Source organism: Delphinus delphis, chromosome 8 (assembly GCF_949987515.2).
Source record: "Delphinus delphis chromosome 8, mDelDel1.2, whole genome shotgun sequence".
Lineage (NCBI taxonomy): Eukaryota > Metazoa > Chordata > Mammalia > Artiodactyla > Delphinidae > Delphinus > Delphinus delphis.
In genome coordinates this window covers 15,185,437-15,246,384 of record NC_082690.1, presented here as the reverse complement: position 1 = coordinate 15,246,384, position 60,948 = coordinate 15,185,437, and the positions used below count along the sequence as shown (strand labels likewise).

The following is a 60,948-nucleotide window of genomic DNA, read 5'->3' as shown; positions in this document are numbered from 1 at the left end:
AACCATCCTACCCAGCGCTAAATACCAAATGAGTCAGCTTCTGGGTAGTCACTACTGTCCTCCCCCAGATTCCCTTCTGGGGGCTGCCTCACTCTGGCAGCAACTGAGACCCAGAACCACCCTGTGATGCTGTTCTAGTCCCTTCTACCAGGGGGCGCTTTCTACTCAGTGACTTTTAGGGGAGGGAGCTGGGGACGGGCCTCAGTGTTCTCTCCCCACCCCCAGTGCTTTATGTGGCCATGTTGGAGTTAAGAAGAGACGCTTGTCCTCACACCTTGATGATGAGGGCAGCTCCCGCGTACCGCCTCGCTTCCCGAGCCGCCCCTCTGTGCCCCTCTCTATAGCAGCTGTAAGCTGACGGGGCATTTCTGAGAACATCCAGACGCCAGAAGGCAGACTCCGTGCCTTCGTGCCCGTTAGCACGTTCTGGAACCGGCGCCATGCGGCTTGGCCCACACATGGGGCAGGTGAGTCCACAGAGAGGGAACATTTGTTTATTTGGGCAAACGTGCCGTGTTAGAGTGGTTCTGAGAAGCCGGGCATGCAGTGGTCCACCCCTGGGGGGGCAGGGGGGAGGAGAAGGGCTGCAGAAAGCAGGAATGGGGGAGAGGAGGAGGTGGCGGGTCGGGCCTCAAGGCTAAGGGAGGGGGGCGGGCCTGGGGAGAGAGGAGCAAAGCAGAGACAGACAGGAGGACAGATTCCAGAGGCTTGGTTTTATTGTACAGTATTCTTTTTCCTCAGTGAGATGCCATAAGCTGGGGTGGCACTACACACGGTCACAGGACGGGGAAGAGCCGCCGGGTGCAGAGCTGGCTGCTGGGAAAAGCCACCCCTCGAGGCATGTTCACTTATGGGTATCACCCCACGGCCAGCCCTAGGCCCCCGAGAGGTCCCTGAGGAGGCAGGTCTCTGGGGCGGGGGCCTATCTGAAGGCTTGGGCGCTGCTGGGGGAAGACGGAAGAGCCTCCTGGGGAACACGTGGGCCGAACTCCGTGTGGCTCAGCCAGGGGCTCCACCTCATTCACTGCCTCCAGCTCTGAGTTCTGGAAGCTCCTAGGAGCTTGGGATAGCCTGGGAGGGGGCCTGTCCTCCTCTGCTACCTCCCAACTGCTGGCCGAGCCAGTGCGAGACGCTAGCTCCCATTTTTAGCTTCCTCACTGGGGGGAGGGATGATGGACCCTGCCTTCCACCTGCCTCACCAGCCCATCAGCGCTGCTTCCCGGGCAGAATCTGCATTGTCGCTGGACCAGACGCCGGGCCCGAGGCCCCTTGGGGACTTCTGCAGGGTAAGAAGGCGGCTTTTTTCTGTGACAGAAAGTGCTCGTGGAGACACTTGGTTCTCTCCTCACAGGATGGGCCACAAACGCTTGGCAGCGCCCTCACATCCGGGGTCTTCAGGCGCCATCCCTACTGCTGAGGGATGTGCTAGGGCCACACCCCTCCCCCTCCTCGCCCAGGTCTCTCCCAGGCCTCTAGTCCCGGTGGGCAAGGATGGCCGGCCCCAGGGACTGATACCCCTCCCATCCCCTCACTCTCCATCAGGTCCCCAGCCCTGGCTTCCCTTTTCGCGAACTGCCAAAGAAAAGGTAGGATAAGTCCTAAATCAGACAGAAGCAGCTCTGGAACTAAGGATACAAATAGGCAGTGGCGTGCGGAGAGGGTAGGGGGTGGCAGTGGGGGATGGGAGATGATGGCATGCAGCAGTGGGATTCCTTAGGGGCGGTGGGGTCCCCACTTCTCCCCAAGGTGTGTGGGAGGTTGGGGGGAGGGGGGTCAACTGACTCCGAGAAGTAGGGTCTCTGGACTGGGCCTCGTGGCTTCCTGTATTCTCCATGGGCCCAGCCAGTCACAGGGAGATGAAATCCATGGCCTGCAGGAGGGGCAGCGAGAGCAGAAGCAGGAGCAGCCACGAGGTGCTCTGGATCAGCAGGCTCGTGCCTCCGCACTTGACCAGCGTATCTGTGGACAGAGGACGGGGCAGAGAGGCAGGGCGGGAATGCAGAGCGGCCGGGACTCGGGCAGGCCCAGGCCCAGGGCAAGGCTGCTTTCCCTTGGGGAGGGTGGCGCCGTGATGTCTTGGCTGGAACCAGGGCCAACCTGGTCTGACAGAACCAGCCACCTTTCCCATTTGCAGGTTCCTGGGCCCTTGAACAAATATCGTCACGAGGAAACTGTGGGCGAGGCAGCTGTGCCATCCTGCTTTCCAGGTGGGGAGAAGGAGGTCCGGGGAGGCCGAGTGATCTGCCCGCAGTCATGGGGGAAGCGTGTGCCACACCACTCTGCCCGTCTGACCGTCCCCTTAGACCTTCCCCCATTCACGCTGAAGGTAGCGATTCCGCCGGGCACAGGCAGCAGTGGGCGGAAGGGGAGAGAAGTTATGGGACCACTCCCTATTGCGGCCCAGCCAAGGGGACTGCCAGCTGTCCCAGCCAGCCCGTTCCTCCCCAGCCTGCCTCTCCCAGCTTCCTTGGTCCTGTTGGGGGTTTGCCTCACCTCTGAGCACAGAGACGTTCCTGTTGGAGACGATGGGAGTCTGACCAGAGAGGTGGAGTGCGCACGTGTAGGTCCCCTCATCCTTGGTGGTGAAGCCCGACAGGTAGAGGACCTTGAGATTGTACTTGCTGAAGAAGTTGGTTCGGGAGCGGTATGCGTGCTCAGGGACCCCAATGGTGCCAAAGAGCACGTGCTTCTTCGTCTCACGGGTCAGGCTGAACTCGTACTGAATGGGCAGGTTGGTGGTATTCTCATGGCGGCAGTCTAGACGAAGGCTCTGGTCCACCAGGCAGGCTGTCAGGCTGGTCACCTTCTGCCCACGGGCCACCTGTAAGACTGGCACCAGCAGTGCCCCCTCCAAGTTGGTGAGGACCTGTAGAGCAGGGGGCCTCCCATCCACGTTAACAGTAGAGAAAGGCCTGGCCAGGGAAGGGCACAGGGTCTGCTCTCTGAGCACCTCTCCCCGCCCAGAGGTCCCTGAGGGCCAGTCTACCTTCCCTACCGCAGGCCCCAGCCTACCTCCCTCTACTCTAGTCGTGGGTCCCACCAGTATGTTCCAGGGGCAGGAGACCTTGGGGGAAGTTGATGCAACATCCTGGTTCACACTTGGAGATTCCAACTCAGTATGGGGCAGGCTCAGTGAATTGAGTTTCCAAAAACCATCCCAGGCAGTCAGAAGATCAACTAGGTTGCTCAGCTGACTTAGGGATAAAAGGAGCCCTCTCTCTCCTTTAGTCACCTCTACTTTCTGAGGTCATGAGGAAGAAGCTAGCTTCTCTGAAAGGAAGGCAGCCAGGGTGCTTGGAATCCCAGCCCTGCCCCTTGCCCAGTACCTGTCAGCAAGAGAGTGATGCCAATGGTAGGGTTCATGGTGCCGAGAGCTCAGTCCTGGATCTGGGGGTGCAACAGGATGGGAATCAGCCAAGAGGTGGGGCAGGTGCGCCCGCACTTACTGCCAGGGCTGGGGGCCCCTGGGAGACATGCCATAATGGCCACAGTGGGCATCCAAGCCCCTCTCTACAGCCCTCTCCCCTCCCACCTCTCAGTGAATGTGACGCTGCCACTCAGCCCTTCCCCATCTGGGAAAGCAAGGGGGTTGGAGAACACACCCTTCCGTGGTGTGTATGCGTGCTGAACCCTTACTAGCTGGGTGGCTTTGAGTAAGTGACTTTAACTTGACCGTTTCCTCTTTCAGGAAGTCAGGGACTTCCTAATTTTTTAATCGTAAAATTTGTAGAACACCCAATTTATTATCTTCACCACTTTTAAGTGTACAGTCTCCAATCTCCAGAACCCTTTTCATCTTGCAAAATCAGAACTCTCTACCCATGAAACAAAACCTCCTCATTCAGGGCCTACCTATTTCTCGTTCAGAAGAAAATCCCCAGTGCCCAGACAGTTCCTGGCATACAACAGATGCCCGAAAGGTACTGAATGAACCTGGGCTTTAGATACCCACAGGGTTGTGATGGGGATTAAGAAAAATGACAGACATCTGGCACTGCTGGAGATTAAGTGATCCACGGCCTTAGTCCCCGGCCTCTTAGATGAGCGTGGTCGGGTATGTGTGGGGCCCCAGATAGGACCGTACTTGGCACACCGCTAAGGGTGTTCCCGACTGTGTGTGGGGAAGGCGACAGTGCCATCCTATTGCATAGGTTCTCTGCATCAGAACCAAGATGTTTCCAATTGTCCAGCTCTCTGGGCAGGGTTCCTGGGCCTGCAGCTTTCCAGTCCAGATTCGGTAGCCTCCCTGCCTAGGCTCTCTGCCCTGTCTTTTTTTTTGCAGCCTAGGCTGAATCTATATCCCGGCGAGGCGACACAGAGCGGGTAGCCTAGCCCGTCTGCAGCAGTGCTCGCCAGGGAGAGGCCACAGCAGGGGCGTGTGCCTGCGAGTGCGCGGGGCCGTGCCCTGGTGCGTGCGCCCTGCTGAGCAGGGCGCGCCGCTAGCCGCGTCTAGGGTCCCAGGCGCTCAGCCCAGTGGGGGGAGGGGGAGGGAGGGGCGAGACTGGGGCTCCCGGGTGCCTGCGGCTGCAGTCGGTTCCCTCTCAGACCCCTGCCGAGAGGGACCCGGAGGTGCCGTTGGGGAAGAAAGGGGCGTCGACATCTGGTTTAGATTAGCATACGCTGAGTTACAGAGGGGGTGGCGAGCTTGGGATCTAGGAGAGGAAGCGGGGGAAGCAGCGGCTAGAACTAGAAAGGAAGAAATGGGGCTGGGACTCAAGGGGATGTAGAGCCAAAGGGAGGGGTAGACAGCTGGAGGGGAGGTGCAGTCTGCCTTTCCTCGGCCTTGCGTCCCCGCAGCTCAGAACCCGGAGAAGCTTTGCTCTCCCTCCTCTCCAGCCCGCGTTCGACTAACCCCACCCTTATTCCGTGTCCCTATTCCAATCCTCTCCTTTCCCAATTGAGGTCCTTCTTCCCCCCTCTCATCCTTTTCCAGTTCTCGCCTCCCCCGTCTGCCAGCCTTCCTCCCAGTCCCCGCCCCAGCCCCCGCCCGCGGTACTGCGGTTTCCCGTTCCTTGGATGCCCCGCACCCAGCCCGCAGCGAGGTCGCAGGGCAGAGATATCCTTTAGTTTGCGGTCCTCTGCTCCCCCAGTTTCACCGCCCCCCACCCCTGGTCCCGCCTTCGCAGGCTGGCTTTGGGGACGTCTGGCTGGAGAGCAGAACGCAAGGCTTTCCTTGGCGCCCTTCCTCCCGGTTCTCCTCCAGCACCCCAGCCCCAGGCGAACGTTCCCCAGCGGGCGAAAGTTTCGCCGCGACCCCCGGCCTGCAGCAGTTGCGTCCGGCTCCTGCCCCTGCCTGGCAAGCAGCCCCCTCCTCAAGCACTGAGCGGCTCCTTCCCAGGGCGCCCTCCGACCGTTTTCCGAAGCCTCGGATCAGAAGGGCCTGCCTGGGCGCCAGGGGGCCTATTATCCCTGCGCCCCGGGTCCCGCCCTGCCTCTGGCTCCTACCTGGGCTCCGGTTCTCGGCCGCAGCAGCCTCCTCCAGACGCGCTGCCGCCTCCAGTTGCTACACCCTGCCCGGCGCCCGCAGTTTTCACCAGGGGTGGGAGAGGAGGAGCGGGGAGGGCCCGGGGGCTCGGCCAATCAGAGGCTGAGTGGGTAGCGGAAAAAGGGTGGCAGAGGGAGGAGGAGGCGGTCCGATATTGGTGCGGGACTGTGGCCGTCCGCAGCCAAAGGGGGCCCTCACTGTGGCTGGCGGACCTGACCAGGGATGGAGGGATTCAGGACCCTGGAGATCAGGGTGGGGCCGCTAGCCGCTTCCCAGAGCCCCGCCAAGGCTTTAATCCTTTCTTCTGACCTAGGCTTCACAAGCCTGTGGGAAAACCAAGGGGTAAGGGATGAATGATGGAGGCCAGCAACTGAGCCCCCTTAGGCAGCGCCCATGCCTCCTCGTTTCCTTTTCAGCTGGAGCCCATCTCCACAGGAGCCGCCAGTGAGAGGTTTTTGGTGTTGGAGTATTCCAGGTTTTCTCCAAAGGAAGATGGTAGGGTGTTTTTCCACATTGGAGCAGCCCTTCAGAAGCAAGGCAGCACCTGGTCTTTCCTGGTCCCCAGCCCTGCTCCGCCCCCTCACCCAGCCTAGAACACCCGGCCCTTCAGCGACTTTCTGCTCTTGGGCACCGTCTCCCTCGGCTCCTGGGCTGGCGCTTCCTGGTGCAGACAGCTAGAAGGTTCTTCTCAATTTCATGTACCCCTCCTGCCCCCACTCCCACCCAAGTCCTTGAGTACTGTCTGCTTGGTCTTCAGACAAGGGAAAGGGTGCCGCCCTCTATCAAGCGTTCTGCTGGGCACATTACATCCATGGCTACAATCTGCTGGGTTCATCTCAGCCCACTCTCCATCCCACTTCATGGTTAGTAAGTGGGAGAGCTGGCCGGTTGACTTGGGGTGTGGAGCCCCAAGTCCTCAGTGCTGAGCCACTCCACGGCTGCATCCCAGACCGGCGGGAGGGGGAAATTGTGGAACTGTGGGAAAGGGGAGGAGACAGGACCAACTAGAAATGGATACCACGCTTTTAATCCCCTGGGGCACCTGTCCTTGCCCCATTTATTTGACATCATCAGAGGCCCTTGGATTTTTTTTTTTTTTTTTTTAACAGCCAGTGCTAATGACTTGTCTCTCCCAGCCACGGGTGAGGTGAAGTTTTTGAACAAAGATCTATTTGATTGAGTTGCATCCTTGTGGCCTCTTTGTGAATTCTGGTGGGGACATCCTGTGGGCTGGCCCTGCCCCCCTGCCTACCCCTTCTCCTATTCTTTCACAGACATTGGGCCTGGCTCCCTCACTGCAGTTTCCATTAGTGTGATGGCACTGTTGGAAGCCATCCCTGGGCTTGCAAATGGGAGATTCATTTCCCTCTCCCTCCCTTGGAGGTTAGGTGGCCTCCCAACGCTTACAATGATGGAATTTTCTAACGGGAACAAGCCTCGCAGATGGTCAAGTCCAGGGGCCCTTGGCTCTGCTAAAAAACAGAAGCTCCTGGGGCACTTTATGAGAAATGCAGCTGCCCCTGCCCCCCTGGGATCTCCCTAGTCTAGTAGTAGAGCTGCCTGAGTCTGCACTTTTCACAAGCTCCCAGGCCTGGGACCATCCCTCTTCAAAGATCAGGTGACCTGGCTTCTCATTGCCTGGAGGGTAACTTTTAAGGCCCTGGATGTCCTGGCCCCTGGCAGCCGACCTCTACCACCACCTCATCTTTCCCTTCCATCTTCCTGCTGCATTCAATACGTGCTAGCCTCCTCCTTGGCACGCCACGCAGTGTCTTTCCTGCTTAACAGCTTTCTGGTTCTCAGTCCAGGATCTTTCCTATCAGAGCACAGTTGCTTTAGTTGCTTTAGCTTCAGCCTAACCACCCCCACCCCGCCACCGGAACACACACACACACACACACACACATACACACACACACACACACACACAGAGGGGGCTGGAGGTGGTTACTTTTTTTGGCAAGACATGAGGATACCCAGAGGCCCCTTAACTACCGGAGATATCTGGGCTCTGTCTGGACAAGACCCTGCATGCTCTGTTTTCCACTCTATGGCCCAGTCTCTGAGTGTTGCTGGTTGGAAGGCCTAGCTGTGCTATTTTGATAAGTTTATGAGGACCTGGCCTATTTTCTGGGTCCCCAAGCACTTCACTTCAGGAAGGGGTGGGGAGTGTGGACTCTAGAGGGTGCGGCAATTGTGTGTCTGCTAAAGCAAGGTCTCCGGCTGGATGGAGTTAATGGCTCAAGTGAGACATTTAGGGCCTGGGATGGAACACAGGGTGGTGATGGGGAGGAGAGTTAAAACTCCCATTTGCTAATGGCACAGGATAGGAGTGCTGAAAGCAGGAAGGGTTTAGAGGAATCCACTCAAGGCAAGATTTACTGGCAGACTGTGGCTGCCCTGTTGGTCCCTTAGATCTTTCCTCTCCCATCATCTCCAGTTGCCTCATCTAGAGACACACGGAGTAAATACACCTCTAAAAATGCACATTCCGGGACTTACCTGGTGGCGCAGTGGTTAAGACTCTGCACTCCCAGTGCAGGGGGCCCGGGTCCGATCCCTGGTCAGGGAACTAGATCCCACATGCATGCTGCAATTAAGAGTGCACATGCCAAAACTAAGGAGCCCAGCTGCCACAACTAAGACCCGGCGCAACCAAATAAATAAATAAATATAAGAAACAACCCACAAAGTAATAAAAATGCACATTCCTTTAGGATGACCAAGGGACCACCAGCCATTCACCCTTTTTATTTCCCTATTTCATCAGATTGTCTTTTTAATCACAGAGGTGGCGGAAGCCATCTCATCATTTTATAGCTGGAAAATGAGGCCCACAAAGGATAATGATTTGTCAAAGGTCAGACAAAGATTTTGGAGCACAGGCAAGACTAGCTAGATCCCAGATCCCCTGACTCCATGTACAGTGCTCTCCACTGCTCCCAGGGTGGGTCTTCAGACTTCTGCTAGACTGGCTTCCCTGGTGCATGGTGAGATGAGAGAAACAAGGCCAATGTGGGGTGCTCTGAACATAGCTGTCAGGTTGCTGCTTTGTTCTGATCACCTCCTATTCACTCTGTTGATAAGGGAGGATTCCCAGATTCCCACCCTAGGGTTTTGGAGATAGTTGAACACATGACCCCTGACACTGGACAGATGTGATTGACAGCAGTTTATTAGTCCCCTGTACTCACAGCCCGGAGGAAGACACCACATGCCAGGCACTGCCACTCAGGAGCTGCACTCAGGAACAGTGAAAAAGCGGGAGCTGTGAGGCAGGCTTTGTCGTACCCAAAGGGTGGAATGCTCATTTCCCGCAGGAGGATATGATTGGCTTGTTTGAATAATTCTGTGGGCTGGCGGGGAACGGAAGCCTGATTCTCAGGGATAAGCAGGGATTATACCTGGTCCCTGTGAAAAGGAGGGTTAATTGACCAGAAGAACTTATCAGCAGAAACTGATAATTGGGAAGGAGAATTTGTGGTTAGGCCACTTGAGACCTTCCCAGTTGGATCACATGTTAAGACAGCTTTTGAGCCCTAATTCTGGGCTAATTGAGGCCACACACCGGCCCTTCCTTGCAATGGTCTATTTTTTCATTCTAAGGTTATACCTTTCCATTTTTTTGAACTGATGGTGGTAGGTGGTGTGTTTTTAATGTCCCTTCTAGGCACAAAAAGTTGTAACTTTCTGTTGCTCCCCAAACTTCTTTGGAAATATGAGTAGTCTATGTAATTGAAAAATCTTGGAACCACTGCTTGACCCTCTGCTGCCTCTCCTAATCTCTAGTTGAGGTCAACTCCTTGAATGAGGTCACTCCCTGAAGCAATGCATGTTTGGTTGGAGAGTATGACAAAAAAGAGAAGTTTCTCTTAGAATGCAGGGCAGAGGGCGAGAGGTCAAAGCACCAATGGAGATAACACTTTCAACATTTATTTAAGAAGGTTTATTCATGAATGTTTAACTAATCAAATAATTAAAAGACATTATTTTTTATTTTAAAACTTTATTTCTTTATTTACTTTTGGCTGCTTTGGGTCTTCGTTGCTGCGTGTGGGCTTTCTCTAGTTGTGGTGAGCGGGGGCTACTCTTCATTGCAGTGCGTGGGCTTCTCATTGCAGTGGCTTCTCTCGTTGTGGAGCACAGGCTCTAGGTGCGTGGGCTTCAGTAGTTGTGGCACGCAGGCTCAGTAGTTGTGGCACACGGGCTTGGTTGCTCCGCAGCATGTGGGATCTTCCCGGACCAGGGCTCGAACCCATGTCCCCTGCATTGGCAGGCAGATTCTTAACCACTGTGCCATCAGGGAAGTCCTGAAAGACATTATTGTTAGGCACAATGTTCTAGACACAGGACTAGACCCTGGGAATACAAAGATCAATAGAGCACAGTCTGCCTTCGAAGGCTTGTCCAGTGGGGGAGATGAAAATGGTAAACAGATAGTTAGAAAACAATAGGGTAAGTGCAGAGGTAGAGATGTGTGTAAAGTATTGTGGCAGCTCAAAGAAGGGACAACTAATGACCCAGTCTGTCAAGAGAGGCCTTGTTGGAAGAGGGGAGGCACGGACTGAGTCTAAAGAAAAATGGGAGTTACCCAGGTAACAGTAGTGTTCCAGTGCTGCCCTCCAATGAATCATGTATCCTGATATCCATGCCCTCATGTGATCTCCATCTTCATTGACTCTGGACTTGGCCATGTGCCTTGCTTTGGCCAATGGGCTGTCAGCAAATGAGATGCAAGCAGAAGCTTGATAAGTGTTTGTAGTTGGGACTTGCCTTCTTGGAATTCAGTTGCCACATGAGAAAGTTTGAGCAACCACGTAGAGAACTGAGGTGCCTCAGTTTGTATCAACCACCACTTGGGATCAGCTAGCCCCCAGTTAACCTGCCACATGATCACAAACACATGTGTAATCCTAACTGATGCCCCCAAGAACAGAAATGAACCACCCCCAATAAGCCTACTAAGGTGGTTTTAAAACCTGGATAGAAATCCTTTGATCTTCCTTTCTCAAGAAGTGAAGACTGTGTCCCACCTGAGTCTTAATGGATTTGTGACTGCTCCCACCGACAGAATATGACAGAAGTGATGCTAAAAGGCTTTTGAATTCAGGTCTTAGAAAGGCCATATAGCTTTTACTTTGTTTTCTGGGACACTTGCTCTTGGCACCGCCATATGCAATGTCTGACGACCCTAAGGCTATGCTGTTGAAGCCCCCGTCCCGTGGAGAGGCATCATGGAAACACTCTAGGCCCATGTGAACCTAGCTTTCAAAGTCATTTCAGCCCAGGCCCCAGTCATGTAGATAAAGAAGCTTCCAGACAATCCAGCCCCAAGCTGTTTGAGTTGTCCGCCTAACTGTTCGAGTTTTCAAGCTGAGGCCCCAGATATTGCGGGACAGAGACAAGTCTGAATTCCTGACCCACAGAATCCGTGAACTTAATAAAAGGGTGGTTGTTTGAAGCTGTTGTTTTAGGTGATTTGTTACGTAGCAATAGGTACCTGATACATAAATTGGTACCTAGAAGTGTGGTACCTAAACATGCTTTAAAAACCTAAACCTGGGGCAGTGGCTTTGGAACTGGGTGGTGGGCAAAGGTCTGCATGATAAGCAGCAAGGAGGCTGTAGTGCAGGCTGGAGGGGCTGTGAATGAACTGGTGGGAGAGGCTGGGAAAGCAGTAAGGAAACTGCTTGGAGGCTGGACCAAGGGTGACTCGTGTTATATACGGTGGAGAAACAATTGGCAAAAACATTGCTTTTGGTAACAGAAAACGCACCTACTGAGTGTGGATTTAGCTAAAGGGATCTAGAGACAGAATGCTGAAAGTGTCATTTGGGTGCTTCTAGCTGGCATGATAAGGTATTATAAGAGAGATGAGCCAAATGAGGATCTGTCCAGTTTGCTGAGATGGAAAAGAAAACTGGTCTCATTTCCAGTCTCTCCAGCAGGCAATAGATTCTCAAAGTGAGAACTAGCCTAAAGGTAAAGATTAAATCAAGCATATGATTGTAGAAACTTCGTTCAGACCCCAGGAAGATTTAAGATGGTGCTTAGTAGACCTTCTCGGTTAAACAAAAGGGTTTCTGAGAAAATTAAGGCTGCCGTCCCATAGCAGAAATAGAGTCTTCTTGAAACTAATTATGCATGTGACTTTTGGTGCGCAAAGTGAACCCAATAATACTCACAGAAAACCCATAAAGTTTTAAAGAGTATTGTATTGGCAAAGACTCTATCAGTTTGGACTCAAAGGGAATGACACAGTTAAAAATGAAAAGAGGCCTTGGGACCCCCAACTATCTATGGACAGTAAGCTGGCCAATATTCACACAGGCCTTTTCTTATGGAAAAGAAAATCCTCTCAGAGGGCAGAACCAAGAGCCCAGAGAATATAACTAGAAGCCAAGGGGAACTGAGCTCTATTCAAGTCACATTCCCTGCCTCTGGAGTAGGGGTCCTGATAATAGTGCCTGGTTGGATTCCAGAATGGCTTTGGATTCCATGATCGCTACGTGCCTCCTGTTTCTCCCCCTTTTAAGGGGAGCATCTGTTGAGGTTATCCTGTACGTGATTTACCGTTGTATGCTGGGCACGTGGGGAGCAGATTTCTTGTCTTGTTAGCTCACAGCCTTCTGGATCGAAAGGAGCCACACCCGAGGCGTTGTACCCCAGGAGATTCAGCCACATCCAGACCTGCTGCATGTTATGAGATCAAGGCCTTTGAGCCTGCTGTCGTGATTGGATACTACTTTGGGTGTTTTGGTAGGGGGTGTATATTTCACACGTGGGAAGGCTGTGCATCATTAGGGGTAGAGGGCAGACTGTGGTAGATTGCTACCTTCATGGCTCCCCAGGGAGTCACACCTCTTCCATATTGATTCTGGACTCGGCTCTATGACATACGTTGGCCAATGGGATTTGAGCAAATGCAATCAGGCAGAAACTTCATAAATGCTTGTGTATTAGGACTTGCTGCTTCTTGTTTTGTTTTCATTTTAACAGTTTTTAGTGAAAGTTGTATGCAAGATTACTTTATTCCTGCATCTTCTCAATTGTTTCTTTCTTACATTTGCCCTTTTCCTTTCCTACTTGGTGAGATTTGGCTTTACATGCGAGGATCTTTCTGCGGTCTTTATCCAGCTTTAGTCTGGTGATAACCACCTTGCTGGAGTGAATGCCCACATGGACAGTCGTACCATTAGCCTTCTCCCACTGCACTCGTTCATTGCAGATGACATATTTCTTCCTGTAAACCTGGACTACTTTGCCAATTTGCTGCCCTTTGTAGTGCCCTCGTACAACCTGAACTTCATCGTCCTTTCGGATGGGCATGGATCGAACATTGTACTTCTGTCTCAGCTCTTTAGAAAGAGGGGAAGACATAATCTTCCTGCGCATGTGGGAAGGTGCACTGAAATTCCTTTTCCGGTTTTCCATCAGTCAGAAGCCACGAAGGGACTGAACTTCATTTTGGCCGCCGGCACTTCAGCGATGGCTGTAAAAGGGAAGAGGGCTTGCTTCTTAGAACCCAGCTGCCATGTGAGGAAGCCCAAGCTAGCCGCGTGGAGACAGCTCAACTGAGATGCTCCAGTTAACAGCCCCACCGAATTGCCAGGTATTGAGTGAGATGTTCTAGGATCGTCCAGCCCCCAGTCCACCTGTCAACTGACCACAAATGCATGGGTGAGCCCTGTAAGTCCGTATGGAGTACAGATGAGCCGTCCCAGCTGACCCCTGACCAAACTGCTGACTCACAGAATGGTTGCTGCCTTTAGTTACTAGTCCAAGTGGTTTGTTACACAGCAGTAGATAACAAATAAACCAGGTGAAGAGAAGGAAGGGCATTTAAGGTGAAGGAGAGGGCATGAACAAAGGCATAGAGACAAAGCAAAGCAAAGCGGGTGTGGGGAAATACAGGTGGTTTGGGGTTGCCTGTGGCAATGAATGTTGAGAGGGATCGCTGGCGAAACGGGAAAGACCCAGTTGAGGAACATGGGTAATGTGAGGTCATCAGAGTTTTATCAGAAGGGTGCGGAATGGCCAGAGAGATGCCTTCTTTCAAAAGATTACTCTGGGGCGGTGTAGGGGATTAACAGAGGGCCACATGGAGCGTCTCCTGCTCAGCTGGTCCTTTCGTCTTGTAGTGGGTTCAGAGCAGAGGTAGAGAGGCAGAAGGCAGCTTCTGGGGGAACAGGGTGGTGTGATAGACACTTCCTTGAGATCAGGGTCTGTGTCTGCCTTATTTACTGTTGTATCTCTAGGGCCTCTGGGTCCTAGCACAAAGCAGATTCTTAATAAATATTTTTGAATGAACATATAAAGAAATAAGAACAATCAAGTATCATCGGTGCTGTTTGTCAGGCAAAAAAGGGAGGAAATTCCAAGGAGAGTTTGGGAGAAAGTAGTGGTTATTTTTCTGGAAAGAAGAAGAAAGGAGTTTCCAACAGAGGGAGTCTCAGAAACAAAGGCATGGAAGTGTGAACTGTGTCTGGGGAACAACACATTCTGAAGTTCTGTGTGGTTCACACATGGAGTGGGCAGGGGGAGTGGAGGGATGGTGCCTGAGATGTGGCTGGGGAGGGAGAAGAAGCCAGATCACAGAAGACTGGATTTATAAGCCTAAAGGTTTTAGACTTTATCCAGTAAGCAGTGGGGAGCCATGGCAGGCTCTGAAACAGGGAGAAGTGTGGTGAGACTTGCTTTCTGGAGAGATGAGTGGAAACTGATGCGATGGTGTGGGATTGGAAGGATGCACAGGACTGGATGCAGCACAACTGGGACCATAGGAGTTCGGTTGAAGGGGATGAGGGCCTGAAATGGGGCAGGAGCAGTGGAGATGGAAGAGGTGGGACAGATGAGAGAGACCCACATGGGAGAATTCACAGCACACAGGCACTTCATAGGTGTGTTTGGTGAGGTCTGGCAAGAATTTCCAGGTTTTTGGTGTGGTTGCTCTGAAAGAAGAGAAGAGATGAGGCAGCTTTGGGGCAAAAGATCATGAGTTCAATGTCAGCCATGTTGAGTTTGAGGTCCTGTGGGACGCGCAGTGCAGAGGTCCAGGCTGGGGCTGAGGAGCAAGGTCTGAGTGGAAGGCAAATGTCTAGTAGGTGTTGGCAAATAGGTGGTAATGAGCGCCCAGGGGGCACTGTGGTCCTAGAAGAAAACAAAACCCAGGACAGGACCTGAAGGAGCACTGGTGTTTAAGCCACAAAGGAGTGTGAGAAAGTGCCAGAGGGATAGGAGAGCCAGGAGAGAGCCACGCCCCAGGCATGGGCAAGTGGTCAGTGGTGTCAAGTAAAGACTAAAACGCATTCATTAGATTTAGCAACAAGGTGGTCACCGGGTGAGGACAGTTTCAGAAGCTGGTGGGAGCTGAGGTCTGAGGTCATTGTTTAAAAATATAGGTTTTATTATCATTTAGATATGGCCGGGCCAGCAGATGAGGAGATGACTACCACTGAAAAGGTAGTTGGTTATATTCATATATCTCAAGAGGGATGCGCGCCACTCTACGGGGGGTGGGGGGGGCTGCACTGGGAGGCACTAGTGTGGGAGGCGAAGGCAAAGGGGAAATTGTGGGCAAGAGCCATTTTTGTGGTTTCTGTGGGAAGGGACAGATGAGGCAGATTAAACAGGTTTAGGACTGGCTAGTTTGAATAATCTCAGTGGTCTCTGGGGCACAAGGGTGTCTGCAGTTGGCTGGTACCTGGCCATGGGATGATTAGGGCAGGTGGCTAGTGATCTGGAATGTGAGAGCCTGATAAAGGAGATGGTTGAGGGTGTGGGCACCCTCAAATCCGATTGGTTAATTGAATTAGATTGGTTAATTAGTTTGGTTGATTGAATTGGTTGGTTTGCATTTGAAAGGTGCACTGGTGGGTGAGTGGTTTACTACTTCCAGGAATTGGCTGCCCCTGGGAGGGGCGGTCACCCCAGATGTCAAAGCATCAGAATACAGAAAATAAACTACCTGGTTAATATAGTCATGGGTTGGGCAGTGAGTCGAAAAAGACTGAAGACGTGAACCTTGTATGTGAGGGGCTGCTGGTGGTTTCCTCTTCTCTCAAAGGTGGCTAGAGGTGGTGAGGGGGGTTGCTGGTTTCCAAAGCAAAGGACTGGAGTCTCCCATGAAGGTCAGGACCTGCCCGCTGGTGAGATCTTGCTCGTGCCCATCTCCTGGGCAGCAGCGCCTGGCAAAGATGCTCGAGAGCATGGGCTGTGGGGCTGCTGGGCTTTTTCAGGCTCAACCTCAGGGTTTTGGCTCGGCTGAGCTCGGCTCTTCTCAGTCTGCACAAAGTCAGAGGAGGGCCAGAAAGGGCTGTCTGAGAGGTGAGAATAGCCCCCCTGAGTCCTGACTCAGTCTCTCCAGTAAAGGGAAAACAGATTAGCAGTTTTTTGGCGGGTACCGCTGTGCCTAGGGATAAACAAGACTCATCCTTGTGGAATGTGAGCAGAGTTAGCATTTTTTTATTGGCTTTTGGGGAAAACAAAAAAATACGGGCAGAGGTCCCACAGCTGTCTGAAGCCACCTCCACCTTAACTTTCCAGAGCCAGGACACATCTTGGGCAAAGCTGCCTTGTAAGCAAGCTGTTACCTCCTGACTCGCAAGCTCATGATATGTTAACTCCTTCTGAAGAGGCTGACAATTACCCAACACCCCTTTCCAGCTGGCTTCAGCCAATAGAATTGCGGCATGCAAATGCAGCATCCTGCAGCTACTCTGGGTCAGAGGAATTTTCTCTAAGAGGGGAAATTCAACTCTTAGACGGGGAAAATGAAAAAATGAAAAAAAAATAGAAATCTTTTCTTTATGTTGGAGGCATTTCTGCTGCTCGTTGGCAGGAAGGAAGGGAGGAGAATGTCGATGGGTATTCTTTTTTCCGAATGCACTGAGTAGGAAAGCATGTGTTTCAGCTTCTCTGGTGAGAGCGTGAGGTACAGTCCAGGAGTCCGTGTGATGCTGTGTGGGGGGTGGGGTAGGCAGTGGTGGTGGCTGGAGCTCTCTGTTCACTTAGACACTCCCCCCAGCCCCTCTCTTCAGCTTTCCCAGGAAGATCTCTGTCCATCCAGCCTTCCAGGAGCTATTGGAGGAATGGGTAGACCTGGTGGGGGCGGGGGGGAGTGACTCCGAGTACAAAATCTTTCTTAGCCCAAACCCTGGGAGTCATCCTCTCTTGCTTTCACCCCCGTAACCAGCCTTTCCTCGGAGTTTGAATTCTACCTGTAAAATGCTTCTTGAAGCCCGCTCTTCTTTCCACCCTCATTGACACGGCCCTAGCCCTAGTCCTCATCTTCTCTCACTCGGAGTATTGCAGTAGCCTGCTAATTGGTCTCCTGATGCCGGTTTGTTGCACATTGCTCCACAGTGCTACCAGAGTGATTTTTTCCCCCGAAACCATGTTTTAAAAATTTTTTACATACTTAAAATGTTTGCAATGCATGTATGTGGTTCTAAATTCAATGATACCAAAGAACGTGGAGTAAAAAGTAAATCTTGATCAACTCCTGTCCTCTAGCCATTGCTACAGTTGTTAGCAATCGTGTATCCTTCCTGAAATAATCCATGAATATAACATTGCAAATCTGTGTTTTAGAGGAGAGGTATGGAGCACACACAGATGTAGTGTTTTATACATTTTGTTGTGCATCTTATTTTTTCACTGAACAATGTCTCTTGAGCATCATTTTCTTGATATATCAGGACATATGGATTTGACTAATTCCCTTATCAGTGGTATAATATTCCATTTTGATCATATTACAGGCTCTTTAACGAGTCCCCTATCAGTGGCTATTTAGGTGATTTACAAACTGTACTATTACAAACAATGCTTCAGTGAATGATTTATACAAATATAATTTTACATGTGTTTGATCTATCAAATTTCTTAGGATTTGAGTGCCTTTAAATATTATTACTAAATGTCCAATTCAAATTATATTACTAAATATTTTCCCTCTTGCAAAAATGAAGAACATGTTTATAACTTCAGTCCAAACTCTTCCCTGAGCTCTGGCCCATTGATCAACTATTACTTAGTAGAGCCACGTGGAGATCTGATATGTCCTAAATTGACCTCCAGTCTTTTCCACTGCATAAATGGGACCCCCGTCAGCACAGTTGCTTAAGCCAAAAACTCTGAAGTCATCTATGATTACTTCATTTCCCATGCTGCCCACTCACATCTCCCATCTACCTTCCATAAACCTTTTAACTCCACAGCCTCCTACAGCTGCAGTCTTCCACCAAAATAATTTCACCGCTACCACTCAAAGCTTACATCATCTTTCCTCTGGACTAATGCAGTCATAATAAGAGTAAATGGCTTATAAAGCACTTTCTATGTGCTGGGCACTGTCTAAGTGTATTACAAACACTAGTACTTTTTAATCTCAAAATAACCCTCAAGGTAAGTGTACCATTTTTAACCCTGTTTTACAAATGAGGAACTGAGGCACAGAGAAGTTCATCAACAGGTATGAGGCTGAGCTCTTGAATACTATTTTCAACTGTTCCTTAAATTTCCTAAATAATCCTCCTGGTGCCCCTTACAGGCCATTTTCCAAATCAATGCTCTTTTTAGACATGGAGCAGATCATGTCCTGCTCCTCCTTAAAACTCTTCAGTGGGGACTTCCCTGGTGGCGCAGTGGATAGGACTCTGTGCTCCCAGAGGGAGCAGGGGGCCTGGGTTCAACCCCTGGTCAGGGAACTAGATGCCACATGCATGCTGCAACTAAGCGTTCACATGCCACAACTAAGGAGCCCGCGTGCCAAAACTAAGGAGCTCATCTGCCGTAACTAAGACCTGGTGCAACCAAATAAATAAATAAATATTAAAGGGAAAAGATAGGGATATATATATATATGTATAGCTGATTCACTTTGTTATAAAGCAGAAACTAACACGCCATTGTAAAGCGATTGTACTCCAATAAAGATGTTTAAAAAATTAAATATTAGAAAAAAAACCACATTTGCTAAAAATAAATAAATAAATAAATAAAACTCTTCAATGACAATATTTTCTCTTTTCTTTTAGAACAAAACTCAAATTCCTATACGGGACTGCATGTGTAAGCTCTGCATTTCTCTTTGCCTTACCTAGCATCATCTTCCTGACCAACATCACGCTTGACAGTCTGTCTTTTCGTCCTTGTATATTTCAGTCCTGTCCCACCTCATCTTCCACTGTTACTAATCTTCTTCCTCTTCCTTTTATTTTTTTTGCTGTACGCGGGCTTCTCACTGTTGCGGCCCCGCCCGCTGCAGAGCACAGGCTCCGGATGCGCAGGCTCAGCGGCCATGGTTCATGGGCCCAGCCGCTCCGCGGCATGTGAGATCTTCCCGGACCGGGGCACGAACCCGTGTCCCCTGCATCGGCAGGCGGACTCTCTACCACTGCGCCACCAGGGAAGCCTTTCCTCTTCCTTTTAAAAAATACCTTAATGAGATTTTCTAGGTTTCTTTATTTGGGTCATGTATGGTCTTAAAAAAAATATATCTAGTTTTTTTTCATTACACTTTTTTACATTACACTTTTTAACCTAGTTTTACATTACACTTTTTAACCTATTCGTGTTATCATGTACATAGATACTGATGTTTCGGAAGCATATTTATTGAATTGGAAAGACCTTGCCGATCAATGTTAAGTGAATTAAATGTTTGTGAAGTGCTATACAGCTCTGTGCTGCTTAACGCAGTACAGTAACACATGTGGCTATTTCAATACATTTAAATTTAAACTATCTAAAATAAAATAAAATTAGAAATTCTGATCCTCAGTCACACTAGCTCCGTGTCAAGTGCTCAGTAGCAACTGTGGCTAGTGGCTACCGTGTTGGACGGTGCAGATATAAAACATTGCCATCATTGCAGAAATGTCTGTTGGACTACATTGTTCTAGAATGTGATCCCATTTAAAAATAAAGTATATATATCATATATATGTTCATATAGATGTAGATCTATAAGTGGTATAGGTTGTCTTTTATAATATGTATTTAAAATATATTGTTTTCTCTTTATAGAATACACCATTATTAACTAGAGAGGATATTCTAAATTGTTGAATATTTAAAGATCACCACATTTTTTTGAGAAATCTCTACTTTGCTGCATTTAAAAAATATATACTGCTTCATAGACATCTACTTAAAAAATTCCTATTTCATTCAAGGGAGAGTAACACAGTTAAACTTTTTCTTCATGATGGGAGGATCTGATTTCATAAGCAAATCCCCCAGGAGAGTAAGAAAGAGAGAGAACTGGACAAGCCAGGCCACGCCCTCCAACTCATCTCCTTAAATGCACGCTCAAGATGCCTGCACTTACTTTAGCCCACTCAGAAAACAGAAGGCAAAGCAACACTTCCAGAAATGAATGTTGCTAAGGATGAAGGGAATGGGGCATGCCCATTTATTAAGGTCCCCCTGAGGTTTCCCCAGTACAAACTCTGGCAGCTACCTTTTATCCAGCTCCTTACTGGGTAGCGTGGGGCCACACGTCCCTGCCTCCTGAGCAATGTGGCCTCACTCTGGGGGCCTGGAACCTGTGGGGGTCAGGAGGCTTGGGGGAGTGTCAGGAAGAAGGGTGGGGGTCTTGTTTGTGCCACCTGAGGCTGAGGGATGCACTTCAGGAAGCCCCTTATTCTCACAGGAAGAGGCAGAATGGGGCGAGCTCCCCCCTACTATTCAGACTGCATTTCCTTCAGTTCCCAATGGTGCTGGGTTGAAATTTAGGGAGGGGACTAGGGTGAGGTAAGACACTGTCTGGGGTGCAACATTTCAGAGGATGCCCAAAACCTCAGTGACAGAGATAAACAATATTTTATTGGCAATATTTCAAAAACCAAAACAAATGCAAAAAAAGCCATGATGAACAAAATACCAGCCTTTGAAACAAAGACTGGATCTGAGTCAACACTTACACGATTCACATTGCTTGCATCGCCTTTATCCTGGCCCCGTCACAAGAGAAGGACTGCTGTCAGCATCTTAAACGTAGCAAGAAGAATTTCCTTTTTAAAAAAGTACAAAACAGAGAATTCTCTGGTGTTCCAGTGTTCCAGAGTTCCAGGTTAGGGCTCTGTGCTTTCACTGCCGGGACCCAGGTTCAATCCCTGGTCAGGGAACTAAGATCCCGCAAGCCACAAGGTATGGCCAAACAAACAAACAAAAAACAATAAAAAAGTACAAAACAAACTTCCTTTTATTAGAGTATAAAATACATAGAAGACACAGCACACATCACCTGTACAGAGCTCGCTGAAAATTTTCACAAATTCACTCACAAGGGCAGCCAGAACCCAGCCCAAGAAAGCAAACCGACCAGCCCCCCAGAAGCCACCCTTGTGCCCCTTCCAGGCACGAGCTCAGGATGAGGTTAACCCCTAGCCTGACATTTTTTCCCCCCTCAAAAGAAATTTGAGTTGAAATTCACACAAAATACAATTAACCATTTTAAAGTGTATAATTCAGTGGCATTTTATATACTCACAATGCTGTGAGACCACCACCTCTATCAAGTTCTAAAACATTTTCATCTCCCCAGAGGAAAGCCCTGTCTTCATTAGGCAGTCATTTCTGACTCCCCCTCCCCGCTGTCCCCGGCAACCACCAATTTGCTTTCTATCTTTAGGGATTTACCTATCCTGGATATTTTGTATAAAAGGACTCATATATGACCTTTTGTTTCTGGCTTCTTTCACTTAATGTAATGTTTTCAAGGTTTATCCCTGTTTAGCAGGTATCTCTTCTTCATTTCACTTTGTGGGTGAATAATATTCCATTGTATGGATAGACGACATTTCACTTATTCACTCATCCATTGATAGACATCTGAGTTGTCCCCACCTTTTGGCTGCTGTGAAGTTCTTCGAATAGTGTGAACATTTCTGTGCACACTATTTGTTTTAATAAGTATTTGTTTGAATACTTGTTTTCAATTCTTTTGGATATATACCGGGAAGTAGAATTGCTGGGTCATATGATGATTATATGTTTCACTTTTTGAGGGAACATCACACTGTTTTCCACAGAGGCTGCATTACTTTACATTCCTACCCATGATGCACAAGAGGTCCAGTTTCTCCACGTCTTCCCTACCACTTACCTTAAAAAAAAAATTACAGCCATCATAGTGGGTGTGAAGTGGTATGTTATCAGGGTTTTGATTTGCATTTCACTAATAACTAATGATGTTGAATATCTTTTATGTGTTTACTGATTGTTTGTATATTTTCTTTTGAGAACTGTCTATTCAAATCCTTTGCTCATTTTAAAATTGGGTTGTCTTTCTGTTGTTGAATTCTAAGAGTTCTCTATATATTCTGGATGCTAGACATTTTAAAGATATATGATTTGCAAATGTTTTCTCCCATTCTTTAGGTTGTCGTTTTGCTTTCTGGATGATGTCATTTGATGCACAAAAGTTTTAAATTTTGATGAATTCCAATTTACCTAATTTTCCTTTGGTTGCGTGTGCTTTTGGTATCATACCTAAGAATCTATTGCCAAATCCAAAGTTCATGAAGATTTACCTTTTCTTCTAAAAGTTTTATAGTTTTAGCCCTTACATTTATGTTGTTGACTCATGTTGAGTTAATTTTTGAATATGGCATGACATGTGGGTTTAACTTCATTCTTCTGCATGTATATCTAGTTGTCCCACCGTATATTGAAGAGAATATTTTTTCCCTCTTGAATAGTCTGGGCACCCTTGTTAAAAACCAACTGGCCGGGCTTCCCTGGTGGCTCAGTGGTTGGGAGTCTGCCTGCCGATGCAGGGGACGCGGGTTCGTGCCCCGGTCTGGGAGGATCCCACGTGCCGCGGAGCGGCTGGGCCCGTGAGCCATGGCCGCTGAGCCTGCGCGTCCGGAGCCTGTGCTCTGCAACGGGAGAGGCCACAACAGTGAGAGGCCCACGTACCACTAAAAAAAAAAAAAAAAAAAAAAAAAATCAAATAGACTATAATAGTATAGGATAGAATAGGATTGAAAGTATGAAAATACATGATATGTAAGGTAGGAATTGCTTTATGAAAATCTGTGGGGTGTGTGTGTGTGTGTGTGCGTGTGTATTTGTACTGGGTTGCTGTGTAAATTGAATATGTTACTATGAGTTGCAGTAAAAAACGGTTGAAAAATATTGAATTGCCACATTTAGCAGAACTCAGTTGCAACTTCGACCTCTTTTCTTATAAGGGAGTGAGTGGGGTGCGGGGTTACACCTAATCAAGGGAGAAGGAAAAGAGAGGGCTCTTTAGGCTGAAAATAACAAGCTCATTAAAATGATGGCTCAAGAACTTTATCTGGGTGGCATTTTTGTAGGAAATGGGCATGAAATATTTTATTTCAAGGGCATGAAACAAAATAACTGCAGTTGAGAAACTGGCTGTCACCATGTCTCCACACCATTGCCAAAGCAAGAAACCCAAGAGCATTGTGAAGATTTTCCATCTTTCCTGTCTGTGGAGCTGGTTCATGAAACCCTGGTGCTGGTTATTATCGTTAATTTTAGCAGTAATAATGTTTGCAGTACTAACAATCCTGTAAATTTATTGAGTTATTTCAGCTTTCAAAGATCTTCCCCACCTGTCTTTTCATTTAATTGTACAATGAGCCTGGAACTAGTCAGCACAGGTAGGATTATACTCATTTTATTTTAGAGGAAACAGGCTCAGAGAGGGCAGTCCATGCTCACTCAACCCCCTTCTGTGTTTCCCAATTCCTCCCGGCTATGCTCTTTTGGCATTTGAGGGGACCCAATAAATAAATCCCCTTTCCATGCCTGAATTCACAGCCAATTGAGAGACAGAGACACAGGGTGGAGATAGAAATATCAGCTTAATTATGGGTAAATGCTGGAGTGGACCAGAATTATGACTACTGGGGGCTCAGAGAGTCCCCTGCTGCACCACAGCTTGACCCCAGATAGCACATAATCTTTGATACATCACTGTTCTCACAAAAGGAGAGGTCTCCAGAGGTCCACCACCAAAAACAAACAATCATGGTCTAGTCGTAGAGTGGCTAGAGCCCCATCTGTGGCAGCTAGCGCCTGGGATTTGATGGCGAAGAGCTGTAGAAGGAGCTTCTCACTCCCCTCAGGGTAGCTAAGGTGGCTGGATCAGGGGCTGGGCTGGAGCAGGGTGGTGGGAACCAGCTGGACCAGTAGGCATGGGGGTGGGGTGGGGGGAGAGCCCTGAGGTCGGATCATATATCCACACCACCATGTGTTCACTGACATTGGAAGGTGGGATGGAGATGCTGAGCCTGGATTCCTTTTCTGAGCCAGACTCTCCGTGGAGGCTGAGGTGGTTTTGTTTGGAGGTGCCTTCCAGCAAGCAGAGTACTTAGAGGCAAACCCTCTCTGGAAGAAAGCTTGCTCAAGTTAGGCTCAAAGGACCCTCACAGATTATTACTATGAGCTCTTGAATAAAGATGACCAAACCCATGAGAAGCCAAGTTACTGTGCCTGAGAGTCACAGAAACAATGGACAACAATGGACAGTACATTCCAAGGACTGCAGATGATGGAGTGTCAGATATTCAATATAGACTAGTTATATAGGAAATGTTTAAAGAATTAAACGTATAAAAATGCAGTGCTTCAAAGAAATATAATTACAAAGAACATATAAGAGGAAATTATCAGGAACAAACAGATCTGAAATAAAAAAAACCAAATGTGGTGGTTGTACAATATTGTGAATGTACTAAATGCTACTGACTTCAAATGATTAATTTCAAGTTCTATGAATGTAACCTCACAAAAAAGGATCACCTCAAAATGAAAAATGTAATTGTTGACATGAAAACTCAGTGGATAGGTTTAAAAAGCACAGTTTTGACAGACACAGTTGAAGAAAAAAGCAGTAAACGGAAAAATGTATTTGGAGAAATTATCCAGAATGCCACAAAGAGGAAAAGGAGATGAAGAATATGAGAAATTAAGAGAGAGAAGCTAGAATCAGATGGTCTGATAAATGTCTAATTAAAGGAGAGAAGAGAAAGAATGAAGGACAGGCAGTATCCAAAGAGATTCAAGTCACATCTATCATTAATAGTGCAATAAGGAAAAAATGAACAATCCTTCATTTTAGTGGAAGATTTCAATGCCTCTCTCTTGATTATTGATAAGTAGAAAAATATATATCAGCAATGGTATAATGAATGGAAACACAACACAGACTTTTTCTAATGGACCTATATCAAATTTGGCATCGAACAATTAGAAAACATTTTTCCCCAAGTATACACGGAACATTCATAAAAATTAATGATAAAATTTCCCTACATATTTTAAAGTGTAAGCATTATAATAGACTCTCTGTTTACAAAACAATTCAATAGAAGTTTATAACAAAAGGACAATTTAAAACACTTTCTATATATTTGGGAAAAAAAACCAAAACCTGTCTCATGAATCAAGAAGAAAGCATCGCATATATTTAAACGTAATTAAACGCGCTGCCTTTGAGCCCTCGCCGCGCCTGCGCGTGGCGCCGTGGGGGGCGGGGGGGACGGGGAGGTCAGGCTGCAGCGCCAGAGCAGCATGCGCTTGCGCATAACTGGGGCCGTCTGCCCCGCGGCGGCGGCTCTTTTAGCAGCGAGCTAGACTGCGGCCCTGGGCTGCCGGGGCTGGGGGCTGGGGAAGACGTCGGGGGTCCTGCAGTCTCTGCTTATTCCTGTACCTGTCCTGTGAGTCCGAGTGTCCTGTCCTCTCCGTGGAAATCAGTGAGACGGGCAGGTTCATTCAACCGCGGCTTGGAGGGCGTCCGCAGGGAGGGGAGATGAGAATCCGGCTGTGGCCTTTAACAGACTGAGCGCTGTAGTGCACTTGACACGAACTGGCTCCCGGTCTTGAGCTGCATGGGCTGAACTCGTCTGGCTGAGGTGTATTCGCGGACTACTTAGAAAAACCGCCGTTTAGGGTCAACTGCTTATTTGGATATGCCCCAGATAGCTTGAACAGCTCACAAAGACAGGGTTCTGTGCACTGCGGGGCACAACACAGGCACCTAAATAAATGCACAGGCACTCCTTCGTAAGCCACGTTCTAGATGATAACGATCCCTCCTGGATTTAGGTGAAATGTGCATCATTTCTGAGTACAAGGCGGCACGTGTTGAAGGGCAGGTATGCACAAGTGCCATGTCTAGCCGCTTTGGTGCTTAATAACTGGAGGGGGGCCCCAAGTTAGCAGGGTTAGTAGGCAGTTGGTGTAAACTCTAGCTCAGGAGCAGGACTTTAAAAAATACGAATCGAGGATAATAGCGCCTACCTTATATCAGGGTGTGGTCTACTTTGGATCCTCTAACAGAACGGGTCCCCTGACCACCCAAGAAACTGAAGCTGCTACTGGCAGCTGAGGGCCCAGGTTTATTCTGTACCACAGTTTATTCTGTTCCTATTATCTAAACAGGATTAAGTAGAAATAACTTAGACGCTTATCTAGTATTTGACATGAGATATTTATTTTGTGAAACAGTGCAAGCGATTGTAAATCCCCACATACTATTTGATTAAGTGCAATAGGGTATAGTCACGTGTAATCTCTTTACACAATAGTGCATCTAGTCCTTTGCCTTTAATTATTGCACAAAAATTATAAGACCAGCGAAAAAGACATGCACACTGATAGGCAAATTGGCCTACACAATGACAAATCAGAACAGTACACTGACTGGAATGGTCCAATAATTTAAGTCAAATGTTTTAATGGTGCAATTAAAGTAATCAAATAAGGGTTCAAATATGTTTTTTCAATATATTAATTTCTTTAAAGTCCTGTTCAGGCAAGGTGCTGTTGATGTTTAAAAAAACACAATTAGCTTTGTCCACAGATGTCAAAAGTTACCCAAGGTAAGTTTGATGTTGAATGCAGCTTTAAACAATTAAAAACTTGTATTGAGTGTACTTCTCAAAGCAAATTATACAGTTTGAGAGAGCCCCGAAACCTGTAAACTAAATGTTCTTACACAAATGCACAAGATAAAGTTGGCAACGTTAGATGTCACGTTAAAAGAAAAGTAATTAAAACTGAATGATAATGGAAATACTACAGATAAAAACTTGTAGGATACAGCAAAGATGTTTCAAGGGAAATTTATGGTTTTATATTCTTATATTAGAAAAGAAAAAAGGCTGATGAACATTAATATAAGTATCCAAAGTAAGTGGTTGAGAAAAGAACAACAGAATAGGCTCAAGGAAAGCAGAAGGAAGGACATAGTGAAAATATGAGCAGAAATCAGTGGAACGGAAAACACTGATGCAGCAGAAAGACTCAACAAAAGTTAAAGTTGGTTTTTCAAGAAGATAAACGAATAGACAAATCTCTGTTGTAATGAGGAGACAGAGGGAGGCGGGGAGAGAGAGAGAAGGAGAGAAAAAGATATATATAATTAACAGTATGAGTGAAAAGAGGATATAACTACAGATACAACAATGTTTAATAAAATAATGTCAACAATACCATCTATGAATTTGAGGTTAGATAAAATGGACAAATCCCTAGAAGATATGTCACTTACCAAAATTCTGAATAGTGCTATAACATTAAAACAAGTTTTATAGGCTTTTACAAGAGAGTTCTTTCAAAAATTAAAAAGAATTTTAATTAGGGCTTCCCTGGTGGCACAGTGGTTGAGAGTCCGCCTGCCGATGCAGGGGACACAGGTTCGTGCCCCGGTCTGGGAAGATCCCACATGCCGCGGAGCGGCTGGGCCCGTGAGCCATGGCCGCTGAGCCTGCGCGTCCGGAGCCTGTGCTCTGCAACAGGAGAGGCCACAACAGTGAGAGGCCCGCGTACCACAAAAAACAAAAAAACAAAAAAACAACAAAATCAAAATGGACTAAAGACTTGAACATAAGACCTGAAACCGTAAAGCTCCTAGAAGAAAACATAGGCGGTAAGCTTTTTTACAGAGGTCTTGGTGATGATTTTTTGAATCTGATTCAAAAGCAAAGGCAACAAAAGCAAAAATCAAGTGGGACATCACACTGAAGGCAACCTATTGAATGAAAGAAAATATTTGCAGATCATATGTCTGACAAGGTGTTCATATCCAAAATATGTGAAGAACTCATACAACTCAATAGCAAAAAACCCAAACAATCCAATTAAGAAATGGGCAGAAGATCTGAATAGACATTTTTGCAAAGAACACATATGGACGGCTAACAGGTATATGAAAAGATGCTCAACATCACTAATCATCAGGGAAATGAAAATCAAAACCACAATATCACCTCACACCTGTCAGAATGGCTATTATCAAAAAGAACAAATAATAAGTATTAGTCAGGATGTGGAGAAAAGGGAACCCTTGGGCACTTTTGCTGGGAATGTAAATTGGTGTAGTCACTATGGAAACAGTATAACATTTTCTCAAAAAATTAAAAATAGAACTACCATGTGATCCAGCAATTTACTTCTGGGTATTTATCTGAAGAAAATGAAAACACTAACTTGAAAAGACATCTACACCCTCATGTTCATTGCAGCATTATTTACAATAGCCAAGATCTGGAAACAACCTAAGTGTCCAGTGACGGATGGATGAATGGGTAAAGAAAATGAGGTATGTATGTATGTATGTATGTATGTATGTATGTATGTATGTATATCTATCTAGTGTACACACACACTGTAATATTACTTAGCCATAAAAAAGAATGAAATCTTGCTATCGTGACAACATGGATGGACCTTGAGAGCATTATGCTAAGTGAAATATGTCAGAGGTGGGTCTGCCCCCTTCCCCTAGACACAGAAGCTGGACCATAAAATGAAGTCAATTCCAGGGACTGGGTCAGTATACTCTCAAGACACATGGGAGATCCTGGGTGGGTGGAGATGGTGGGATGCAGGTGGGATGCAGGAAAGAGTCAGGGAGAGGCAACATCCAGGTCACCAAGAGAAGAAGAAATGGGCCAGTGGTACCAAGGCCAAGAGGCCGGGACAGTTCCTGGTCTGGCAACCTGGAGGTTACTGGTGAGCACAGCAGGGGCAGTTTTAGAATATCAGTGGGGGCAGAAGGCTGCAAAGCGGGAGCAAGTAAATGGAAGCTGTGAACAGGTCACTTCCTGGAGAGATTAGGTTAGGAAGGAGAGCTGGGTGGTAGGGACAGCAGTGACAAAGGAGAGGGAAGACCTGCATCCTCCGCCTGGCACCCTGACAGGCCCATAATTAACACTGAATGAATGAATGAATAAATAAACATACAAAGGTCTAATGGTGAAGGGAAGGAGCCAGTGGAAAATATTAAAGACGGGGCAGAAATTTAAAGTGAGCCAAAGGCAGAATTTCAGAAGACAAACTGTGGAGGTTACAGTCTTGTCTAGTGTGTGGGTCTCCATCAAGAGCCTTCGAGGCACAGGATGAAGTCCCTGCTGTGGGTACAGCCTAGGCTGGGAGGTCCCTGATGGAGCTGGACTGAGCTGTAGTCAAGGAGGAGGCCAAGGCAGAGAGCCTTGAGAGGTAGAGTCAGGTGTGGAGGCGATAAGCCATGGTACTTGTGCCATCTGGAAGGGGCTTGGGGATACAAATTGTATCCCTCTCCCTTCCCCTCCACCACCAGAGATTACACCAGCCACTGAGAAGGTAATTTCATATCTTCTTAATCTGCACAAGCACCCTATAAGGTATTGTGCAACTTGGGACACTTCTGAAAGTGAAAGGGGATGCTTTAATAATTATGCCAGAAGGACAAGCATAAGCTGGGGCCATCCCAGGAAAACTGGGATGTATAGTTCCCTGCCTATAGGGAATCTGATATCAGGTTCTCTGATACAAGCTAAATTTGAAGATGTACCTTAGATCTCTAGTTTAGATGCGGCCCCTTCTCTCCCACAACTCTAAACCTTGGAAGTTGCATGCCATGGAGCTCTGACAGGCCAACAGAGCAGACTTGGAGGGTCCCTCCCTCTGGGTCAGCCATGTGGAATGGGCCTGCAGGCCTGCCTCACGTGGGCAGATGAGGTACAGGGAATGGTGGGCGTTCTCATGGGTTACGGTAGGGTGGGGCTGTGCTCAGGTGTGTGAACCCCATGCAAACAAAAAGCACAGGAGCGCCTTCCTGGCCAGAGCTCAGGGAGTGCTCAAGGACGTGGGGAAGGGGCAATAGGGCACGCCACACCTGCTTCAGTGGCCCACTCTCCAACAAAACATGGCCCCATGGCATCAAACACCAGAGCATCTTATTAGCTACTGAGGAGCGAGGTGGCGGGTTTTTCTGCTGCATTGGCCTCCTTAGGGAATAAGATCAGGACTTCCGACCTCCATGAGAGGCGATGGAAAGCAGAGGAGAAGTTCTTTTTCCAACACAATCCAGCATGTGGTCCATCTCCGTCCAGCTGCTGTGTGTGTGAGCCACTATTTAAGATTTCTCCCACCACCTTGCCAAAGTTGGCCTCAGAAAACAGACCTTCACCTCAGGCATCACAGGTTGAAAGGAAGAGGCTAGGGTCACAATTCTTAAACAATCCAAAAAATGAGAACTATGGAAGGATGTGGAGAAATTGGAACCCTTGTACGCTGTTGGTGGGAATGCAAAATGGTGCAGCCGCTATGGAAAACAGTATGGCAGTTCCACAAAAAATTCAAAATAGATCTACCATGTGATCCAGCAATCACACTTCTGGGTATTTATCCAAGAGAACTGAAACCAGGATCTCAAAGAGATATTAGCACCCCTTGTACATTACAGCACTATTTACAACAGCCAAGATGTAGAAACAACGTAAATGTCTATCAACCAATGAATGGATAAGCAAAATATGGTCTATGCATACAATGGAATATTATTCAGCCATAAAAGAGAAGGAAATTCTGCAATATGTGACAACATGGATGAACCTTGAGGACATTATGCTAAGTGAAATAAACCAGTCACAAAAAGACAAATACTGTATGATTCCACTTATATTATGTATCTAAAATATTCAAACTCTTAGAAACACTGTAAAATGGTGGTTGCCAGGGGCTGGAGGGGAAGGGGGAAAAGAAGAGTTACTAATCAATGGACATAAAGTTTCAGTTTTGCAAGATGAATAAGTTCAAGAGATCTGCTGTACAACTCATGTATAGTTAACTTTACTGTACACTTAAAATTTGTTAAGAGGGTAGACCACATGCTAAGTGTTCTTGCCACAATAAAATAAAATTTAAAAAATTATGCAAAGAAAAAAAGACTGGAAGGAAATACACAAAAAATGCTAACAGTGATTACTCTGATTTGTAGGGCTTTGGGTGATTTAAAATATCTATACTTTTTAGTATAGTTTTTGAATTTTAAACAAATGAGTATTATTATTATTATTATTATTTTTTGCGGTACGCGGGCCTCTCACTGCTGTGGCCTCTCCCGCTGCGGAGCACAGGTTCCAGACGCGCAGGCTCAGTGGCCATGGCCCACAGGCCCAGCCGCTCCGCGGCACGCGGGATCCTCCCGGACTGGGGCACGAACCGGTGTCCCCTGCATCGGCAGGCGGACTCTCAACCACTGCGCCACCAGGGAAGCCTGAGTATTATTTTTATACTGGAAAAATAAAAAAATCCTGAATTGTTACCCTTTGACTAGTCTTAACTCCATTATTTATTTGTTTGTTTATTCATTATTACTGTTTTTAACTGAAGTATAATTGACCTACAATACTACGTTAGTTCCAGGTGTACAACATAGAGATTCTATATTTCTATACATTAGAAAATGATCACCACAACAAGTCTAGTTATCATCAGACACAAAGTTACTATATTATTGACTATATTCCCCATGCTGTGCATTTCATCCCCATGACTCATTTATTTTGTAACTGGGAGTTTGTACCTCTTAATTTCCCTCACCTATTTCTCTCCTCCTCCACCCCCGCCCCTCGGGCAACCACCCGTTGCTTCTCTGTATCTATGAGTCTCTTTATGTTTTGTTATGTTCGTTCATTTGTTTTGTTTTTTAGATTCCTCATGTAAATGAAGTCAATGGTATCTGTCTTTCTCTGTCTGACTTATTTCACTTAGCATAATACCCGTCAGGTCCATCCATCTTGTTGCAACTGGAAAGATTTCATTTCTTTTTTTTATGGCTGAGTAATATTCCACTGTACATATATACCACGCATTCTTTACCCATTTTTCTATTGAAGGACACTTAGGTTGCTTCCATACATTGGATATTATAAATAATGCTGCAGTGAACGTAGGAGTGCATATATCTTTTCGGGTTAGTGTTTTTGTTTTCATTGGAAAGATACCCAGAAGTGGAAGCGCTTGATTGTTTGGTAGTCCTATTTTTAATTTTTTGAGGAAGCTCCATACTGTTTTCCTTAGTGGCTGCACCAATTTACATTCCCATCAGCAGTGTACATTCCCACCATATCCTCACCACTTGTTATTTGTTGTCTTTATCACATTGTTTTTTTATTTGAAATATAGTTGATTTACAATGTTATATTAGTTTCAGGTGTATGTATAGTGACTCAATATTTTTATAGGTCATACTCCACTGAAAGTTATTATAAAATAATGGCTGTATTTCCTTGTGCTGTACAATATATCCTTGTTGCTTATTTATTTTATACACAGTGGTTTGTAGCTCTTAATCCCATACCCCTATCTTGCCCCTTCCCCTTCCTTCTCCCCTGGTAACTCTAGCTTGTTCTCTGTATCTGTGAGTCTGTTTCTATTTTGTTATATTCATTGGTTTGTTTATTTTTTAGATTCCACATATAAGTGATAATATACAGTATTTGTCTTTCTTTATCTCACTTATTTCACTGAACCTAATACCCTCTAGATCCATCCACATTGTTGCAAATGGCAGAATTTCATTCTTTCTTATGGCCAAGTAATATTCCATTTATATATATATATATATATCTCACTTCTTTATCCACTTGTCTGTTGATGGACATTCGGTTGCTTCCATATCTTGGCAATCGTAAACAATGCTGCTATGAACAATGGGGTTCATGTATGTTTTCCAATTGGTGTTTTCACTTTTGGGGGTTATGTACCCAGGAGTGGAATTGCTGGATCATATGGTAGTTCATATTTTTAGTTTTTTGAGGAAACTCCATACTGTTTTCCACAGTGGTTTCACCAATTTACATTCCCACCAACAGTGTACAAGGGTTCCCTTTTCTCCATATCCTCGCTAACATTTGTTATTTGTAGACTTTTTAATGTTAGCCATTCTGACAGGTGTGAGGTGATATCTCATTGTGGTTTTGATTTGCATTTCTCTAATAATTAGCGATATCAAGCATCTTTTCATGTGTCTGTTAGCCATCTGTATGTCTTCTTTGGAAAAATGTCCGTTCAAGTCTTCTACCCATTTTTTGAGTTGTTTGTTTTTTTGATACTGAGTTGTATGAACTATTTATGTATGTTGGATATTAGACCCTTATTGGCCATGTCATTTGCAAGTATTTTCTCCCATTCCTTAGGTTGTCTTTTCATTTTGTCAGTGGTTTCCTTTGCTGTGCAAAAGCTTTTAAATTTAATTAGATTCCATTTGTGTATTTTTACTTTTATTTCTCTTGCCTTAGGAGAGAGATCCAAAAAAATATTGCTATGATTTATGTCAAAGAGTGTTCTGCCTGTGTTCTCTTCTAGGAGTTTTATGGTTTCAGGTCTTACATTTAGGTCTTTAATCCTTTTTGAGTTTATTTTTGTATATGGTGCGAAAAAATGTTCTAATCTCATTCTTTTACATGTAGCTGTCCAGTTTTCCCAGCACCACTATTGAAGAGACTGTCTTTTCTCTATTGTATATCCTTGTCTCATTTGTTGTAGATTAATTGGCCATAGGCAAGTGGGTTTATTTCTAGGCTCTCTATTCTGTTCCAATCTCATTGTGGTTTTGATTTGCATTCCCCTGATGATTAGTGGTATTGAGCATCTTTTCATTTACCTGTTGCCGTCTACGTGTCTTCTTTGGGAAAATGTCCGTTCCAGTCCTCTGCCCATTTTTTAATTGGTTTTTTGTTGTTGTTGTTTGTTTTTGTTTGTTTTTTTTGACATTGAGTTGTGTGAGTTCTTTGTATATTTGGGATATGAAACCTTTATCAGATATGTCTGTTGCAAATATCTTCTCCCTTTCAGTAAGCTGCCTTTTTGTTTTGTTGATAGTTTCCTTCACTGTGCAAAATCTTTTTAGTTTGATTAGGTCCCATTTGTTTATTTTCGCTTTGGTTTCCCTTGCCTGAGGTGACATATCGAAAAAATATTACTAAGATCAATGTCAAAGAGTGTACTCCCTTTGTGTTCTAGGAGTTTTATGGTTTCAGACCTTACATTTAAGTCTTTAATCCATTTTGAGTTTGTTTTTGTATATGGTGTGAGAAAGTAATCTAGTTTGATTCTTTTGAATATAGCTGTTCAGTTTTCTCAATACCGGATGCTGTCTTTTCTCCATTGTACATTCTTACCTCCTTTGTCATAGATTAATTGACCATATAAGTGTGGGTTTATTTCTGGGCTCTCTATTCTGTTCCATTGATCTATATGTCTGTTTTTGTGCTCATACCATACTGTTTTGATTACTATGACTTTGTAATATAGTTTTAAATCAGGGCACATGATACCTCCACCTTTGGTCTTTCTCAAGATGTTTTGGCTATTTGGGGTCTTTTGTGTTTCCATACAAATTTTAGAATTATTTGTCCTAGTTCTGTGAAAAATACCATTGGTTTTTTATAGGGATTCCATTGAATCTGTAGATTGTTTTTCTCGGTCTGATTTATTTTACTTAAGCGTGATACCCTCCAGGTCCATCCATGTTGTTGCAAATGGCAAGATTTCATTCTTTTCTATAGTTGAGTCTCTGTTTTAAAGTCAATTTTCTCTGATGTAAGTATTGCCGCTCCAGATTTCTTTTTGTTTCCATTTACTTGGAATACCTTTTTCCCATTTCCTTACTTTCAGTCTGTGTGTGCCATTAGATTTGAAGTGAGTCTCTCGTAGGCAACATATATATGGGTCTTCATTCTGCTTTTGCTCTCTTCCTTTGTGTTTGATTCCTTTCTCCTTTTTTGGTGTGTGTATCTATTATAGATTACCTCATGGTTACCATGAGGTTTATAACTAACTAACTAACTAACTATTTTAAGTTGATGATCTCTTAAGTTATAACACATTCTAACAAGACTGCATTTTATCCCCCTCCACATTTAATTTTTTTTTTTTTTTTTTTGCAGTACACGGACCTCTCACTGTTGTGGCCTCTCCCGCTGTGGAGCACAGGCTCCGACGTGCAGGCTCAGCGGCCATGGCTCATGGGCCCAGCTGCTCCGTGGCATGTGGGATCCTCCCGGACTGGGGCACGAACCCACGTCCCCTGCATCGGCAGGCAGACTCTCAACCACTGCGCCACCAGGGAAGCCCCACATTTAATATTTTTGACATCATATTTCACAATGAGATATTTCCTTTTGTAATTTTCATATCTCTAGTTTTGGTCTTTTCTTTTCCACTTTGAAAAGTCCCTTTAACATTTCTTGTAAAGCCTGTTTAGTTGTGCTGAACTCTTAGCTTTTGTTTGTCTGTAAAACTCTTTATCTCTCCTTTAAATTTGAATTATAGCCTTGCTGGCTATAGACTATTCTTGGTGTTTCCCTTTTATCACTTTAAATATATCATGCCACTCCCTCTGGCCTGCAAATTTTCTGCTGAAAAGCCAACTGAGAGTCTTATGCGAATTCCTTCTATGTAACTAGCTGCTTTTTCCTTGCTGCTTTTAAGATTCTCTCGTTATCTTTAATTTTGCCATTTTAATTACAATGTGTCTTGGTATTTTTCTCTTTGGGTTCATCTTATTTGGGACTCTCTGTAATTCCTGGACTGGGTATCTGTTTCCGTTCCAGGTTAGGAAAATTTTCAGCTATTATTTTTTCAAGTAAATTCTCTGATGCCTTTGCCCTCTTTTCTCCTTCTGGGACCCCTATAATGCAAATGTTAGTACCCTTGATGTTGTCACAGAGGTCTCTTAAACTATCCTTATTGAAAAAAACTCTAGGGACTTCCCTGGTGGAGTAGTGGTTAAGAATCCACCTGCCAATGCAGGGGACACAGGTTCGAGCCCTGCTTCAGGAAGATCCCACATGCTGCAGAGCAACTAAGCCCCTGTGCCACAACTACTGAGCCTGCGCTCTACAGCCCTCAAGCTACATCTACTGAGCCGGCACACCACAACTACTGAAACCCGTGAGCCTAGATCCTGTGCTACGCAACAAGAGAAGCCACCACAATGAGAAGGCTGCACACCACAACAAAGAGTAGCTCCCGCTCGCCGCAACTAGAGAAAGCCCGTGCACAGCAATGAAGACCCAACACAGCCAACCCCCCCCCCACCAAAACCCCCCAAAAAACAACTCTAGGGACTTCCCTGGTGGTCCAATGTTTAAGACTCCACTGCAGGGGGCGTGGGTTTGATCCCTGGTTGGGGAACTAAGATCCCACATGCTACGTGGTACAGCCCCCAATAAATAAATAAAAATGTAAAAAACTCTTTTTTCTTTTTTCTGTTCAGCCTGGGTGATTTCCACTGCTCTGTCTCCCAGTTCACTGATTCGTTCCTCTGTATCATATAATCTGCTGTCGATTCCTTCTAGTGTATTTTTTTTTCAGTTATTGCATTTTTCAGCTCTGTTTGGCTCTCCTTTGTATTTTCTGACTTTTTGTTAGAAGCTTCTAACTTCTCACTCTGTTCATCCCTTCTTCTCCCAAGTTCTCCGAGCATCTTTTGATCATTACCTTGAACTCTTTATTGGGTAGATCACTTATCTCCACTTTGCTTAGTTCTTTTTCTGGGGTTTTATCTTGCTCCTCTATTTGGAACATATACCTCTGTTGCCTTATTTTGCCTAATTCTCTGTTTTTATTTCTATGTCTTAGGTAGGTTGGTTACGTTTCCTGATCTTGAAGTGGCCTTATGTAGGAGATGTCCTATGGGGGTTGGCAAGACACTCCCCTCTGGTCATCAGAGTTATATGCTCTAGGGGTGCCCTGTATGTGGGTTACATTTGCCCTTCTGTCACTGGGGATGTGACTGCTGTGGGTACACTGGTAGGCGGGACTTGCCCTGGCCCAGGTGGCTGCCAGGCTCTGCCTTACGCAGAGGCTGCTTGCTGGGGGGCAGGGCTGGTCCTGGCGTGGCTAGCAGGGGCCGAGGGGGTTCCAGAGCTGGTGCGGGCTCACTGGTGTTTAGGGCTGGGTCACCGTGGGTCTGGCTTCTTGGCCTGGTGGGTGTGTGGCTCCTGAGACTGGTGCTGACCAGTTAGTGGACAGGTAAGCCCCTGGGGCTAATGGGCTAGAGGGAGGAGTCCAAGAGGGAGCTTGCCAGCACCACTGTTCTCATGATAGAATGAGCTCCCCAAACGGCTGCTGTCAGCATATGTCCCCACGGTGCGCTCCAGTCACCTCCCGCCTCTCTGGAAGGCTCTCCAAGATAAGCTAGCAGGTGTGACCCAGGCTCTTTTCAAATCACTGCCTCTGCGCTGAGTCTCAGAGCATGTGGGATTCTGTGTGCTCCTTTAAGAGCGGCGTCTCTTTCCTACAGTCCTCCAGCTCTCCCATGGATGAGCTGCACTGGCTTTCAAAGCCAGATGTTCTGGGGACTCATCTTCCCAGTGCAGGACCTCCTGGCTGGGGAGCCCAATATGGGTCTCAGACCCTTCACTCCTTGGGGGGAACCTCTGCAATTGTGATTTGTCCTCCCACTTGTGGGTCGCCCGCCTGGGGGTGTGAGTAGTGACTGTACCGTGCCTCCACCTCTCTGCCCATCTCATTGTGGTCCTTTATATCTTTAGCTGTGGAAAATTGTTTCTGCTAGTCTTTGGGTCCTTCTCATTGATAGTTATTCTGTAAATACTTGCAGTTTTGGTGTACTTGTGAGAGGAGGTGAGCTCAGGCCATCGTGGCCATCCTCCACCCCCCAAATTAGTCTAAGCTCCTTTAAATGGCTTACAAAGATATCCTCTCCTGCTGAGTCTTTCCACTTTCCAGGAGGAGACTTCCCCCTGTTACTGGGCCGTGACTGCTCTATGTCTTAGTCATCCTTGCAACCTCAGTTCCTCGTGCAGAGCAGAGACCGGTGCCACGTTCTCTAAGAGGATGTTCAGCCGCGTGGCATACATCACTTGCAACCCAGAGAGTCGTACACCCTCTATTCCTTAGAGGAGAATATTTGGGAAAGTGCCTTGGTCCCCAGGAGTTCTCTTTATGTTGGAAATGACAGGAAACCTGTCCCAACTTGGCTTAGGCAAGAGAGAGAATTTGTTGGCCCACTAGCTGCACAATCCAGGGGTGTGTCAACTTCAGGTGAGGCTATGCCCAGGGTTCTACTTCATAGGGACCCAGTTTCTCTTTCCCTTACTCAGTGCCTCTTCTTCTGTGTTGGCTCCGTTCTCAGATAAACATTCTCATCATGGCCCCCAGATGACAGTCAGCAGCTTCCAGAGAATCTCTTTCCTAGAGGAACAGTGACTACCTGCTCCAGACTTACTGACTTTGAATGGAGTAGTGCCTATTACCAGACCCAAGGGACTTCTTAGGGTCCATGTCTTGGTTCAAGCCAATCAGCCTCTCCCCTCACCCCTTGCCTCTGGGAATAGAATGGCCATCAACTCCAGGGAAAAGCTCACAGGTGGAGAATGGGGGAGGAGAAAATTGAAAGACAGTTACCAAAGCAGAGGAGAAAGGTGCTGGGCAGCCAAAGAATGAGAAAACCCCTTACACTTGGACTTGACAGTAGATAATAGGAATGTTGGAACGGCAAGCCCAGCCACCACATCTCAGTGGGACCGTCTCAGGGTACAGAGATCGGCAGGAGAGTTCTGGTCCAGGGAGAGTGGACCCAGGATAACTCCTGGCGTGTGTGCTTTGAGTGGGCATGGAGGGTACAGCTATAATAGCACAGATGGGGCACACTTCAAGGTAGCTGGAAAAACGGATGTTTAATTACTTCACACATTCATTTATTCCACAGTATTTAAAAGATCCACCATGCTACACACTAACAAACAAACCAGTAGTTACTAGTGTTCCTGTCCTGGCTCTGCTGATAGTTTGTTGTGTGAACTTAGTCAAGTCATTTCCCCTCTGGGCCTTAGCTTCCTCATCTGTAGAGTGAGGGTATTGGATTTGTGTAAATGGTTCATATACTTTGGGGACCAAACAGACAGAAACTGTTGAATGAGGGAAGCAGGCAGTATGTACAGTAGAGCAAGGTGGGGCTTGTGGCTAAGTGGACAGTGTACTCCTGACGGACATGGGCAACCTATTCCCAGCACCAGGCAGTTGTCACTAAGAGAAAGTGCCAAGGAAACATTGCCAGGTCTTCGGGGTTTTTTTCCCCAAGAAAAACAAAAAAACTGTATTTTTACATAAAATCTGATTTTTACGTGTTAGTATCCAAATTAAAATTTTAAATAACTGCAGAGGCCAAACAAAACATGTCTGAGGACCGTGTGCTTCTTCGGACTAGATGGTCCATAAGGTCTTCTGGCTTAGTCTCTGGTGCCCCTGACAAAGGGAGATAGGTGGTGGGGAAAAGGTGGTAGCACTTCTAACTGTGGCTGAAAAAGAAAAAACAATCAAAGTGCTAGATTAAGAGATACATGAAGAACTAGGATAAGTTGGCAACAGTCTCTTCTTCCCATACATTCTGGAAGCTATCTCTGTACTCCTCCTTCCTTTCACATAGCCTAATATGCTGTCTAGTCTCCATTCAGCTGAACCAATCTGTGTCTGTGTGATTGGACCCTTCTAGGGATAGTGCTGAAGGAAGGAACTCCCAAAAAGGGAAGCTACTTCACCTTCATCCATCCATCCATCCATGAATCCATCCATCCATGCAACCATTGGTTTTCAAATTGTTGAGTGTCATTTTATGTTTCATACCATGCTAGGTACCAGGGACCCTTTATTCAGTTGATGGCCCTGGTTAAACCCTGGGGAGAAAGATAATTTTTTCTTTTTTTTCCCGCCATGCCGTATGGCATGTGGGATCTTAGTTCCCTGACCAGGGATCGAACCCATGTCCCCTGCATTGGGAGCGTGGAGTCTTAACCACTGGATTGCCAGGGAAGTCCCAAAGATAATTTTTTCTATGGTACATCATCAGAGCTCTTTTGTTAATGCCCTAGATGTGTCTCTCAATCAGGAGCTAGGCACTCACTGAAGCCTTCAGGGCATAAGCTCCTTATCTAAAGACGCAATGATTTAAGGACCCTTCCTGCTCGCAACTCCTCCTTAATAAATATATTGTAAAGGCAAATTCTCTACTCTTCTTTGGCCTTCCAGAAAGGTTAGCAGACAGGAGTGGGGCCCACAGAGAATATGCTCTACCTGGCAGATAGGGTGTTTGGAAGGCTGATTTTAGAGCTGCAAGCACCAACCCCTCCTTCTATTTATCCTATTAAGCAATTAACTGAATAAGGAGATTCTGAAAGTCACAGACTGCTTTTTCTCTGTTCCTCGATTTGTGGTTGTTTTCTTTCCCCTGACAGTCTCAGGAGACTGAGCCAGGGTCTCCATGTTACAAGTACATCTTGTATATTTAATCTGGAGCCCTTAATAAACTTGGGGGCAGGGTAGAGGCTGCAAGGGAAGCCCAGAATTAAAACCACATCCTGGGTTAATGAGATCTCTATATAGCCTCGCTTACTTCTTTTCCCACTCCCAGACTTTGCTCCTTTGCCCTCCTTTTTTGGGAAGAAACACATCTCTGCTTGCCTAGTGGAAGTCTGTGGAAAATCCAGTTCATAATCTACAGTAACCTTGTTGACAGACACCCGTCCCCCAGTGGGAGAGCTGCCTGGTGAGAACATATTCATTTAAGATCACGTTTGGGTGGCTGCAGGCTAGCTCTTCAGGCAGAGCGGAGTTGGGCAGGAAGGAAAGATGGGAGGATTTTCCTACCAATGGAGAACCTGGGGGGAACAGGGCATCTGCCTCCACCTCTGAGGGTGTGGAATGGAAGAAGACATGAGTGACGTGACCCTTGGGAGATCTCCTCGTGGGGAAAGCCGGGGAGCAGATCTGAATGCCGGGAGACTTTCTACATAGGGTCTGGCTGACTCAGACTAAATTCAAGTCCCAATTCTCCAGGGTTAGCAGGGTAGAGCAAAACTTCCCTTCCAGGTCACGAATGGATTCTGGCCTCAAATTTCCCCCGGGATTCTGCTTCCTTTGGCTCTGCCACTAAAGAGCTCCGTGGCCACTCCCGTTGGCTTTAGGTGGCTGGTCCAGCCTGAGCTGGAACTGGGATCATTGCCTCGATTTCCCTAAACACAGCTGAGTCAAGATTGGGGTATTTAACAAAGCATTGCACAAGCTTCAGGGATGATGAAGGGGAAATAAACACAGAAAGTAACATGAAACCAACCCCTGTGCCAGCTGGAGCATCTCCCTGTTCCGCCCAGGGCTCTATCCTGACCTTTCACATGTGACAGGGGTCACCTTGCCCCACCTTCTCTGTCCTGGGAGAACATGGCCCTCCATGAGAACAAGGTCCCCACTGTTGCATCTTGGTGGATTCTTTTCTTACTCTTTTATTTCTCAAATTGTTCAGAAACCAGACTATTTATTGGGCCCCCCCACCAGAGACACCTATTTATTGCGGCTCCCACCAGAGACACACCATTGGAATCAAGATACAAATGTAATGGAGAAAACCCCCAAGCCATCCAAATGAGCTTAATTCATTAAATTATTATGTTTCTTGGCAGGTCCTTGATCGAGGCTTCCTTCCTGGGTTTGTCTTCTCCATAAATCATGGTAAGGTTGGGGGTACTGAGGAAGCCTGGCTCACCCCCAGTGCTCCTGGGTGAGGGCAGAGCAGAGCCCCCAGCAGTTCAGCTGTGGAGCCAGTTTCCCCAGGGAGTAAGAGAGGTCATGGTCTTTCTTTTTGGGCTTCTTGGAATCCTGTGATCACAGCAGAGGGCTGGGGTGAGGCCTGCTGGCCTCTGGATCTCTCCTTAACGCTGAGGATAAATGATGTGGCTGTGATCACTGGCTACCTGGTTAGGCCTCCTGACCTGTCGCTTGATCTCTGCTTCTGTGGCGGGTCTTATTCATTTTCTCAAGTTCAGCTCCCACTCCTGGGAAACATTATATAGGCTACCAGGGATGCATCACTGAGAAGCCCAGACTGAACTCCTCCTTTGTGAAACTTACATCCCACTGGGGGAGCAGACATCCAGGTACCCAGTAAGTGTCTTAAGGTTCAATCCCCATAGTTTTGTGCTAAATGGGCAGAGGAGGAAGACCCAGGGTCTGGGAGGCACCCAGGGGCACCCTGGAGTAAGCAGGGTGGCGGTGCTGGAGGGAAGAAGATGCTTCCTTGAAAGGACGTTCCTACTTTGGACAGGCTGCCCCGCTCAGGCCCTGGGTCCCTAATGGGACAGTGATGGTCGTTTTTTTATTTTTTTTTGGAACTGTTGGTCAACTTTACTCCTGTCCCGTATTTATTGGCAGCAGGTGGTGCAAAAATCATGGAAAGTTTAATAGCAAACCTCGTGAGGCAGTTTGAAGAAAGAGCAAAGAGAACTGGCCCATGGAGCAGGCAGCAAGGGACCCTCAGGATGGCCTCACTTGCAAGAGGGGCTGGCAGACAGTGCTGGTCTTTGACAGGCTGTCGCTGGCATTTCAGGTGGTTCTCCCAACTTCTGGCCACGCCTCCCTCCCACGGCTCTCATTCTGACCCTCTCCCGCCAGGTGGATCCCCACTTCACAGCACCAAGAGCCTGGACCAGAAAAACTAGAGAAATGGCTAGAAGTAGAGGGTTCCGTTTTATCAGTTAAGGGGTTAATGTCGTCATTTATTCAACAGTTTTATATTGAGCACCTACTTTGCGGCAGGATCACTGCTAAGATGTCTCGTGGTAAACCAGAGAGGCGGTGCCCCCTCGAGGGTTGTTCCTTAATGCAATGACTTCTACAGTAGTAAAATAATCATAATAGCTACTAAGTGCTTTTTTGAATTGCCTTTGACAGGCACTGTGCTAAGTTGCTTTGTGGGGAATTTCTTCCTTGATTTTCAAAATAGTCTTATGAAATAGGTACCGTTAAAACCTTCATTTCTTCCTGAGGGTGTAAGTACAGCATGGTGACTATAGGTAATAACACTGCTTTGTATATTTGAAAATTGCTAAGCGAGGACATCTTAAAAGTTCCCATCACAGGAAAAAGAAATTTGTAATTACGTGTGGTAATTGTCGTTAACTAGACTTACTGTGGTGGTCATTTCACAATATATACAAATATTGAATCATCACATTGCATACCCCAAACTAATATAAAGTTAGACGTCAATTATAGCTCAATAATTACAAAAGACGATTAACACATTTGGGGGATATGATGTACAGCATGGTGATTATAGCTAATACTGTATCATATACTTGAGTGTGGCTAAGAGAGTAGATCTGAAATGTTCTCACCACAAACAAGAAATGGTAATCATGCGACAGCAAGGCATGTTAGCTAAGCTACGGTGGTCATCATCTTGTAATATATAAGTGTGTCAAATCAACACGTTGTACACCTTAAACTTACACACCGTTCTAGGTAAATTATATCTCAAGAAAGCTGAAAAAAAAAAAAAAGAAAAACCAAAACCCAAACAAACAAAAAACTCTCTCTATTTTACAGATGGGGAAACTGATGCTTAGAGAAGGCAAGTACGTTATTCAGGGTCCCTCAGCTGGTCAGTGAAGGCGCCAGGATTTGCAGGCCTCCTCTGGACTCTGACTCTGGAGCCCACACCATCAGTCACAACTACACCACATCTTTAGAACTCTAGCTGAGGTGGGAGGTTGGGGGAAGGGGAGAGGTGGGGTGGGTTGGGGGCATGGCACTCAAAACCTTGGGAGTTCAAGCAAGTCTTCCCCGATGGCGTGACACCTAAGGCTTTGTTACTCCTGGAGGAATTGTATGGGGACGGGTGTGGGGAGGGGAAGGGAGTTCCAGGCAAGGGAAACAGCACGTGCAAAGGCCTGGAGCGTCTACTCTGTAGCCCACCTGGTTGGTGCCTACTGCGCAGGCGCGGAGAAAGCAAGCGGCAAGGGCCTGAGAGCTGTCCTTGGCGAGCTCCTCACCTGACGGGAGGGATGGAACAGGCCAGAGACCCAGGAGCGAGGGCGAGACGCACGCACAAACCTTCACGGGGGGCCTTCCCCGTGGGGACACCAGGTAAGAACTCGGTGACTTTGCTTAGGCCAATCCCGAGACATCATCCAACGTCACTGTCACCATCATTGTCATCAGCAGCAGCCTTGCTCACAGCTACTGTGTATTGAACACCAGCTCTGTGCCCTGCCGCGCCACAGGTGCTTTCTACACATTACCCATCAGCCCTCCCCGCTGCCCTGACACTCAGCAAGGGTGATGAGGTCGCCTCTTTGGGATCTGTTGTGAGCTGAATTGTGTCCCCCTAAAATTCATAGGTTGAGGTCCTCACCCCCCGGGGCCTCAGAATGTGACTGTATTTGGTGACAGGGCCTTTAAAGAGGTGATCAAGGTGAACCTTGAGGACATTATAGTAAATGAAATCAGCCAGACACAGAAAGACAAATATGATATGATTCCACTTACGTGAAGTAAGAATAGTCAAATTGAGAGACAGAAAGTAGAATGGTCGTTATTAGGGCCTGTGGAAGGGAGTGGTGGGGGGTTAGTGTAAATGAGTACAGAATTTCAGTTCGGGAAGATGATGGAAAGGTTCTGGAGATGGATGTGGTAATGGTCGCACAACAGTGTGAATGTACTTAATGTCACTAAATGTACACTTAGAATTGGCTAAAATGGGAAATTTTATGTATATTTTACTACAATAAAAAAGCGTTAATCATAAAATTAAAGATCCATAAACTGGGCTTCAAAATTAAAAAAAAGGAAGAGGTGATCAAGGTAAAAAGAAGTCATATGGTGGGTCTTAATCCACTATGACCGGTGCTCCTCTAAGAGGAGGAGATCAGGACACAGAGAGAAGCTAGAGGGAGCAGACAGCCATCTGCAAGCCAAGAAGAGAGGCAGCGGAAAAAACCAGCCCTGCCGCCAGCTTGCTCTGGGACTGCTAGCCTCCAGAACTGTGAGAAAATAAATCTCTGTTGTGCAAGCTGCCCCGTCTGTGGGACTTTTTATGGTAGCCAAGCAAACTAATACAGGATTCGAGAGCTGGGAGAGACCTCAGAAGGCATCTCATGATCTAACCATTTCTTTTTACTGAAGTGGAGATGAGGTCTGGGAGGGAAAGCCCAAGGCCACAAACAAGTCACAGAGGGACTCCCAGCCCAAGGCCGGCTTCTCAGACTGGGGGACCCTAGGACTGAGGCGCTGGAGCAAGACGAGGCTGGGGGAGTGTGGGTGGGGGAGCTTTTGGAGGGGGAGAGGGCGCCCCCTACTGGGAGGCAGTGTGCTCAGGTGAGGTAGTCTGAGGATGTGTGCCAGTGTGTGTGTGTGTGTGTGTGTGTGTGTGTGTGTGTGTGTGTTTTGCGTATGTGTGTGCGCATGCGCACGTGTACACGTGTGCGGGTGGCTTGGAGACGGAAGACAGGGAACACATCATCTCCTCCCTGCCAGGAACACATTGGGAGGAGGAAAGGTGACATCTAGGAGCCCGAGAGGTGCCTCAACATTTTCCTGGCCCAGGAGGGCTGGCTGAGGGCATAGGAGCCCTCGGGTGGAGGAGGGAGAGGGGAAGAGAGCAGGCTGGTTGCAGGAAGAGGGATGGCCGCTTGACCCTCCCCCAGTTGCCCTAATGGAAGTTGATTCAAGAACTTGAGAGGATTCAGCTCACTAGGAGGAAGACATGACCAAGAGTCATCTCTGTCCAGAGCCATGCTGAGCTACCCCGGGAGGTGTGGAAGGGGCAGAATTCATTGAACAAACATTTACTCAGCTCCAGACTCGTGAAGGCTCACGGGGGCTGGGATCCAGCAGTGACCAACACAGATGCAGCCCGACCCCCTCAGAGCTCACCCTCTGCTGGACGGCAGGCACTGAGAACATAATCACGGCATCGAGAGCACGTTAGCATCCTGACGGATGCTAAGGAGAGGGTCAGAGGGCTCTTCAAGCATTAACCCAGGGGGGCTTCAGGACAGGCTTCAGGGCAGAAAGGAGGAGGAGGCATTTGCGGCAGAGGGAGTGGTCCGTCGTGGGGGAGGGCTGTCTGGCTGGAGGGAGTGAGGCATGGCGATGGACAGCTGGAGAGGGAGGCTGGTCATCAGGGCAGTTCAGACCCCGGTGAGGACTTTGAACTTTGCCCTGAGAGCAATTCAAAGCACTGGATGGGTTTAGGCAGGGGAATGACACGAGTCCATCCGTATATATTGAAGCTTGGAGTTGGTGGCGGGGTGGAGGTGAAGGATGACAGTGGCAAGGCCCAGGGAGATGGGATGGGGCGGAGAGCAGTGCCTGGACTCACGTAGGGCAGAGTCTACTGGAAGTTGACTGGGTTGGGAGTGGTGGAGGCTGGCTGAGGGGAGCTGGCTGTGTGCCCGGGTCACCCACTGTGTGAAGATCTGGAGTCGCCGTTGGGTACGTAGAATGTTAGGTCCCTGAAGACATCCAGGAGGAGATCAGGAGAAAGCAGGTGGATGGACTGATCTGGAACCCGGGAGAAAGATCTCGGCAAAAGGCTTAACTTGAGAACTAAGTCTAGGTCACAGGAATGAATGTGAATGCTCGGGAAATATGTACAAAGTAGAAGAGAAGAGGCCTGAGATGGAGCTTTGAGAAATACACACACCTACAGGAGAGTCACTGGAAGAGGAGCGTCTCTGAGTTTTCTTGTCTGTAAAATGGGTATGTTAATGCAAGTTGACGTAAGGATTAGGTGAGATGAAATAAATATATGAAGTGTTTGACGCAGTGTTGGTGCTCACTGATGGATCTTGTATGTGTAGCATGTTTCCACAGTGGCCTTCTTCCTGGGTCACGTGGGTTTATTAACTTCCCTTCAAGAGAAGTGACCAGAGGCCTGGACTTCATCGCTGATGACGGTCCTCCACCGGACATCAGGTTCTATTCATGCAGCCCAAGGTTGCACTTGTGATTGTAGCACTGCTGTCTGCTGGTAAGAGTGGGCTCAGACCTCTGTATCTTTGTGAGGGATGCTTTGGATCTAAGAGCCTACAAGGGAAGATGTAAAGGAGGGGACCAGGTCCTGTGGCAGGAGCCAAGGGCAGTCCTCAGACCTAGCATCTGCTCATGTCCTTTACAGAAAGGGCAGGGAAATTGGCCGGCATCCCCAGGCTCTGCCCTTCTATGCTCTGGACTTTCCAGGGGTCAGGAAAGGGATAACGAGGATGGTGATGGGGAATGTGGAGGGAAGGGGTAGGTTTGAGGAGATGCTGGGATGAGGAGGGGGTCTCCAGGCTAGGGTGTGGTTGCTCTGGGTTCCCTCATCCAAGTCTTTTACACCTTCAGTGAGCCTGGGTCTTTGCTGCTTCTGATGGAGGGAGTCTGCCTTTGTCTTTGGGGAGCTGGGCTCCCGGCTGAAGGGCAGTGGCTGGAGCAACACCGCCCCCTCATGGCTTGCTCTGCAAGTGCGGTCATTGGACCCATCCCACAGCTGGGAGCTGCCTTCCGGCACCCCACCCAATCTCTTCTGGCTCTGGATCAGCTGATCAGCTGACTTTGTAGTCCTTGGCTGTCTTTGGCAGCCTGTCCTGTGTGTACCTAGGGGTATCGCTTTGTTTCTGGCCTATGTTAGCTGTCGCTGCCTGGTATATCTCTGTCCTGCTGCCTTGGGCTGCCTGTCCCTGTGTCTGTGATTAGCACCTCCTGTCTCTCTTTCCATCAGTCTCTGCCCGGGTCTCTGTTTCTGCATCTTCTTCTGTCTCTGATTTGCTCCCTGCCCCCGCCCCCTCCACTGTCCCTGTGTCCTGGAGCTGGGGTCACAGCCGCCCTCCCCCCAGAGTTGGACTGATTCTTGAGAAGACTGGTCTTTTTAGCTTTTTCCACGATGAGTCAGGAACTCCTTGAGGGTTGAGGGCTGAGACCACGCCCAGCAGCGGCCTCAGAGAGGATGTGGGAGGTCAGAGGAGTCTTGGGCTGGGCTGAGGTCTGTGACAAGGTACTTTCCCAAATATGCTCATGGGGCCAGCAGGAGGCTGGGCGCATTCCTGCCATGTCTAGGAAGCAGGATGAGTGAACCACCGGCCACCAATGTGGAGCGGGGCTGCTCTGGCTGCCGCCTCCGTGCAGACCCTTTCCACTCTCCTCAATCTTCACCACGCTTTCTGTTGTCTCAGGGCCTTTGCACAAGCTGTTTCTCCTTGAAATGGTCTTTCCCCCAAGGCCTTAGGAAGCACTCCCTTTAGGAAGTCCTCCTGGATCCACAGTGTCTGTGATGGGGCCCTCCTCTGTGTCTGGGCAGCATCCTCTATACTTGGTTTGATGTTACCTGGTTGCAGTTCCGCCTCCCTGACTTTTGTGTCTGTTCTGGGGAGGGGTGGGTGGGAGCTTTCATGTGCATAGGCAGGGAAGCAAAGCAGCAAGTGCTGGGCACAGGGAGGGGTGGGGGGAACGTGGATGACCCACATGGTAACACCCTCCCCCCAACCCCCGCTCGTTCTGCCGGCTTCTGTCCCGTTCTTTCTTCCCCCAGGTTTCTTGATATCTTTGTGCCAGAGGCCCTAGAAATTCCGGGAAAATCCTTCTGGCCTCCGGCCCAGGCACAGGCTCCGAGGAGGCGGCGGGGAAGGGCTGCCTGCTGTCATCTGTCTGTTGAATCCTCTGAGTCGGCAGCACAGGGGTTGGAGGCCACCTGTGGGCAGCCTGGGACTGGGATAGAGGGGGGAGTAGGGGGGCCGGGGGCACTTGTCGCCTGCGTCCTCTTTGGGGGAGTGGCCGTGTCTCAGCGTGGTTGTGTGGCATGGGCGCGCCGGGGGGACGGCTTTCCCAGATACTCACCTTGGTTATGGGTCTGCCAACAGCTTGGAGCTGTCCCTGGACCACAGACCTCCCTAGTACCATGCGAGAGGGTCAAGGTCCAGCGTTCCCCCAGAGAGCTCCTAAATCTATTCCAGGAAAGGGAAAAGGAAACACTCAGAGGGTGACCTCTGGGGCATGGAGGATGAGGGGCCCATCCCCCTTCCCCCCTTTATTTGCTATGGGTCACCTGGACCTCCTTTGAAGTCTGAGGCCTGCGGTTGCCCGGCTGTGTGACCCTGAGTGATGGGGCTGGGGGGCTGGGAGACTCTGTTGAGAAGTGATGGGGCCGTTACGGATGGTGAGGGGCTGTGGTGGGGAGGTGGGGGGAATGCTGGCTGGGGGCTCAGGAGCTGACGGTGAATCCACCAGTGGAATCTGGCCCAGGACCCCTTGGTTCGCAGATCTGAGGCCACTCACTGCCTTGGCACCGAGGGTTGGCTCCAGAGCTGAGGCTGGAAGCCCAGGGCTGGGACAGGACAGGGTTGGCGGCTGCATCTGAGTCCCAGCGCAGAATCCTGGTTCACCCAGAGGAGATGGAATGAGGAGAGGCATGGGCTGTGGACTCAGGAGTGGAGTTCGGGTCCCGGCTGGAGACAAAGGCCCTGTCCCTGACCTCTCTGGGCCTCGGGTTCCTCATCTGCGAGGAACGAGGAAGCCAGTTCCCGTGGGGCGCTGTGAACGGATGCGTGAAGTGGCTGCTCGCGGCAGTGCCCAGGGGGTCCCCTCCCTCCTCCTTCCACTGGCTCTTTGTCCCCCAGGTTGTTCTGGCGCTTTCCAGCTGGGTAGACAAGCACTGTGGGAGGGCACCCTCCACCCCCCCACCCCCCCACCCCCCCACCCCCACCCCCCCGCTGCCGCAGCCCAAGGAGACCAGAGACACTGCTCAGCCCCACCCCTCCCTGTGTCCGTGAGTCCCAGACAGGCTCACGCTGCCACATGTAGCCACCACGTGCTGCCCACATGACATGTGATCTCCTCCACCTGTGGCAGCCACCTGGGTGCCAAGACTTTTGACTTGGTGACAGGAGCAGCTCCCCACCTTCCACGAAGCTGGGCAGGGGTAGCCCCTGCGGAGCCCACGGCACAGGGTGTGGGCTGTTGTCCCCTGGAGCCACGTCGATTGGACAGTCGGGTGAAGTGTCTGTCTGCCTGTGGTTGGGTGAGATCCGCATTCCCAGCTCCCGAAGGCCCACGAGGGCAGGCATCTCAAAAGCTCTCCCACCTTCCACCCTGGCCCTCACGTCCCACCATTGACAGTCACTCCATTGGGATGAGCACTGGCTTCACCTTTTTTTTAAAAATAAATTTATTTGTTTATTTTTGGCTGCGTTGGGTTTTTGTTGCTGCGCGTGGGCTTTCTCTAGTTGCGGCGAGTGGGGGCTACTCTTCGTTGCGGTGCACGGACTTCTCATTGCGGTGGCTTCTCTTGTTGCGGAGCACGGGCTCTAGGTGTGCGGGCTTCAGTAGTTGTGGCTCGCGGGCTCTAGAGCACAGGCTCAGTAGTTGTGGCGCACGGGCTTAGTTGCTCTGTGGCATGTGGGATCTTCCCGGACCAGGGCTCAAACCTGTGTCCCCTGCATCGGCAGGTGGATTCTTAGCCACTGTGCCACCAGGGAAGTCCCTACTGGCTTCACCTTAATTCTCGTCCTGAAGTGGTGGTCGGATGCCGTCTAGTGCACCCACCCCCTCATTTTATAGATGAGGAAACCAATTCCCAGAGGGCAAGGCACAGCCCATTGGGCTACGGTGGACTGGGGGTTGGGGGGACAGAGCAATTAATTCAACAAACACGATGAGTGCTGCCCTTGTGTCAGGCGTGTGCAGGGCTGGGGCTCTGGGTTGAGGAAACCATAGCCTTGCCCTGGAAGGCACATGGCCCGATCAGAACATCACAGGACCGACAGCTGCGGGAGAGGGAAGTGGGAGGAGGAGGCCGGCCTGGACCATGGGTTCCCGGGAGGTGGCCTCTTTCTCAGGTCAGTGGGCTGTAGCACCTGGGGCAAGGGACTTAGCCTTTCGTGCCTTCTTCTTATTTGTTTGTGTTTAAAAATCTGCTACGGAGTGAAAATAGTAATATATGGAACCTGTGGGGTTGTTGGGAGTTCATATATGAAGTGTTTAGAATTGTGCCTGGTACACAGTAAGTGCTATATAAATGCTGGGTATTATCATTAGGGTAGCTGTTCCGTTGCTTTTGGTACCTTTGGTTCCAGTGCATTGATCAGATACCTTCCTCCCCAGGGCAGTGGCTGGAGGGGAACAGTTGTATGGGGGGAGGGGAAGGGGAGGTTGGGGTGTGGAGCTGGGAAGGGCAGGCAGAGGGAAGGCTGCTGGGGACCCACTGCGCTCTGGCCAGGCCTTGTGTCTGCCTCCAGGGACATGGCAGGGCATTGTTTGGGCTGGGGGGACGCTGGCCCCGCAGGGCTCCCTGACCCAGGGCAGGAAAGGAGCCAGGGATAGGGTGGGGGGCACAGCAGTTCTTCCCTTTTTAAATTACAAAAGCATCTATGCTCCATGTTATAAGTCCAAAAACCATAAAATGTATCAAATAAGCAATGAAAGTCCCCCTCTAAAACCCTTTTGATCCCTTTAACCCTCTTCAACTCCTTTCCCCAAACCCACACGTCAAGATTAAACACCATTAACAATGTAAATTGCATCCTCTCTAGATCTTTTGTACCTTTTAATAACCTATGTATACACTTATAAATACCATTTTTGTTTTTAAAAAAAGAAAAGAAAATCACGTAACATGACACACATTGTTCTGCAACCTTTCCCCACCTAATGATGCTGCGTCTTAGCATCCTTCCCCGTCACACACACAGGCTCCTCCAGTGTCTTTACTGCTCTAGCGCTTCCATAGCATGGACGGACCAGAATTTATTTGACCATTTCCCCAGTAATGCACATTCAGGCTGTTTCCAATCTTTTACTATTACTAACAAGGCTGCCGCGAACATCCTGTACATACATCTTGTGTCTACGTGCAAGGGTCTCTGAGGCTGGATTCCCCAAGGGGAATGGATCCCAGGGTGAGAGGGACGTGCATTTACAATTGTGAAGGCTCACGGGTGGGCATCTTTAGGGTTTGCTGGTGCAGCACCACCACGTGTGTACCTGTGTGTTCAGATATCAGGAGAGCTGTGTTGTGTGGGGAGCATGGTGCCCCCGACCCAGGTCCCCATACTCTCAAGGCTGCTGGGGCTCCCCCCTCCCCTCCAGCGCATCCCTACTGCTCCTCTGCCTCCCTCGCCTGGGCCTCAGCCCCGCCCTGCAATCCTACTCAATGTCCTGAGTCCATCCATTTCCCCTCTTGCTTCATTCCTCACCTTCGCTCTTCCTGGAACCGCCCCCCTACTCACTCTCAGCTGACGACCTCACCGCCTGTCTCACTGAGGCAGTAGAAGCCACCAGGGGAGAACGTCCACAGTCGCCCACTGCCACACCCAACTGCCTACCTGCTTCAGTGCCCGAGTCCCCTGCCTCTTTCCTGGGGCCAAGGCAGCCCCCCTACTCTGCACAACTGGGTCTTTAAAAAACAACAACAACTATTGTTGAGAAAAAAAATTCCAAAGCATAACATTCACCCTTTTAAAGGGTGCAGTTCTATGTTTTTTTAGCATATCCACCGACCATCACACACTACCTGATTCCAGAACATTTTTATCACCCCCAAATGAAACCCCATACCCATTAGCAATTGCTCCCCATTCTGTCCCCCACTCACCAGTTCCTGGTAGCAGCTAATCTACTTTATGGAAAAGTCTAGTGTCTATGAACTCACCTATTCTGGACAGTTCATATGAATGGAATCATACAATCTGTGGCTTTTGGTGTCTGGTTTTTTCCACTTAGTGTAAGGTTGTCAAGGTTCATCCATGTTACAGCACGTGTCAGTAGTTCATTCCTTTTTATGACTGAATAATATTCCACTGTATGGATATACCACATTTTGTTTATCCACTCATTAGTTGATGGACATTTCAGGTTCCACTTTTTGGCTATTATGAACATTTGTGTACACATTTTTGTGTGGCCGTATGTCTTTATTTCTCTTGGGTACACATAGGAGTGGAATTGCTGGGTCATATGGTAACTCCATGTTTAACTTAAAGTTTTTTTTATTGAGATAAAATTGACATATAACATTATGTTATATACATACACGTGTATAACACAGTGATTCAATATTTGTATGTATTGTGAAATGATCATCACAAGAAGTCTAGTTAACATCCATCACAAATATTGTTACAAAATTTCTTTTCTTCTGATGAGAACTTTTTTTTTTTTTTTTGCGGTATGCGGGCCCCTCACCGCTGCAGCCTCTCCCGTTGCGGAGCACTGGCTCCAGACGCACAGGCTCAGCGGCCATGGCTCACGGGCCCAGCCGCTCCGCGGCACGTGGGATCTTCCTGGACCGGGGCACGAACCCGTGTCTCCCGCATCGGCAGGCGGACTCCCAACCACTGCACCACCAGGGAAGCCCTGATGAGGACTTTTAAGATCAACTCTCTTAGCAACTTTCGAATATACAATACAGTATTATTAACTATAGTCACCCGCATTTAACTTTTTCAGGAACTGCCAAGCTGTTTCCAAAGCAGCTGCACCACTTTACATTCCCACCAACAATGTACAAGACTTTCAATTTCTCCACATGTTGTCGAATTGAATCGGGTCCTGCTGCTCACTGCTTACAAAATCAATACTCACAGATGTTGGTAGAAAAGAAAGATGGCTTTAATCAGAATGCCGGCAATCTGGGGAGATGGTGGACACAATGTTCCCCCCAAACCACCTCCAAAGATTCTGCTCGGCCGTGAAAGCTTTTTAAAAGGGAAACAGGGAAGTAATCTAGTTAATCACTGAGCCCGGGGGTCAGAGTTGTCGCCATCCCCCACTGTGTGCAGGTTTATGTGAGGATTTGTCGATTCCTTGGCCTCTTCCTCTAGACATTAACTTGTCCGCAAAGTTTGGTCACCCAGTTTGTTCAGGAGGTTGCTGAAGGGGAAGCTAGGGCAGAGATCTGGTCACCAGTTACTTATTCTTCATGTCTACTTCTTCGATCTATGGAAAGAACTGACAAGTTAGACAAGGTATTGTGTGACTTAAAGATCTGAAAGGTGTGCTGGGGCCAGAGATGAGTAGAGCATGGGGGTGCCTGGTTTAAAAGTTGGTTACAATATGGCTCTGTTAAAGCGACAGGAAAAGGGGCTTCCTGCTGAGGGCAGTTTCCTGCAAAGAGCTGCTTACACGCATCCTCACCGACACTCATTATTGTCTTTTGGGTCTTAGCCGTCATAGTGGGTGTGAAGTGGTACCTCGTCGGGATGAACAACCAGATCTCATCCCTTCTCACCTGCTGGAGAACAGTGCTCCCACGATTCTCCCCTACGTCTCCTCCAACAGGTTTCTCTCTCTCTGCAATCACCCCCGCCAGCATTCAAGCAGGTCCTTATTCCTTCCCACCTTAAAAAACCCCAAACCAACTCCTCCTCCAGCTATCTTCCCACCTCTCTCCTCCCTTTTACAAAAGAATCCACAAAACAGTGGTTTCAACTTGTCCCCAATTTCTCTCTTTTCACTCTTTCTTGCACTTACTCTTTTTTGTCTCCATCCATTTCCAGAACTGTTCTTCTCAAGGTCACCGGCGCCCTCTATCTTGCTGAATCCAGTAGAGCCTTCTCAGCCCTGATGGGGATCAGTAGCCTTTTGATATGATTGCCCACCCCTTCCTCTCTCTTGACTTGGGTTCCAGGATCCCAGCCTTCTGATTCCCTCTCTTCGCTGCCTCTTCCTCTTAATTTTCCTGCATCTTCCTGACCTCATAAGTCAAGGGTTCCGGGGCTCAGTCCTTGGTCCCTCAGTTTTCTTTCTACCCTCTTGGATCTCATCCAGTCTCATGACTTGAAAGTCATCCAAGAGCTGATGACTCCAATTGTATCTCCAGGCAGGACCTCGCCTCTGAGCTCCAGACTTATTTATCCAACTGTCCCCTGGACATCTAATGGGCAACTCTGACTGGACAAGCCCCAGATGAAGCTCCCAGTTCCTCCCGTCAAGCCAGCAAATCCTGCATCTCAGTAAGGGCAACACCATTCTTTCTGTAGTTTACGCCAGAGCCTTGGAGTCATAGATGACGCCTCTCTTTCTCTCCCCCTCCAGAGAATCCTGCCACCCCTCCCACTGCCTCAGCTACCCCCGGGCCAAGCCACCATCACCTCCTATTGGAGGTTTCAGTGGCTTCCTAACTAGTGTCCCCGTTTCCACCCTTGACTCCTCACAGGGCCCGGAGGGGTCCTTTAAAAACTCAAGCTGGGTTGTGCCCTTCCTCAGCTCAGCACCTGAGATGAAGCCCCATTTTGCGGGGTCAACAGCCTTACAGTGGCCTCTGAGCTCCTACGGAATCTGGTCCCACCTCCTACCACTCTCCCACCCTCCACTTAGTCCTCACTGGCCTCTTCTGTTCCCCAGACACAGCAGGCATGGTGTGGCCTCCGCACTTGTCTGGAGTGTTCCTGCCCAGAAATCTGTACGGCTCTCTCCTCATCTCCTTCCAGACTTTACTTAAATGTCACTGGCTCAGAGAGGTCATGTCTGACCACTCTATCTAAAATCACAACCTCCTGGGCAATCCCTACCTTCTCCTTTTTTTTTTTTTTTTTTTTGCGATACTCAGGCCTCTCACTGTTGTGGCCTCTCCCGTTGCGGAGCACAGGCTCCGGACGCGCAGGCTCAGCGGCCATGGCTCACGGGCCCAGCTGCTCCGCGGCACGTGGGATCTTCCCGGACCGGGGCACGAACCCGCGTCCCCTGCATCGGCAGGCGGACTCTCAACCACTGCGCCACCAGGGACGCCCCCTACCTTCTTCTTGATTTGTTTTTCTCCTAGTGCTCACCCTTCTAGCATGCTGTATATTTACAGCATGCCGTGGGCCTTGTTTATTGTTTCCCACACTAGAATATAAGCGCCAAAAAGCAAGGGATTTTAGTGTGTTTTGTTCACTACTATATACTCAGCCCCTAAAACAATGCCTATCACACAGCAGGCCCTGAATAAATATCTGTGAATGAATGAATGGATACCAGAGGTCTGGAAGTTCTTCTCCCGGCTCAAGAACAGCCCCTATAAGCCATGCCAGGTACTGCCAGCAGGTGGCACTGTGACTACAGAAATGGCAGATCTCTGGCTTCCCAGCCACTATTTTCCCCAGAAATTCACTCACTTAGATGCCCCCGTTTCCGCAATAAAATGCTGGAGTGTGTGTGTGACAATGTATGCGCCTCCCAGGTCAGTCTTCTGCCAGTTTTCTGTCTCCTGTCAGCAGTCCTGAAGACCTGTGATTATTTTCGGGCTGAGGAGCGTCACCAGCCCCGGCCCTCAGCTCCAGGCACAGGTGATGGTGAGGTGCCTGGAATTGGGCAGCCAGGTTCTGGCAGCTGGATGGATTTGGTTAGAGCCTGGGGAATCTTCCAGGGAGCCCTGGGAGAGGAGTGGGGTTTCACCACCTGTCTCCTCTCTGCTCTCAGCCATGGGACCCGTCCCACATTCCCGGGGCAGCCTTGAGCACTTGGGCTCTGTCCAGCTCCGACCAGTCTCAGCAGCCAGGGAAACCCTCTTTCCTCCTCCACAGGAAGTGAGGAAAGCTAAGTGCCCTCTGCTCTGTGTTCCTGCTGCTTCTCACTATCAGCACGTGGAGGAATGAGCAAGGACCCGGGCTCCGAGCAGGGCCCATTCCTGGCTCTGTCACCTGCCCCGCTGGATGACCTTGCCAAAAGCTGAGCCTCAGTTTTGTCATCTGTACAACGGGAGAGATGTACCTGCCTCATTGTGGGGAAGTTCGGGTGCCTGTAAAACACCTCAGTAAGGACTAGTTCCCATCTTTTTTTTTTTTTTTTAATTTTTTCGGCCATGCCACATGGCATGTGGGAATCTTAGTTCCCTGACCAGGGATCGAATCCGTGCCCCCTGCATTGGAAGCACGGATTCTTAACCACTGGACCGCCAGGGAAATCTCTAGTTCCCGTCTTAAAGACAGGAGTGTGAGGGCTGTCCAGGCAGCCCTCACAGGCTGATGTGCCTCCTGTGAGCCCAGGGGCTGTGAGGCACCATCAGGACCAAAAAGACTTGGTTGGCATTCAAGGGGCTAAGAATGAATGGAAGATACGGGACTAAACCTAGGTGAAAATAATTAAATAACAAGTATGAGACAGAGCACAAGAGATGTCAGCAGGCCACTCATGATGAATTGCCCAGGGAGAGGTTCCAGGGATGGTACTGCTGTCCATAGAGCAAACCAGGATGATTACCCCAGCAAAGGGCACCCTGGTTCCACTGAGGCTGGTGGGGGTGGGGGAGGAGCCACCGTCAGGATGGGGAGCTCCTTCTGGGGGCGTGTCATTAGGACACTTCAGATGCTGGAGATGACGCCCTCCTGCAGGACCCTGGAGTGAGGAGAGTAATGAAGGATGTTGCCGCCCTTCCCATCAAGTCCAGTGTAACCTTTAGGCAACATACACTCTCCAGAGCCACGTACTGTGGAGACAATACAAGCCGAGGTCGTGAGCGCCAATTCCTGCTGAGACTCTGCCACCACCTCAGAGAACCCGTGGGCCACTCCCTTCCATGAGCACGTTTTCCGTGTTACGCTGAAGGCGAGAAGCCGTCAGGGTCTTGGGTTTAGCATTTCCGAGGGCAGATACAGCTATAGCACCATCCACCTCTTCCCTGGGCCTTAGAACTGTGGTCCTCCATCCTCCCTGCCAACATTCCTCAGAGCAATGCCGGCCTGTGCCCAACTTTTTCTGCCAAATCTTAGGCCTCCTGCCTCTGCCCTTTTTCCTACCTTCCCCCTCTTTTTTCCGATTCTCACAATTTCCCTGAGGAAGAAACGGAGGTAGCAGGAAAGGACCAAGGAGACCCAGATGCTCCCCCTCGCTGACCTCAGAGACCCTGCACCTGCCTGGGGAAACTGCTATCTCGTGTGGCCCCTGGCAGGCATGGGGCAGAGAGGCCCAGGCCCGTCCTGGACAGTCCGGCTGCCTCTGTCCCTCTCTCCACCCATCTGGGCTTGGCACTGCTGCTCTGCCCGTGTCCGTGCTTTAGCCAGCTGCCTGCATGGTACAGAGGACTTCTGCTGGCCCCTCTGGGCCTGCAGGGCTGGGGCGGCAGCCGGCAGCTGGGAGGTGAGTCTGTTTACTCCACTGCCCCCCCACCCCCGCTCTGCCCCATGGCACAGGGCAGAGCGCTCACTTAGATTAATTAATCTGCCGCCCAGCCTGCTCCTCCAGCGCATCTTTTATTCATGGACAAGTGGCGTTCTCTGCTTTACCAGGACACGAGCATCAATATTTCATCTTTGCTTCGCCTGCCAGCATCCTGCTCCCTCCTTCCTGCTTCCCACCAGCTCTAGGACCCGGAGAGCTGGGCTGTGCTGGCCTGGCCCCGGGGCGTCATCACAGATGTCCACGCTGCCTTCTTCAGCCCCTCAGCCTGCCCACCGTGCTGTCGTTGGCAGAACCAGAAGCCTTTCTGTGTAAGTGAGCCGGAGATGCAGCGCAGGCCGAGGGGCCAGGCCTGGAAGGAGCGTGCGGGCTCAGGGTCCTGCGGGGTTGAGGGAGATGTGCCCTGGTGCGTGTGTGTTGGGTGGGGTGACGCTGCAGCTGGCAGGACCGGCTTGTCACCGTGTTGCTGGGTGATTGTCAGGACAGGAGATGAGGGCTGTGCCTGGCACACACCTGGGTACATGGCAAGTGCTCATTTTTCTGCCTTCATTTTCTTTCTTCATTTTTCTCTTAGACCAGGTGTCATTGGTTTTTTCCACCCTCCAGGCCTAGGCAGTTGGATGAAGGAAGCGATGCCGGCATTCAGGATTGCACTTCCCTCCTGCCAGCACCCAGCCTGTCTCACCTCGTCTGCTTCTTGGCTCTCCAGGCTTCCACGTCGGGGCTCAGGACAACGGGGGCTGAACCTCGGATCTGGAGGGGCCCTTACCCAGATGCTAGCCCAGGGCTCGCTCAACCTGGGGTCCCAGAGGGGACATGAACCCTTGAAACACAAAGTCACTAAAATCACAGGTGATGTGTGTTTGTGTGTGTGTGTGTTTTCTGGGGAGGGGGACAGCCCTGGCTTTCATCAGATTCTCAGCAAGGTCTCAAAGCCATGAAAGGTTACAAACTACTAAATTCTAGACAGGTCAGATCTCCTCTTTTTGATGTGGGAGGAAGAGAATTAGTGGGGTCACTCATCCAAGGAGCCACCTCGAAGGGGTAAGTGTGAGTGTGGCAGCACTGAGTAGGTGCTGAGGTCGCAGGGGAGTACGCTGCAGTCCTGCCCTGGAGGACCTGGCAGAGTGTGGAGCCGGCATGGAAGCAGTAACCCTCAGATGGCTTTGGACAGGCTGTGGTTCTTTCCCAGGCTGGTGGCCAGCACTTTATTTCTGCTCTGTTCCTGCCTTGTGCACCAAACCCCCCCTCCTTCCCTGAGGGCCAGGTGAGGCGTCCCACTTCCCTCCTTTCCTCACACCCCATACCTGATCCCTCAGGAACCCCTGCCCACTAAACCCCCAAATACCTTGTTATTCTACTTTTCTTCTTCCTGAATCTTGATCATTTTTAACAGAAAAGGGAAATTAATCATGAGTGGACAGTGTCTGGTGGACTGGCTCTGGACTCCGGGAAGCAGCTGGGGACCAAGTCTTCCCCTTGGTCTTTCCCTGGAACCTCTCTGGGTCCCTGTCTCTGGTGTCTTCACCTCTATCTCTGTGTCTCTTTCCCCTGCTTCCTTCTTCTGTCACTTGCGGACCTGCCTTCCCACGGACCCGGCTGAATATGGGGCCCCACTACTCTTTTGCTTTGGTGAAATCATCCATCTATATGTTTAATCTTAGACTATTACATGCATTCTTTTTAACTATTTCAGAATCTTTTGGCAGCAAGATGTGCATAGATTACTGCTTAGAGATGAATGTGCATATGTGCAGGGTGGGGTCAGGCTGGCTCCAACTGGAGAGAGGGGACCAAGTAGAGGATTCCTCAGAGAGAGGAAGCTGAAGGTGATACACCTCTTGTGTTGGGGGGAGGAACCCTCGCTGCCATTCCTCTTGACAGGCCTTCTTTAAAAGTCAATGTGATTTGCTCAGCCACGAGCCCGGACATTGCTTGGGCCAGGTGTACTTTTGTCACCAGCCAGCCATCTCCTGATAAATTCCCCCCTCCTCAGCCAGTCTTGGACTTCACAGCCTCATTCCGGCATGAAATCATGGACCATTCTGTCCTTGGGCCCCTGTTACTGTGACCGGGGCTGGGGTGACCCTGGATCTGAAGTTTGGTGCCAGGAGAAGGGATAGATGTGTGTAGGGGAGACAAGGGCAGCTGGCACAGAGGGCCAGAGGCGGGAGACCCTCAAGGGGGAGATTGGGAGGTTCCAGCTGCGGGGGATGGGGTGCTGGCCAACGTGTCACAGGCGTGCCCGCGTCTCTCAGCCTTGAACTACATTCTCCCTCCATCAGCACTGCAGCCTTGAGCAACTAACTAGACTCTTGGGGGTGGGAGAGGGGTGTGACCAAGAGAGAAGGGGACTTTGGCCTGAAAACCAGAGGCAGAGGCATCCTCACCCTCCCTGTGGGCTCTGGGTCCAGGGTTCTCACTCTGACACTTAGCCCCCCTCCCCTTGCTGCCCCCATCCCCCAACATACCCCCTGGTCTAGGAAGAGGAACCTCAGTAACTTCCTTGGCGCCATGGCTGAGGCTATAAGGTGTGGCTGCTAACGTGCCTTTGTACAAGTTAAGTAACTTCTCTGTGCCTCAGTGTTTGCACCTGCACATTGGAGAGAAGGTTCTCACAGGTGTGTTGTAAAGATTAATTGAGTTTACACCTAAGAATTCAGCAGAATGTCTGCATACAGTGAGTGCTCAATAAGTGTTAGCCACTATTAGTATCATTTGAGATGTTCTAGAAGGTTCTTCCCACCCCTATATCTCCTTCTGGAATTCCTCCTCCACTTATTTCTTTGGATCATAGTTCTTCCAAAGGCTCCAATGAAGAAACACAAAATAGCACCTGACAACACCGAGTGAGGGTTAAGAACAGGAACCTGAGGCCTGGCTCCCCACCTCGTCTGCTGTGTGACCTTGGGCAGCTCCACAGCCTCTCTGAGCCTTGATTCCTTCTCTTTAGATGAGATAACAACAGACCCAGCTGTAAGGTTCTTGTGAACACAAAACGAGACCAAGTGTTTAAGACACTCAGCGTGGTGTGCGGCGTGGCATGAGTGGTCAAGAAGCACGAGGCTGTCACTTTACGAGGTGCTGGTCATGCATCACCGCAGCAGATGCCGGCCTCAATTCCGAGCCAGCAGTGCAGGGCTCACCACACCCCTTCCGGGTGAGAAGACTGAGGCCACGAGAGGGGAAGTGACTTTCTGAGCTGGGCTAGAACTTGTGCCTCCCGGCTCAGGGACTGGCCCTCAAAGCCTGGCCCAGGTGGCTGTCATTCTTGGCGTGAGGGG

General features: G+C 48.7%; 1 protein-coding gene, 1 non-coding gene and 1 pseudogene across 2 annotated transcripts; 1 reads left to right on the top strand and 2 right to left on the bottom strand.

The window, feature by feature from the left end:
• Positions 1 to 694: 694 nt before the first annotated feature.
• On the bottom strand, positions 695 to 5,542 carry THY1 (Thy-1 cell surface antigen). Its single transcript, XM_060017792.1, has 4 exons — positions 5,446 to 5,542; positions 3,327 to 3,387; positions 2,494 to 2,829; positions 695 to 1,959 (listed from the first exon to the last, which is right to left on the bottom strand). Exons 2-4 carry the CDS (start codon positions 3,361 to 3,363, stop codon positions 1,847 to 1,849), a joined length of 486 nt encoding a protein of 161 aa, XP_059873775.1. The 5' UTR covers positions 3,364 to 3,387; positions 5,446 to 5,542; the 3' UTR covers positions 695 to 1,846.
• A 6,972-nt stretch (positions 5,543 to 12,514) lies between these two features.
• Positions 12,515 to 12,951, bottom strand: LOC132429464 (large ribosomal subunit protein uL24 pseudogene; annotated as a pseudogene).
• A 12,003-nt stretch (positions 12,952 to 24,954) lies between these two features.
• Positions 24,955 to 25,109, top strand: LOC132430390 (small nucleolar RNA SNORA76). The gene has a single exon (XR_009520483.1). It is a non-coding gene; the product is annotated as a small nucleolar RNA SNORA76 (small nucleolar RNA).
• Positions 25,110 to 60,948: the final 35,839 nt, after the last annotated feature.

What these genes read in the sequence shown, in the direction of transcription:
- THY1 (XM_060017792.1), bottom strand. Translation starts at nt 3,363, where the DNA reads ATGAACCCTACCATTGGCATCACTCTCTTGCTGACAG. An exon ending in CATCACTCTCTTGCTGACAG is followed by an intron (nt 2,830 to 3,326) that starts GTACTGGGCAAG and finishes TGCTGGTGCCAG; the next exon opens with TCTTACAGGTGGCCCGTGGG. An exon ending in GAACGTCTCTGTGCTCAGAG is followed by an intron (nt 1,960 to 2,493) that starts GTGAGGCAAACC and finishes CTCTGTCCACAG; the next exon opens with ATACGCTGGTCAAGTGCGGA.